We start from the raw sequence: 71,260 nt of genomic DNA, 5'->3' as shown, positions 1-71,260 counted from the left end.
ATACTCTTTCCAGGCTATTATAGATATACTACGCTGGGTGTTGAAGTGTCTAGTATCAGTTCTGAGTCCCATGACAACAGCAAACCAGACACAATCTCTGCCTGCAAGGCTGACAGGTTAGCTGAGGTGGATAATCCCATACACAACTAGCTGCAAAGTAAGTTACTTTAAAGAACAGTTTCTGACATATCAGTGCTTTGTTCAAAATTCTTCAAAGGCTCTCCGCTGCTTACAAGGAAAAATCAAAATATCCTAGCCTTGAATTCAGTGTCTTGTGTAATCTCTCTAAACTAGTCAGGCATCCTCCAGGTGGTCTGCTGTGACAACGGTCCCTGACAGTGTCGCTATGCCTGTGTCTGGATGGTATCCCTGGCTTAAGATACTCCCTCCCACCTACCTTTCATAGCGCTCACCTCTTCAGTATTCTGTCAGTGTGCTCTCAGCCTTCCTTTCCATGATTTCCCGAAGCAATTTGTCTGGGCCAGCTGGAGAGTGACCCATCAGTACAGGACTGATGATACCATTCTTTATACTTTGGCCTTGACTCTCTAACTTTACCTAACCTATGGAATCAGTAGGATCTTTGCATTGTTGGCACCCAGCACAGAACTTGTACCAAGCAAGAGGGTGATGAGTTTGGTTGTGTAGTCTGAAGATTCTTTTAAAATTTCCCAACGTGCTTGCAAATAGTTCTGTCAAATGCTTGCCCCTGAAACTGTATAGCCACCTTGGAAAGATAGACATGTACCGCGAAATGATTTATGAATGTTCTCTTACTGCCTCTGACCTACATATATTTTTTGTTTTCTTCTGTTTATATCTTTCCTGCCTCGGCATGATACATCTTAATAAAGAAAACCAGCACAGACATAAATACTTTACAGTTGTGCTAATAATATTTTCCTGCTTTCGAAAACATTTGTAAAATTGAATCTGCTTTCTAATTACGCAGAATAATATTGGCAAAACTAGAAAGCAAATATAAGGGAAGCATCAAGAAATGAGCTTTTTGTTTTATTTTAATAACAATTTGTAGCATTTACACCTTTTGCTGATTATGAATAGCATATACTCATTATAGAAAATGTATAAAAAATGCACGCAAAAAAGCCCATAATTATTCCACCATCCCAAAATAACAACCATTAACTTCCTTTTGTATTTTTCTTCCCCCTCCTCCTTCTCCCTACATACTCTTAAAAATTTCCAGCATACCTGGTTATTAAAATATATCATTCAGAAAGGTTACTGTCCAAGGCAGGAATAGGACATTTACATGTCCAGAATGACCCTCCTGATCTTTCTCTCATAATATTAGACTTAATTATTTCAATCTGACTTGCTAGCTCCCTGACATTGAAGTTTAAAACCATGACTAGCATTTTAATAATTAGCAGTATATGAGATCTAATAACGAGAGTTCAAAACAGACACTACTGGATGTCTGATCTCTGATTCCACACGTAAGGATCTTGGGAGTCGCCACTTCATCCTGACAAGTAAAACATTGAACAGACCAAAAAAAAATCAACAACTCTTCTTGGATTCATAAGAGAAAAGATGCCACAGGGCAGACCACTGCCCTCTAAATTGAAGAGACAGGTGAATACAGAGAATCCCAGCTTACCAGAGCAGAAATGTGGAGAAAGAACCCTCCCTGGGAACTAACAGCAGGGCAGGAAATCCTGAACTATGATTGACATGTTGTTGGAGGCTCAGTGCAGACAACTCTTGAGATAAAAACTCCAGGGACCCAGTCATGAGGGGCCTCCACAGTTTTGTGAGATTTACCTCTAGGTTCTCCACCAGATCCTTACAGTAATTACCAGAAAAAAATGTCCTCGTGCTTCCTGTGGGGGAGGGAGAAGGAACCATTTTTAAATACACCAGAGCAGTCTGTTCTTTTTAACAAGGCCTGCCTTTAGCAGAAACTCATTAACCAAAGCCTGACCTGCTGGGGTATTATCAAGAACTGACCCAGAGGAAGGGAAATGCCCAACTCCAGTAAGCTTTAGCCCTCATGGGAAAGAAATAAAATAGCCAACTCCTGCCCACTCTAGCCATCCTGTCCCACTTCAGGAGGGAAGAAAAAAACTGAGAAACTAATGAAGTTTACAGTCCAGAGGCACAGGCTCACTCAAAGTCTGCAACCTGGTCATAGGACTAGAGAAGGCTTCCCCTCCCCCTGGACCTCAGCACCACCTTCCTAAAGGCCTATTTACAGCTGATCCTTTGACCCAGAAGGTCCAGCTGTCAAGAAAAAACTACAAGGCATATGAAAAGATAAAAATCACAATCAGAATCGGACACTATAGGGTATTGGAAGTATCAGATAGGAAATTTAAAACAACTACGTTTAATATGCAAAGGGCTCTCATGGGTAAAGTAGACCACATACAAGAACAAATAAGCATTGTAGGCAGAAAGATGGAAATCCTAAGAAAGAACCAAAAAGAAATGCTGGAGATAAAAAACACTGAAAGAGAAATGAAGAATGCCTTTGATGTGCTCATGATAGACCAGACACACTGAGGAAAGAATCTGTAAGCTGCAGGCTATCTCAATAGAAATCTCCAAAACTGAAAAGCAAAGAGAACAAAGATCGTAAAAAATGGAACAAAATATCTAAGGACTGTGGGACAACCACAAAGGGTATAATAATCTACCTGTAATGAGAATACCAGAAGAAATAGTGAAATAAGCAGAAGAGATATTTGAAACAATAATGACTGAGAATTTCCCCCATTAAATGGCAGATACTGCACCACAGATCCAGGAAGCTCAGAGAACACCGAGTCCACTAAGTGCCAAATGCCAAGCAAAACAAAACAACAAAAACCAAAACAAAACACGAACTAAATCTAGGCATATCATATTTAAATTACAGAAAATTAAAAAAATGAAAAAATATTTGGGATTTAAAAAAAAGATTTTATTTATTTATTTGACAGAGAGAGAGAGAGAGATCACAAGTAGGCAGACAGGCAGGCAGAGGGAGAGGGAGAAGCAGGCTCCCCGCTGAGCAGGGAGCCCGATGTGGGGCTCGATCCCAGGACACTGGGATCATGACCTGAGCCGAAGGCAGTCGCCTAACTGACTGAGGCACCCAAGCGCCCCTCTTTGGGATTTTTTTTGAAAGAAGGGAAAAAACACCTATCTGTAGAGAACAAAGGGAAGAATTATCTCTTACTTCTCCGAAATGATGCAAACAAAAAAGGGTGGAATGAAATATTGAAAGTGTTGACAGAATAAAAACCACCAACATAGTATTCTGTACCCTGTGAAATTATCCTTCAAACTAAAGGAGAAAGGAAGACTTTCTCAGACCAACAAAAATTGAGAGAATATGTTGCCAAGTAGACTTGCCTGGAAAGAAACATTAAAAGAAGTTCTTTAGAGAAGAAAAATAACATAGGTCAGAAGCATGGATCTACATAAAGAAAAAGAAGAACACTGAAGACTTATTTAGCTTATCGTAATACTCTTTAGGGTACCCGGGTGGCTCAGTCAGTAAAACGCCTGCCTTCAGCTCAGGTCATGATCCCAGGGTGCTAGGTTCGAGTCCCATGTCTGGCTCCCTGCTCTGCAGGGAGTCAGCTTCTCCCTCTGCCCCTCCCCTGACTCATTCTCTCAATCTCTCTCTCAAATAAATAAATAAAACCTTTAAAAAAAAAAACAAACCATAATACTTTCTAGCTCCATCATGTTGTTGCAAATGGCAAGATTTCATTCTTTTAAATGGCTGAATAATATTCCATTGTGATATATATATATATAGATATATCACATCGTCTTTATCCATATGTCAATTGATGGATACTGGGGCTATTTCCGTTATTTAGCTATTGTAAGTAATGCTGCTATAAACATGGGGGGGTGCATATATCCCTTTGAATTAGTATTTTTGTATTCTTCAGCTAAATACCTAGTAGTGTACTTGCTGGGTTGTAGGGTACTATTTTTAACTTTTTGAGGATCCTCCATACTGTTTTTCACAGTGGCTGCACCAGTTTGCTTTCCCACGAAGTGCAAGAGGGTACCCCTTTCTCCACATCCTCGCCAATACCTGTTGTTTCTTGTGTTGTTGATTTTAGTTATTCTGACAGGTGTGACGTGGTATCTCACTGTGATGAGCATTTCCCTGTGGTAAGTGACGAACATCTTTTTTGTGAGTCTGTTGGCCATCTGTACATCTTATTGGGAGACATGTCTGTTTATGTCCTCTGCTTTTTATTTTGATGTAGTCCCAATAGTTTATTTTTGCTTTTGTTTCCCTTGCCTCAGGAGACCTATCTAGAAAAAGTTGCTGTGGCCAATGTCAGAGAAATTACTACCTGTGCTTTCTTCAAGGACTTTCATGGTTTCAGGTCTCACATTTAGGTCTTTAATCCATTTTGAGTTGTTTTTATGTATGGTGAAAGAGAATGGTCCAGTTTCATTCTTTTGCGTGTAGCTGTCCGGTTTTCCCAACACCATTTGTTGAAGAAACTTTTTCCCATTAGATGTTCTTTCCTGCTTTGTCGAAGGTTAACTGACCATATAATTGTGGATTCATTTCTGGGTTTCCTATTCTGTTCTATTGATCTATGTGTCCATTTTTGTGCCATCACCATACTGCTTTGATTGCTACAGCTTTGTAGTGTAACTTGAAGTTCGGAATTGTGATGTCTTTTGCTTTTCTTTTTAAGATTGCTTTGGTGATTCAGGGTCTTTTATGGTTCTGTACAAATTTTAAAATCGTTTGTTCTAGTTCTGTGAAAGATGCTGTTGGTATTTTGATAGGGATTGCATTAAATGTATAGATGGCTTTGGGTAGTATAGACATTTTAACAACAATTGTTAAAACTTTTATTTTTTTGTTCTTATTTGAGCTAACAGAAAATGGTTTGTTCAAAATAATAGCAACAATGTATTCAACTGGGGCACCTGGGTGGCCCAGTTGATTAAACGTCTGTCTTCAGCTCAGGTTATGATTCCAGGGTCCTGGGATCAAGCCCCATGTCGGGCTCCCTGCTTGAAGGAGAGTCTGCTTCTCTCTCACTCTCTGTCCCTCCCCTGCTCTCTCTCTCTCTCTCAAATAAATAAATAAAATCTTTAAAAAAACAAAACCAAAAAAACCCCCAAACAATTATTCAATTGTTCAAGTGTTCAATTGTTAATCGTATTCAATTATGTGTGCTTATGTATATTCTATGTATATGTACTACTTAAATCTTTTTTTTTTTTAAAGATTTTATTTATTTTGACAGAGAGAGAAAGAGACAGGGAGAGAGAGAAGGGGGAGGCGGAGAGGGAGAAGCAGGCTCCCCGCCGAGCAGGGAGCCCGATGAGGGGCCCAATCTCAGGACCCTGGGATCATGACCCGAGCTGAAGGCAGATGCCTAACGACTGAGCCGCCCAGGCGCCCCACTTCCTAAATATTCTTATACACAAGTAAAATGAATGATAGCAACGACACCAGGGATAGATGGATGGAAGGAGGGAGTTAAGCTTATTTTCGTATTATAAGGTATTCATACCACCTTTAAAACGGCATAGTGTTATTTGAAAGTAGACTTGGATTAGTTGTAAGTGTACGTTGCAAACCCTAGGTCAACAACTAAAAAATTCAAAAAGTAGCAAGTCAAATCCAACAATACTGAAGGTACAACACCAAGAGTGAAACAATATAAACTATGGACTTTGGGGGATAATGAGGTTCATCAGCTGCACAAATGTACTACTCTGGTGGCAGGTATTGGTAATGGGGGAGGCTGTGCATGTGTTGGGGAAAGGGATATATAGGAAATTTCTGTACCTTCCTCTCAGTTTTTCCGTGAACCTGAAAATGCTCTTAAAAAAGTCTTTTTAAAGAAAGGCACTATTTGGTTACCTTACACAATACTTATATTTTTTCCATAAAATAACACAGAATATATTATGAAGAATCTGGTAACTTGATTTTATTTTCATTATAATCAATAGTATTGGGTGTCTGTAATTTAAAAATTATCTATGGTAACACTTTTTTAATGAAAAGTTCTATGAATTTTGACACATATATAGATTCAAGAAAACCCTGCCAAAATTGGGATACAGAACATTTCCACCAACCCAAAAGTTCCCCCAGCTATCGGCCTGTAGTCACATCCTCACCTCACCCCAAACACCCTGGCAACCACTGATCTGTTCTCCACAATTATAGCTTGATCTTTTTTGAGAATTTTTCATAATGCCAAATAAATGGAACCATGGTATGTAACCTTTTGACCTTGGTTCTTTTGCTCAGCATGGTGTATTTAAGATTCACCCATGTTGTGTTTATCAGTAGTTTGTTGCTCTTTGTTGTTGCATAGTAGTCTGGTGTGCAAGTTTCACAGTTTATTCATCCATTCACCTGTTGAAGAGTTTTGGGGGGATGTGCAGCTTTTGCCTATCACAAATAAAGCTGCCGCAAATGTTCACGTACAGGTTTTTATATAAACCAAGTTTTCATTTCCTTAGGCTGTAAACCTCGCAGTGGGATTGTTGGGGGTCAAATTTATACTTAACTTTATGAGAAATCACCATGTCCTTTTCCAGAGTAGTTGTACCATTTCACATTCCCAGCAGAAGTGTATAGTGTTCTAGTTGCCCCGTGTACTTGTCAGCACTTGGTATTGTCCGTATTTTCGCCATTCAAATAAGTATGTAAGTAATGGCATCTTATCATGTTTTTAATTTGCATTCTTCTAATTGTTAATGATTTTGATTATCTTTCTATGTGCTTATTTGCCATTCTTATATCCTCTTTGGTGAAGTGTCAATTACAGTTCTTTTCCCATATTTTAATTGTGTTATTTGTTTCTCGCTGTTGAGTTTGAGAGTTCTTTGTATATTCTGGATACAAGTCTATTGTGGAGTACGTAGTTTTCTGATATATTCTCCTAGTCCATAGCTCGTCTCTTCATATTCACAACAGTATCTTTGGAAGAACAAAAGTTTTTAAGTTTGATGAAGTCCAGTTTATCAGTTCAGTTTATTTTTATGAATCTTCTGTTTGGTTTTATTTTTAAGACCTCTCTGCCTAACCACAGTCACAAGGATTTATCCTGTGTTTCTTCTAAAACCTTGTTTTATGTTTTTCATTTAGACCTATGATCTATTTTGAGTTAATCTTTATGTAAGGTGTGAGCTTTATATTAAGGTTTCTTTCTTTCCTTGTGGATGACTTATTGTTCCAATACCCATTCGTTGAAAAGACTATCTTTCCTCCACCAAACTGTTTATGCTTTGTCAAAGATCAAATGGCTGTATTTGTGTAAGTCTGTTTCTGGAGTTTCTATTTTGTTCCATTGATCTCTGTGTCTGTATCTTCTATCTGGCTCTCTTTTAACTAAAAAACGATAATAATAAAAAACCAGAAATATTTGTCATGTGTCATGAACAATAGAGGGTGGATGGGGGAGAAAGCAGTCCCCTGTGGGCCCAGGAACTAGCAGCGATTGATTCCCTCTGTCACCTATGTCCTGCCCCCTTCTAGCTCAGACTGATGGAAACTGAGCTGAATAGATCAATAAAGTTACCAGGTAACTTCATGGCCTAACCAGTTAATAAAACTAAATGTCTTCTTCCTTAAACACTTTCCTCACTCTCAGTGTGTTCTTCGTGGTGTCGACTGAAAAATATGCCAGGCTCACAGAACTCAGCACAGAGGGAAGAAGCTGTACCCTGACTTAAGGAAAAGTTTCAGATGAAAATACAACTAACTCTGCTTCCCAGGCAGGGAGATACAAAAATGGAAACATCACTTATGATTTAATTTAAAAATAAATTGTCATCTAATCTATAGCAGGAGTTTTATTATATCAACAACTGGTCTCTGTTAAAAAGAAGTTTCTGGGTTGCCCTTCAGCATGGGCCCTTTGAATGAGGAAAATCCAGAATGACATTTCAGTGCACAGGAATATAGATGGGTGGACACAGAGAAGATGGAAACATTTCTAGCTAGTCTCCTTTCCTTTCCCCTAGCCCAAACTGGGATCATTTGATATATACTATTTGGTAATTAAAATAGGTTGTCTTTGCTGCATAGAAAGCTGGGGTTGCTAGCACTAGTTATTTCTCATTATTTCTTTTGATCACGGGTGATACCAGTGGTATAGAGTCATTGGTGTTAAATAAACATATGTTTTCTCCCTTCAGGCTGGTGTTGGAGGACTTCTCCTCTTTCTGGGTGTATTAGGATAATAATTGCTGCTAAGAAATAATGTACTGTTTATTGACATGGCCAGATGGAGCCATTACTTTTACAAAGACACATGGGTGTTTGGATTCCAGGATCCACATGGCATCTTCTAATTATTGGGCAGTTTTTCAGCAGTCCTGACAGTTTTAGGCTATGAAGAGTGGCTTCTTTCACATGCACACATTATCTTATCCTGTTTCTCTGCTCTTTCTGAGTTGAACTCAGCTTTCAAAACGGACCTTATCTGGGCACGCCTGGGTGGCTCGGTCAGTTAAGTGTTTGCCTTTGGCTTAGGTCATGATCCCAGGGTCCTGGGATCAAGTCCTGCTCAGCAGGGAGCCTTCTTCTCCCTCAGCCTGCCGCTCTCCCTGCTTGTGCTCTGTCTCTGTCTCTCTCGGACTAATAAATAAAATCTTTTTTTTTTTTTTAAAGGGACATTATCTGATTCCCCTTCTACTATTCTTAATGGTGCTCCCAAAGTGAATGAATGAGCATTTATTCATTATTTACCTTTTACTTTTCTCACTTTATCTTATGCCTCTAGGTAGGATGGGATTAGACTGAAGAATGAGAAAAGGGGCCACCCTCATATATTCATTTGTTTATTCATTGATTCATTCTGCAGATATTTATTGAGTACCTACTCTGTGTCAAGTACTTTGCCTTCGAGGAGCACACAGTACAACAGGTGATAGATACAAGTAAACCTGCAAGTGGTCTAGGAGCACTACATAGAGTCCCCTATTCAGCCTTGAGAATTAGAGAAGGTCTGTATATGAGCTAGCCTAGTGAAGGGGGAAGGAGGTAGGGGAGAGTACCCAAGCAGAGAGCATTGCCTATGTAAATTCCAGAGAAGATGTCAATGATTTTTCAGAGGACTGCAATGATATTAGTATTACAGGAGTATAGAGTGCAGAGGTAGGTTTTTTATTGTCCAGTATTTGATTGTACAGTATTATTTACACACACACACACACACACACACACACACACACACACACACACCCTAGAATATCCTCCCTAGATAGGGAATATATTCTTGAGTCCACCATTGGCCCCACCCCGTTCCATTGTTCTACTCTATCCTGATTTATTTTATTATCTGCCCAACCCATGTAGGTGTTTGAGTTTGGGACCTTCTACCTCTGAACCTAGATAAAGATCAAGCTCCGACTATCTTGCTTGCCATTTCTGGTATGACAGGAAAGGAGACCAGCTTTCTGATGGGACTCTGAAGACCAACCCAATGAAAGATCTTACCCCTGAGATAAGACCAGGACAGTTACTCACATACATTAAAAGGAGGGTTCCCCTCCCCAGGGAGGAAAATGGAATATGAAAACAAGTATTTATTGAGATCCTATCATTATATGAGATCCTATCATGTGCCAGGTACTATGCTAAGTTCTTTTATAATAGGCCTCTCTATAAAAGATGATAGTCATTTAAAAGGTCACAGGTGCATGTATGAAATTAAACTTATAATTTATAAAGTGATCTGATGCATCTCCAAATATCCTATATATGAGAATGTCACTTTCATGTATAATGCCGTCAAATTCGTCACTACTGAGGGTCAATTATGTGTGAGGTACTGGACTACAGTGGGGATGCTGAACAGACAGGGTCACTGCCTTCACTGCTGGGGACTTCCTCACAGCATGGACAATTGTCTCTGGTCCTTGGAGCTGTCAGCTTTGAGTCACCCTAGAACTAAAGGAAATTTTTGAAAAATATGTCAGAGTTTGTGACCTTGGTGAACTTTAACATATTTGTGTATTTAAGGTTGATTTGTATCAAGCCAACCCTTCTCCTGGGAATGAAAATTGCAGCCGTTAGGTAAGTCAATAGCAAACACCTCTGTTGGTGAGTCAGGGGTGACATTATCTTCCTAGGACTTTCATATTGTTGGTTTAGGGTTTCGAATACCTTGCTAGACTAACTTTAAAAAAATAACTTCTTGGTCCTCACAATAGAAATTGAGCCAAAGCTGGTTTCCACGTTCATACTGGCGTTTGGTATGAGTCATGAGAAAGGAGGATATTTATTTCCCCAGAAAGGAGGAGAAAGGAGGAGAATCTGAGTTAACTTTGAATCCCTCTCTGTGGCCCAACATAGTGCCTTAGGCAGACTGTTGCTCAATAAATATTTGCTAATCCAAAAGCCACTTAGCCAGAGATCTGTATCTACAAAGAAAGGTCTTCTTTGCCAATCTGTCAGAGGGCCTGCACTGTGGAACCACCCTATATATTGGAACCTTTGCCCATGAAGAACTCTATCAGGGAGTCAGGAACTGGTTGGGTTTATATAACCTTCTGTTTGCCAGGTATGGCATCCAGGTAAAATTACAATGTAGTAAGCCACCCTGAGCATAGATTTCTTCCTTCTCCCAGGCTCTACAACTGGCCTGCTGGTCGTTCTCCCTGTTCACATCCGGGAAGCATCACTGAGCCCTAGTGAGAGAAGAACTGCAGTTTCAACATCCTGATCAGCAGCTGTGCTGGGGCAATGGAGGAAGGGCAGCCCCAGGCACAGAATGATGCAAGTTTGGGCATCTGATGACGGCTTCTGGGGGAAGCTGAGAACTGTAGGAAAGGCCCCACCAGAAGACCGGGAATCCCAAGTTAATGATTACAGTGCAGTAGAAGTAAGGACAAAAAAACGAGAGCTCATGTGAGAAACCAGGAGGACTTTGGTGAAGTTGAAAATGAGGCAGAGAGGGGATTCTGAATTGTAGGAAATTCCAAGAGGCGGGCTCATGTTCTGTTTGTGAAAAACCAAGTTCGGAATGACTGACCAGTGGTAAGCCAAGAGAAGATTCTGAAATATTCGGGAGCATCTGATATCAAACGAAGGAGACTTTGAATTACAAATAGAAGAAAATGGAAAATCAAGGCAGTTTTGAGGAAGGGTAGCTTTGCAATATTTACATAGAATATTTCAATTGACTACAATATTTCACAGAAGAGATCTATAGAAGCTGGCGTGAAGGCTGGATTAATGAGGTGGGTGGAGCAGGTTGCTCTGGTGTGGCTCAGCTGTGGCTTTCAGATAGGGCAGAGGGTGGAGATATGCAAATACACTGGCTACCCAAAGCGGAGTAGCCCCCGCACCCAGCATGGCTGCTGAGCTCTCAGAGGTGGGTTTGGAAAGACATTTGTTCAGAGCATTGCTCAGAAGTGAGCTGGGCTCCCAGAAGCGCTGTAATTTCTTTAGATCATCTGATAGCAGTCTCCGATGTTTACCAGCTTCGGGGAGATCAGGCCATTGTGAATTTTTTTTTTTTTTTTTTTTTTTTTTTCCTGTAATAAAACTAGCCCCAGCCAGCCAGACTGGGAACTTACTGCCTGAGCTGTTTTCCAACATGGTTTTGCTGGCAAAACCAGACAAGAGTGTTTCCTTGACTCTCAAGGGGCCTGTTTACACTGACTTTATTTTTACTGCCCGCTTTCAAGTGGGAAGAGGAAGATTATATTTAAAGGTCAGCAGGTGAGCAGAAGGGTCCCTCTCCTGCTCTTGCTGGGTGTGCCTGTCCATGTGTGCATGCCTCTCTCTGCTTGCACCTTTGTGTGTATGTGTGTATGTGTGCTTTTCCACATGCAGATTATCGTGCCCTGATCTGATTGATGAGCCCAGGTCACTTGTTTGTAGGCATAATGGCGGGTGCCTGGCTGGTTGTTTGGCAGTTCCCTATTTGTTTATTGTAAAGAAGGTAAATCAATCTGTGGGATTTTCTGGATTGGAGGGCAAGGAATATTTACTGTCAACAGGATAAGAACAAGGAGATATAAGATACTAGGCTGCAGGGTGCATCTAGTGTTGGGCCAAGAGCATAAAAAGGTGGGGAAGAAGCCAACTACAGAGCATTTCTATCTTGAGATTTAAGTATCTGAAATACAACTTGGGAAAATTGCCTTCAGTCAAAGCACCCGTCAATAGAGCTAAATCGAGTCAAATTAAGTTGGACTCAAATTCAGTTTCAATTTCATCAACTCTCCTTTTGAAATTCCTTTTTTTTTTTTAAAAAAAGAATTCCCTAAAGATGACAGACAGATGCTCCCAATTTGGAAATGAGAGCTGGAGGGAAGAACTGGGAAGGCCTGTCTCTGGTCCATGTACACATTCTCAAAGAAATTTAGCACCGAGACTAACATTCTTGGGAAACCAACCTGCAAGTGTCCTCCACTGACGGACAAACCAAGACATTGCTGCTCCATTGAGGACTGGCCAAGAAGCCATGAAATCCTTGACTGCAGGAGACTTGGAAGACTGCCTTATGACTAAGGTAAGGACAGGTACGGGTCTCTCCCATGCTCCCACCCCACCCCCCTGCCCCACCAACCTGGATTCAGAAGGGATGTCAGGCTGCTTCCAAAGATACATGAAATGCTCCTCGGGAACCCAAGACCGTCACCCATAAGAGTGTTTAGGGACTTAACCTTCTTATTTCCGTCCTCTCTCTGAGGTTCTAGTGCCAGAGGCCCGTTGGGTACAGACTGTGGAACAGAAAGTTAGAACGTGGGTTGGAGCTCCATCTCTGCCACTGATATTGGGTATAGTTATGAGTGAGGCACCGAACCTGCCTGAGCCTCAGGTTTCTTCTCTGTCAAATGGGGGTGATAATAGGGTCATTGAAAAAGAGTAAGCGAAATTAAGAATGCCCTTTAGAAACTATAAAACTGCTAGATTTAAAAATATATATCACATATTTAGTACACATCCATTAAGAGTTAATTGAATTTCTTCTGTAGAGAGTCATAGACTCTTGAGAGTGTTAGAACTGGAGGGGACCTTAAATATTATCTAGCTTAATTCAGCCTTTCCATTTACTGATGAAGCTATTAAGGCAGAGAGCCACCCGTAAAACTAAAACATTTAAAGGAAGATTAGGGACTTGTCTAAGATTAGGGACATGCCTTCACAAGTAAACAAAGCAGAGTTCATTATCACAGTGATAGGGAACGTTGATGTTTTTAGGCAAACCACTTAGATAAATAGGGGAAACTTAACGATGATAAAAATTACAGCCAACAGGGGTGCCCGGGTGGCTCAGTCATTAAGTGTCTGCCTTCGGCTCAGGTCATGATCCCGGGGTCTGGGGATCGAGCCCTGCATCAGGCTCCCTGCTCTGCCGGGAGCCTGCTTCTCCCTCTCCCACTCCCCCTGCTGTGTTCCCTTTCTCTCTGTGTCTCTCTCTGTCAAATAAATAAATAAAATCTTTAAAAAAAATTATAGCCAACAAAGTGATTTCCCATTATTTCCCCTTTTGGGGGCTATTATAAACGGAAGGGGTGCTCCTGGCATTTTCCCCATGGTCCTGTGTTTTCTGAAAGAAAAAAAAGTCCAAATTTTTTTTAGCCTGGCAAGTAAGACTTTGTCTTTCCATTCTGTTTCCCTGCGTCCCCAATAGCAGAAACTCTAAACCATGCTCTCTACATTGAATCCAGCCTGTGCACAGGTTTTCTTTGGCCTGCAGAGTATTTTTAAATTTTTTTCAAATTTGTTACAAACATTTCATAATAGTGGGATTTTGCATAGAAATCCAGATTTCCCTCCTCTCTGGAAAAAGGAAAACATCAGGATATCTGGCAACCACAGGTCCCAGTTTCTTGCCTGGCAACCGTGGGCTGGGGCTGAGTGTCTGTTCAACAGAGCATGTGCTCACGGACGGGTTCTCTGGGGGCTGTGGCACTCCTGCGCCCCCCTCAGCCCTCCCTCTCGTGTGCGTCCGCCCTCTGTCCCTGTAGGTGGTGAGTCTGCCAGGCCTGCCCCACAAGTACGATGTCCTGAGAAAGTCTAAGGCCTGAGCTGATCTTCTCTCCTCTGCCAGGGGACACATCCTCTCTCCTCTCCATTTCCATTTCTCTGGCTCATACTCATCCTTCAAATTCAGCTCAGAGCCTACCTTATCACGAAAGATTTCCTTGACACCCTAGCCCAGAATGTTTTGGCTTCCCTTTGAACTCCTGTCATAATTACTACTGACAATATTTGTTTGACAATCAATTGTATATTGACTCTTGGCACCTTTCCTATTATTATCTTGGGTGGCAACTTAAATATTATCTCGTTTTATTCTTTACAAGTTTCTGTAGGGGATGATCGTGTCTCGGATATCTTCATTCCCCTTGACGTTCACAGATGTGGTCAGAATACCTTTAGGAGTTATTGAAGATAATGCAAGAATAGTGTAAAAGGTGCTGGCAGGTTGAGGCCCAGGCAGGATCTCATGGAATCTATCAGCGACCATGTGGCACATGCACAGTACCTCCAGTAACTTGACCAAAGTCACACAGCTAGATAGTGAAAGTGCGAGGTGTCGGTAAGAAAATTCTGTTTTACTCCAAAGCCGTATTTGCTCTGCTAAACCCCTCTATATCTCCACAAACACACACTGAGCACCTGTTATGTGCAAAACACTGTGCCCAAAACCCAGGTCCAGGGTGTGGCTTATGAACTGAGAGGGAAAATGTGTTTGGGGTATCTTTAAGGACGGCCCCCTCCCTCCTGCAGATTTTGCCCATAACTCCAAGGGTGAAAGGAGAATGTTCCTTGTGCAGACAGGGAAATGCTTAATAGAACACATGGCAGACCACAGGGCTACACCGGAGATTTCCACAGGGTGCTGGAGGAGAACTGAGGAGCGTTGGCTCTCATGGGGGAGGTGTGGCGCAGCAAGAGAAGTGGAGACTCAGCCCGAGAGCACGCATGGGGTTTTACCAAGTGGAGGAGTCCTGGAGAGGCCTTCCCGGCTGAGGGAACCCCATTCAAGCCGTCAGTGCGGGTTTTGTGCCTGGCAGCCTTGTCCCTGGGGAGGCCGAGCAGTACAATGGTTACGAACGTGGGCTGCCAGGTGTGACAGTGCCCAGCATGGATCCCCGTTCTGGGACTCACTGACTCAGGCGGACCCAGGGCAAATTTCTACACACTCTGAACTTGCGTTTCCTCCTCTGTAAAATGGTGGTAATCATAGCATCCACCTTCCAGGATTGTTGGGCAGCTCAAGGGGGCCAGCTCTCAGAGAGGGTCCTGCACACAGGAGGGCCTCCCGTCCCAGCTCCGTGGTGCCACTGTTGCTGTGGTTTCTGCACAGCTGTACAGAATCTGTGGGGCCCCAGCATCTGGCTCAGGAAAGAATGGGTCTGAGAAGATGGGGATATGATGGTGGAAGGCCTCCTATCTCATCTGTAGGTAGCACCTTACGTCTCCATCCTTTTTGATCATTAATCCTGGAAGACAGAGATGGTGCTCATCCTGTGTTTTTTTTTTTTTAAAGATCCGATTATTGGATTTAATGCAATACCAGAATTAAAATGTCTGGCAGGAAGTTCTCAGCCTTTTATCCCCAGGGGCACTCACCATGGGTGACAGCCACACGGGCCACATGCTCTTGGGGGCCAGGCCTGTGTGACATTCCTGGCATGCTCCTTAGCGCCGCCCCTCCACCTGTCTCAAGAAAGCATGTCGGAATGCAAGTGAGTCAGAATGGTGTTATGATAGGCAATAACCTTGAATTCTCACTGATCTATATTTGAAACAGTAAATTGTTCCGAACTCGAGCTATTAATAGTAGCAGATGATGTGTGGGGCAACAGTGGGCCAGATGCTGTGGCCGGGGAGGAGGAAGGTGGCCTGGGATGGGGAAGTGTACGTGTGTGGGGACAGGTACACGTGCCCTGGAGAGAGGGAGGCCCACAGAAACCGCACGGCACCCTTCAAGGGGGCCTCTGATGACTGTTTTTGCAAAAACTCTGCTTCATTAGAGTTCCTGAATTTGCTCGCTGACAAGCGGGGTGTAACTTTCCGGGGTCAGTGGGACGGAGGGGAGGATGAGAAGGTGTAACCCCGGTCTAGCGTTGTGGGTCTGGCTAATTTCACCCAGTTCCTTTCTGCTCGTGCTTTGTCCCATCCACAAAGGTAGCCTTTTAAAAAGAAAAGCACACCTGTGTTCATGACCTAATCCTCAGAGGAGGTGAGTGAAACTCACACGCGCACTGAGGTCACGTTTGGACTGAATGTGCCTTGATTCCTTCTTCGGAAGTGACCCTCTTTTCCCCTTACGTGTGTTCCCAAGCTGCGCCATGGAATGGGTCTGGTGACAGGGCCGCCTCAAGGCTGCACCTGGTATCTTCCTGAAGTTGGACCCACATGAAAGGGCTTCTGGGCTCGGGCCGGTGACAGGTCTCTGCTTGTGGTGGCACCTCCTTCCCCCAAGATCACTCCCTACAGAGCTGCCTCGGGCCCCATTCCCTGCTTTCCCACACCCTGAAATGGAATCTTCCTGCACCACCCTACTAGGCTGTAGTCTCCACCTGGGGTTTCTGGGTGCTGATGGACACCAAGGGAGTGACGAGTGGTCTGTGGGACGGAGCCTGGGAAACCTTCCCAATGAGTCCCTTCTGGAGTTGCTGAAGAGCACGTGGTCCATAGAGATGTAGAGGGAAGAACTGACCACAGGAAGCGTGGCCAGCGACGCGGCCCAGCATCACCTGCGGGGAAGAGGCTCCCACCTAACTCTCACTGTTGTGTTGCCCTGGGGTGCCTGTGGGTGCCAGAACAGTCAGTGCTGCCCAGATTAATGGAGACTTTGGATCTGACTTTGGATCTGTTATTTCATGCACCTTGACTTCAGTTCCAGTGGAGGGCATGGTTAGGTTCAGGAAGAGGATCAAGGTAGGTATTACTTCTGGAGCGTCTACTCGAGGGTATGGCACAGAGGGACAGAAAGCAGTGAGGGACCCCGGACATAGGGCCAGCCCTACTGCCAGCTGCCAGTGTGACATTAGGAGAACTACCCACCACTCTGTCCTCCTGTAGGGTGACACCAGACAAGATGATTTCTGAGGTCTCTTCCAATTCTAAGATCCCGAGTCAAAATAGCAACGGCAGTAATGGATGAAGGAAATCAAAACCAGAATTTATGGCTCTAGGCCCAGAAAAGTATTCCCTTATTCTGATTTCTACTTCCAGAAATCAAAGCAAGTCATAAAGATGTATAATGAGTGAGAGATTACAGGTGTCTCCCAGGGAGTATATGACCTGGGAGCTCTGCCCAGGAAGGAAATGCCACCATCCAGTGAGGGCAGAATTTGTAGAAGAGATTCACGGTGGAGAACTTTTATCCAATAGACTACTCATTGTACACACACACATACTTTTTCTCTCAAGCTTTTATCAGTTAAAATTTATTTGACAGTGTCGGGGCACCTGGGTGGCTCAGATGGGTAAGCATCCAACTCTTGATTTTGGCTCAGGTCATGATCTCAGGGTCCTGAGATTGAGCCCCCTGTCCAGCTCTGCTCTGAGTGTGAGGCCTGCTTCAGATTCTCTCTCTCTCCCTCTGCCCCTCCTGCTTGCTCTCTCTCTCTCAAAAGAAAAAAAAAACTGACAGTGTCAGTATGGTGATGAATCTTTCCTTAGTTTACCAACTCAGGAAACAAAATGTACATGCATGTAAATTACCACTATGTTACTGACATCTGAGTTCTATGAACTCACATCAGTGGACTTGGAGGACTTGTGGCTGAGCCTTAGTCCTCAACACAGTCTAAGAAATTAGCGATTTGAGAAGACTATTTCCCAACCACTCTGACTGCGGTGTTCTGTCTAGTTAGCCTTGTATGACTTTCTCCCGCTCTTCCTTTTTTTTTTTTTTATGATTTTATTTATTTATTTATTTGACAGAGAGAGAGAGAGAGAGAGAGAGAGAGAGAGATAATGAGAAAGAGAGTACAAGCAGGGGGAGCGGCAGGCAGAGGGCAGAGGGAGAAGCAGACTCCCCACTGAGCAGGGAGCCCGATGTGGGGCTCGATCCCAGGACCCCGGGATCACGAGCTGAGCCGAAGGCAGACGCCTAACCGACCGAGCCACCCAGGTGCCCCTCTGCTGCTCTTCCTGATTAGACTTCTGGTCCCTGACCTTGTCCAGTGTTCCCTAATCTACTAAATGGCTTTGTCCATTTTCTTCCCCCAGCTGGAAAACATGGCCCACCATAGAAACCTTTCCTTGTTGCCTTAGCCTTCTCCGCCCAGCAAGCCCTTGCCTTAGCATCTCCATTGTTACCTTTGGAGGGACGAGGTGTGGAGACCATCTTACAACTGAGCCCGCCGATAGGCCATAGCTCCGTGGACCCCCCACAACTGAGTCTTGGGACTGCCTGGCAGTCCGCACGTGGTGCCTGAACAGCCCCCATTCCTCAGAGATGTGATTTCCAAAGTCTGTCACCCCGAAGTCCCCCACGGTCTCCTCCCCACCTCACCCAAAGCACATTGCCTTGTCTCCCGCTCTGTAAAGAAAACAGCCCTCAGACAGGAAATCTCTCCGATTCCTGCGCTCCTACCCTTTTATCTGCTTGCACCTGTCTTTCTTTCCTTCTGATGCGCCAACGTGAATTGCTCACCAGGTTTCTGGATTTGCACGACGCTCTGGCTGGGAAACCCTGACTCAGTGGTTTAGCTCCCTGCTGCCTCTTCCTTCCCCACTGGCTCCTTTCTCTCAGCATTTAAATGTGTTCAAACCTGTGTGTCATTTTGAAAAAACCCCGTTGGTGTCCCTGTTTTGTTTTTTCCCCTTCCCTGGCCAGAGTTCTGGAGGAGTTGCTTACCTCTGTGTTCGCTTGCTCGCCTCCCACTCACTTACTCTTTACCCACTGCAGTCTGGCTTAAATGCCCACCCCTTCCCTGAACACATCGATCCTGTTCTAGTTGCCAAACGCTGTAGACATTTTTGGGGCCCTATCTCATTTCAGCCACTTAATGTTGACTTTGTTCTTGAAATTCTTCTTCCTTGATTTTCAAGCCCTCTTGCTGCTTATTCTCCCATTTCACCATCCTTCTCTAAGGCAGTCTCTTCTCCAGCAATATAGGGGAGCCATTGCAACCCCCTGTGCTCCTCATACTAGATATCTGCCATTTGCTCTGTCTTGAACAACCCTCACACCCTTCTCTTTCTAGCTAACTCCTACTAATCTTTCAAGATACAACTCCCCTACACTCTGCCTCCAGGAAGAGACCCCAGCCTCCAGACTAGATGATATTCCCCTTTTCTAAGTACCCATAGCATCCCGTACCCATACTTTTCTATGTACCCATAGCATCTATGTACCCATAGCATCCTGTACAGACCTCTACACAGCACTAGATTGCTGTGACTTTAATTTCTGGTTTTTTTGTCTTGCTCTGTTGTGTCATCTGTAAACCTCTTGACAACAAACATGTACACATAGCACCTGGCATAAAATGTTCAACAAAATTGATCTAATGGAGTTGAATCACAACACATAGAGGTCTTACCCTGCAGGGGACCCTTCATCATGGGCTACTAAATGCATTCTCCTTTATTTTTGGCATGGCAAATTATCTGCCCCCTCCGTGACCACCTTTTCTCTTCCCCTCGGACACTCTGGAAGATGCAGAATCTCAATAGCTTACAAATGCTCAAGAAAGGTGCCCTCGCGTGATGAATGTAGTGGGTGGACGTATGAAAGCAGTAGGTGGGTGCTGATGGCAAGAAGGTGGCATTAAAAGCCTATGTAGACATGATCATCGTATCTGAGGTCAGACAAGACACATGGATTTTGAAAAGACTATTTCGTGTGTATCATGTATTTCCTTCCTTAAGATCAGGAGCCTCGTCTTATGTTTCTTGTTACTCGTAGGCATCTGGAGGGTATTAGTTTTTCAAAGACATTCCCCTGTGTGGGGATCGGGACGATTAAAACAGGTCTCAGGCTTCAGACTAGGTCACCTGCTCTGCTGAACCCAGGGGCACCCTCCACTTCCCGTCATGGCCCCCATGCTTATGTTCAGTACTCACGCCTGTCTTCCCACCTACTGTAAACCATGGTGATGTCTGTGTTACTCACTGCTGGGTCCCAGCATGTCACAGAGGACCTGGCACACAGAGGTGTTTATTAATGAGCTAACTTTACATATGACACATTTTATACATGTGATATACAGCATGTGTGCCTATGCACATTTGTGTCCTCTGTTCATATATGGTTGTCGGGTTTGTTGGTGGGAGGTGTGAAGTCCCAGGTGACTGGACTAGCTGATGAGTTAGTCAGGAAAACAGCTAGAAATCTCTTTGACTTGGACATTTTTCTTGATTAACTTATGGGTGTCTTAAATGACTAGAGAATACATAGAAACAGCCATTATACAGAACTCAGACAGACTATAAAGATTCACGGTGGACATTGCATCTAGATATATCAGATTTTTGCTTCCAGTCAGTTCCCTGCCAGGTTCAGCAGCCTCCCCAAGGGGGACCCTTGTCGTGGCACCAGCCTGAGCAACAGAACAGGGCCCCTCCATTTCAGAAAACACAGACTCTTCCCATTTCTTCTTCATTTGGATCTTCCGAACTCTCCCGGAGTTTACTAAAAGTTCCTGTGGGTTCCCCACAAACACCTATTTCCCTAAACCTTGAGTATCTGTGAAAGTATATAACGTTGGTGTTCAACTTTCTCACAGTAATTCCGGTTCTTGGGAACTTGCAGTGCGGATTCTGAGGGAACATAAAACACGTGCCTTTTCTTATGGGTCTAGTAGCAAAAGGAGGATGAGTACCGGGGCCCAGAGAGCCATCATTATGGACGACAGAAGACAGGAAACTGCGACGTGATTACATGCGTTGAACTGCTTCGTCTTCACCAACCTGGACGGCAACCGTTCTCACCCCATTTTAGAGTCTCACCACAGCACGCAAAGCCCTGTGGGATGGGCCGGCCAGACCAGCCTTTCCAAATTCATCTCCCGTCCCCCTCCTTTCCCTTTTCCAGGGTCCAACCACAGGGGCCCCCTTGCCTTGCCAGGCGTGCTCCTGCTTTAGGGGCCCTCAGAATTTGCTCTCCCCTGCTGTTGTCAGGGCTCACTCAGATGTTGCCTCCTTAGAGAAGCCTTCCCTGGTCACCCGATCTAAAATAGCAGCGCCTTTACTGTCTAGTCCCTTATCCTATTTTATTTGTCTTCACGGGATTTATCATACCCGATGTTAGATTATACACACACGTCCGTGTGTGTGTATACACGTATGTACGCATATCCTGTATATATGAGGACACGTCTATCTTGTTTGCTCTTCTCTAGTTCACTGTTGTGCCCAGCGCCCGCTGCACACAGGTACTGGATTAATGCTGAGTGAATGCTTGTATTTCAAAGAACACTGAATCACCAGCGAGTGCCGTCACACCTAGGTGCATGTCCCCTGGGGTTCTTGGGAGGGCCAGCTTGTCTGACGGTGCCCCTGTGGTCGCCTACCACCGGGCCTGTCTCATCACGTCCCTGTGCCGATGCCTGGGCCCCGCCCTGGGAATGACTGCCTGTGCTGATCCCTTCCCACCCAGGTGGGCGTGAGGCGCCAGCAGCTCTCCCAGATTGTGGAGGAAGTGCAGAGGGTTGTCCACCAGCTGACCACAGAAATCAGCCACCAAGACATTCGATTCCAGGCCGTCCCTTACTCTGACACGTACAATGGGAACATTAAGGTAAGTAGGTCTCACCTGTTCTGTAAGTTGTGTGGGTGGGTGGGTCTCAGTGTGCCCCAGGCATCACCTGACTGAGGGTACCAATAATCCCTCATGTTCCACAGGTCCTCTTAGTGTTTACCGCTTACACACTCGCTCCAGGGGTGCTGTGTCACGTGAGCCCCCACGGTCCTACTTTACGGATGATAGAATGGCTTCGAGAAGTCGAATGTCCTGATCACGTCCTGTTAGGCACAACAGCCAGAACTCAGCCCAGGGCTTCGGACTCCAAGCACGCTGTGCTGTAACAACTGAAGTTTAGTTAAGCACACATTCATGTATGCAGCACCTGCTTAATAGCCTGGGGACTGGGGACAGGAACCCAGGGAGGGCATTGGTGAGAAATGGGTTGAAAGCGAGAGTCCATGGGTTGCAGGTGGGGGAAGGAAGATGTGGAAGAGGTGGCCCTTAGAAAGTGTAGAGGCAGCCTGGCCACCCCTGTCCCCGCTGAAGACAGGACTCTAAGCCACCAGGGCCCATGCATGACAGCCAGCCTTCCTGCAACAGTGCTGTGTGAGCCGAGCCATTCTCACAGAAATGGCCTCCCTCACACCTGCAAACAACCTTGAAGAACAGACGTGGCTCGTTGCCTTTCAGAGATGAGGGAAGTGGGGCTCTGAGCCCTTCTGAGACCCCATGCTCCTTTATCTTGATTTTTCTTATGGCACCTAAGAACCCCTTTCACTTGTATTAGATAATATGTATTCGTGCCGTATCTCTCACACAAGACTACAAGCTCCTGGATTGTAAAGATCATGTTTATTGATCGCTTCATTGCTAGCACCCAGCATGGTGTGGGGCCCATGCAGACACTCAGCTTCAGTGAATGAATGAATAAGTAAAAGAAATAAGTGCCTGGACTGAAGACCCTTGCTGGTCCAGAACATACCAAGGTTCTTGGGCACAAGGACCACCCACAAGAATCTGGGACATGTACATCTGGCGACAGAGTACAGATTTTGAGAAATTCGCCCCAGGATGAAAATTCTAAAAGTGGATTTGACCCCCACATATCACAACATCGTTTGCCCACTTCTATCGCCCTTCTAACCTGCATTAGACCAATAGAGACCAGTGACTAGGAGTAGAAACACAATACCACTTTTTTAAAAAAAGATTTTTATTTATTTATTTATTTGAGAGAGAGAGCATGAACAGGGGGATTTGCAGAGACAGAGGGAGAAGCAAACTCCCCACTAAGCAGGGAAACTGATCCCAGGACCCTGGGATCATGACCTGAGCTGAAGACAGACGCTTAACCGACTGAGCCACCCATAACACCCTTTTCCTAGAATTATATCCGAAGAAATTTCCTTCTGTGGTCTCACTTAGAATTCATAGGCTAAAATATATCTTGCATTTATACACATCCTGTCCTGCATATTAAGTTTTGAAAATAGTTGAAGTGGGGTGTATAAAAATCGCTTTTATTTTATCTTGGACCAAATCCAGCAAGTATTAACTAAGCACCATTTATGTGACTATTAACATAATAGTTGTGCTCTCGAATTCACATGCGAGTGGGTTCAAAGAAGGTATTGATTTTGAGTGCCAGAGTTTAAATTTGTTCCCTTTTTTAATCCCACCACCTTTCTGTGGGCACCGAAGTCATGTGGATCCATTTTCTAAAGCATCACACCGTTGTTCTCTGAGAATGAGGCAGAGTTTGGTGTTCACCCCTGAACTGGCCAGTGACAGAGCCCTGAGCAAAGGTTAACCAGATGCCATGGTCAGAACTTTCCATGAAAAGGAGGTGGATCTTCCAGTGCACAACTGATGACTGATGGGAAAAGGTGTGGTGTGGAGTCGGCTGCCACGCGATGTGGCCAGAGGTCAAGCTCCTTCTGGGGATACTGTAGTGCTGGCCAATCTGTTCTATCCTTTGGACCATTGACCTGACCACTTTCATCCTGACCCCTGCCTAACTGGTACTTGTAGAAACAGAGTAGGTAGATTCTGATCATTTGCTTTATTCTAAGTTTTATTAAACATAGAATCATCTCAACAGCTCATGTGGTCTCAGCAACTGCCTTTCATTTGACCTGTGATTTTGTAAGGACCAATCAATAATACTGGCCGTGGGCCATCGGTACTGGCAAAAAGAAAGGGAGACATTTTGCAGAATCCTTTCTCCCCCTCCTGTCTCTTCCCATACCAGAACTTTCACCTGATCCAGGTCATTCCTCCCCGAATGAGAGCCAGCCCAGCATAGAAAGCAACCCCTGAACAAGCCATCAGATGGCTTAAGCTCACATTCTGGCTCTCCCACTTCCTGGCTGTGTGTCCCCCGGGAGATCTCAGAGCCCCTCTGAGCTTTAGGTTCCTCATCTGGGAAATGTTAATGAAGCCCGCCTCTTCGTGTCACTGGGAACATCACCTAGTCTAATGCCTGAGACTTGCAGTGCTTAGTATGTGCAGAACTCACTGTATACTATTTCCTTCCCCTGCCTTCTCTTCTCCCCACTTCGGTGCCCCCTTGAGTTCCATGTCAGGTTCAGTCTTTTCCTTGCAGGTTCCTTACACCCAGGGCTCAGTGAATGAACTCATCTGCCCGACCACTACAGTGGTTAGTGTGGCAGAACAAAGATGGAACCCTCCTGCAGAGGGCAGGTGCAGCCCTCTGTCCATCTTGGCGCATTGCTAAGGGTTGAGTAGTTCACTGAGCAACCCGGTTCGACAGGTTGGCGCCCCGGGGATTGTGGTTACCTCTCAAGTCCGTGAACTCACACTCCCGTCTCCCTTCTTGACCGCAGGTTTTGTCCCCCAGCCGGTTCCTGGTCACCGTCCCGGTGAAGGGCCTGGCCGGGTACAGGGAGGCGAGGGAGCAACGTTGGCGCTACTACACCCTACAGGGTACCAGGCTGTCCTGCCCCTTGCAGGATCCGGAGGGCCTGCAGCAGTGGCTGGAGGTGGAGCAGTTTATGAAGAGCCTGTGGCAGTGGCATGAGGCAGACGTGAACATTGAGGGAGATATTGTACCCGCCAAGGTCCTCCAGGTGTTCCGGAAGCTGGTAGAAAATGCAATCGGAACCTGTCATCTCTCAGGTGAGCTGATCAAGAAAAGGACAAAGGGCAATTTCTGGCATTTCCCTTTTGCTTTATAAAACCTCTGCTCAGGGGCGCCTGGGTGGCGCAGTCCGTTGAGCGTCTGACTCTTGGTTTCAGCTCGGGTCGTGGTCCTGGGGTCCTGGGATCGAGCCCCGCATCGGGCTCCCTGCTCAGCATGGAGTCTGCTTGGGGTTCTGTCTCTCTCCATCTTCCTCTGCCCCGCACACTCATACTGTCTTTCTCTCTCTCTCAAATAAATAAATAAAGTCGTGAACAAACAAACAAAAAACCTCTACGTAGGTGTTACCTGAAGCTCGTGCCCCTAAATTGAGACATTAACCATGTGCTCCTTACATCTGTTCACTCCTCACAGTATGAATTAGCTCTTTTTTCTGCTTTGACACTGAAGAGTGGAATCCATACAGCACCCGCTTGGATTTCCGTGGGTTACTGCTCTGGCAGAGACATCATGGGCTTTGGGTTGTGTGCCCTTTCCTGGACGTTAATTTAAAAACTTAGGTACACTTTTTAAAAAGCAAAATACTTGCAAACCACAGATCTTTGTTACTAGCACATTTCTGTAACACCCTCCAACTGACTGCCGTCCCCCAGTGTATTGAGATGCCGCATTTGGAAACCACTGACTTGTGCCAAAACACAAAAATGAGGAGCCATAAAGAACTGATTAAGTTTGACAATCCCCAAATCTTAAATTGTATGCTACCATGTGGCATGTATGTACATTCGCTCACACATTCATTTTGTTCCCACAGAATAAAAAAGTGTATTTCACGCTGGGAAAAAGTGACGGATTTCCTTAATTATGAAAGAGTATTTGTAAACCAGTAAGAAAACATACAAGTAGACCAGTAGAAATAATGACCAAAAAAAAAAAAAAAAAAAAGACTCACAGAAAAAGAAAATAAACAAGTAATAGTAAAAAAGTAGGGAAAAAGGGATGCCTGGGTGACTCAGTTGGTTAAGCATCTGCCTTTGGCTCAGGTCATGATCTCAGGGTCCTGGGATCAAGCCCCGCATCGGGCTCCCTGCTCGGCGGGGAGTCTGCTGCTCCCTCTCCCTCTGCCTCTATCCCTGACTCATGCGCTCTCTCTCTCTCTCTCTCTCTCTCAAATAAATAAATAAAATCTTAAAAAAAAAGTCAGAAAAAATGTTCCATCTAACATATATTTCAAGCAGTGTGCATTAAAATACCTAATAGATTGACGGAGATGAAAAAGTATGATCATGCTCAGGGTAAGGGTGAGTGTGGTACAAAAGGCCTTTTCATACATTGTTCTTGGAAATGTAAATTGGTGCCTACTTCTTAAAGGGCGATTAGTCTGTTTTTATTTTTATAATGTGCTTAACTTGACAATTCAACAATTCCAGTTCTAGAACTATATTCCTACAGATAAAAAAAAATATGCACAAGGGCGTCCATGGCCTTAGGCTCGAATAGTAAGTAACTAGAAATAATGTCAGTAACAAAGGGAAATTGTGAAATAAATTGTACTACCTTTGCCTTTAAGAATGGGGTACATGTGTGTACACACGGAGTTGTGAAAAATCCTTGTGCTGGAAAATGAAGGGAAAAACCAAAGTGCTGGACAGGACTCAATCCCACACGTGTGTAGAAAGGAAAAGATTTGAATGATCTTTTACCTGTCTGGACGGAACTGTTCTGAAAGTTTCCGTAATGGAATTAGCCCACGTTTAATGGATTCTTACCACGTATAGGATGCTTTTGTGGAAAATGTCCTGCGCATAGCAACCCTGGAGAGTCGGAGTTATTTTTCTGCCTGTTTTATGGAGGAGAACACTGAGGTTTAGCGAGGGATGAGCTAACATGCGGGAGGTCACACACCAAGTGAGCAGAGCCAGAGCAGAAGCAGGGTGTGGACGGGGCAGGCTGGTTCCAGCATGTGCTGACTCCCTCACTTTGAAACGCTGGTAATAGTGAAAGTGCAAATGAGAGCTTGCAAACGGGCCACGTTGGTGAGATGCTTTCAGTAAATAATGCCAGGGTGCCAGACGTCGTCATGTTCCTGTCTGGGCAGCTCCGATGAGGTGCAGACTATAAGCTCTTTATCACACCCCAGCCAAGGAGAGGAATGTTTTCCTTTTGAACAGCTTAACACGATTAATGAGTGAGTTTCCATTTTCTTTTCTGAACAAACAAGAGAAAAATAATCGATCCCGATTCAAGACAGCTCATCCTTATCCGTAATGAAGGCAAACAAACAAAAAATGACTGTGTATCTTTTGAAAGAAGGGGGAACAGATTAGCAAGGAATTCTAGTACAGGAGCTGAAAGATGCTCCCAGATGCATTTATTTTCTCTCTCTCTCTCATGGCCTGGTTGGAAGAGGCAGTGGGGGCTTTTTCCCACTCATTCGACCCTTTCAGCCAGTGGTTATGACACACTTTGAAGTATTTTATAATTACAAGGGCTTGGGGTGACAAATACATCTGAGGCTAGACTAGCTTAATGGATGGTGGGAACAATGCCATCCGAGAGACTGGGAGTCAGGTAAGGGACGGGTTAAGCTGAACTCCACCAGAGGCAGGTGAATGAGTCAGGGGAGAACGCCATTCTCAACAAGGTCAGGACATCTGGGCAGAATGGAGGGGGCGTAGAAGAATGGTTGGATTTCATTTTTATTAGCAAATACTCCATCTTTTCTTTGTCTTGTGTCTCTTTTCTTCAGTTGAGCCTTCTGAAAAGAATGTATTACTTTCAAAGAAAAGGTGCCATAAAAGCCTAGGGGCGGGGGGCGGAGAAAGGAAAAAGCAACACTCACCCACCGTGAGATTTTCTAGCAATGTTTCTATCAATAGTTACTCAGCTAATTGTCTAGTTTTGCCATGAACACCCCACCCTTGGGGTGCTACCGACCTGTGGCAGTTGCCCCACCAGGCGCAAGGAGCTGCTCACCGCCACGGTTCCCCAATTCCTCCTTTGAATGTTTTTGCCTGAGCCAGGCTTTCTCTTCTCATTGCTTCTTTGTCATTTCCCACCAGGTAAGGTCAGCATGCTAACACACCACTCTGCAGTTTGGGTTGCCGTGGAAACAGCCACATGGCAGGTGGAGCTAGAGCTGGTCCCCACAGTGGAGATCCCTACTGCCTGGTCTGAGAAAGCTCGGTGGCCTCCCTGTCTGAGGCGCTGGCCTTCCCGACAGAGAGTGGAGTGCATCAAGGTATCGGGGAGCCAGGGGCCCAGCTCGCCAGAGCAGAGGCGCTCACAGCTTACCCACTGTCAGCCAGCTTTGGAAGGGAAAAATGAGGTTTCACTCGATCAGCGGTGCTCCAGGTGGGGGCCCCACAGTCTGCCACGGCCCCTGAGAGCCTGTTAGCAATGCGGATTCCCAGGCCCTGCTCGGGACCATGAGAGCCGATGGGCCGGGCGCAACAGTCTGTGCGTGAAGCTCTCCAGGTGCAGGCTCGGCTTGGAGAACCAGTGCCTGCGAGAAAGTGGACACCGTCTCTCCCGTTCCCTGTGCACAAGGAAGGGGGTTTGCCCTGAGCCCTCCTCCGTGTCCCCACGTGGGAGGTTCTGCCTGCCTGGTGGCAGGTTCCCCCACCCCCCGTAGCGTAGCGGATGGCTTCAGTGATGGCTTTCTACTCTGGCCAGCATCCTCCTCATTCTCCTGGTGTCTTTCTCTTTTCCCAGTCATTCGGGTTTGCCTTGCTGGCCCGTTCGCAGTATCACTGGCAGCTGAGCTTCCTGCAGGCCGAGCAGGTGCTGTTGGCACAGCTGGATGAGGACGGGGGCTGCCGCAGCAGGTGTCTCCAGGCCCTGAGGCAGATGAAGGAGGACGTCTGGTGTCCGGGAAAGAGGCCGGTCATCACGTCCCACCATCTGCAGGTGAGCGGGCGCGCCCCGCCTTGGCGGGGGTCCTCTCTGCGTGCCCCCGGGGCCCGGCCAGAGCCCCTCACACCGGGTGTGTGTGTATGCGACTGATTCGAGAGGGGGCCCTCGTGCCCCTGTGGGCCATCCCATGTGTTATGCTTGCTCACCAGTGAGGTCCCGACAGCCGGGCTGTATGTGTGCCCAGGACAGCCCTGCCCAGGCTGAACGGCCTCTGCCTCCTCCCACCCCGGCCCCGCTTGCCCTCTTGCTGCTCCTTTCCTTTGGTTGTTTCCTCCTCTTCTCTCTCCGTCTCTCCCCTCCACTTATTTCACTCACCAAACCGACACGAGTGTCCACTATGTGCCGGAAACTGCGCTGAGGTTCAGCACTGATTACACCGTGTGGCCTGCGCCCCTGAGAAACCTACAGTCTGGGGAAAGCTTGTGGATGGCTCGAACCTCAGGGGAATTCACGTTTCCCCTGGTGTTAGGACTCCCTGGGTCCCCACTCTAGCCAGGTGCGGCCACTGCCACACGGGGGTGGGGGCCGGGGCCGGGGGGTGGGGCCACCAGGAAAAGGGGCTTGCCACGTGAGCATGGCTGCGGACCTGAACTCCTGGGTTCCAAATCCTCAGGCAGGGATTTCCCCTCCCTCTGCAGCACCTGCCTCCCCTTGTCCCAAACCCAACAACACACATTCATGACTGCCTTTACTCACTTGCTCAGCAAATGTTTATTGAGGTTACCGTGGGCCAGACACCTGCCCCAGCACCTGCTGTGTGCGGCGCTACCCCTGGAGGTCCAAGGTGAGCAAACACAGAAGTGGTTCCTGCTCCCCTGGAGCTGATGGTTCAGCGGGGGAGATGGGCAGTCAGGTGGTCCCCCAGGTGCACGTGGAGTCACACAGCATGGGGAGCACCAGGGAGGACGGGCCCAGAGCAGCAGACCCTGGCCTGGGACATCAGGGGGTCTCCCTGGGGAGAGGGCCTTCCATCACATCCTCAACTCCTCTTTTGCAAATTCCCAACTGCACATGGTGAATGGGACGTTCACGGAACACAGCTGTGTGGTGCTCTGAGGTCAGGAGGTGGCCGACTTAGAGACAGCACAGCCCAAGCCTAGCTGGGGTCTATCCAGGAGCTTCGTCCCCTCTCCCTGACCTTCTTGCACAGGTGAGCACAGGCCGCCTGTCTGTGCGGTGACTTCCTGCTTGTGCCCCCTCTCATTCAGGGGACCCGCCATCTTCTGGCCCTGGATAACTCTTCCAGCTCCAATGTAAGCTATTTAAGGGCACCTACTCCTGAACCCTTAGTATCTCTCCCAGTGCTGCGTACATAGTAGTTGCTCGATATATAATTATTGAGCAAATGAATGCATGCCTTCACATCATATTCCACTTTTTTCCCCATGAAGGCAGTAGTCTTTGCTTGGCTTTCTTCTCTTTCCTAATAACCTGTCCTCCTTGACCCGCCCGAGAACCTGTTACTATCTCATTTGCACACACGGGGGCCTTTCTCTGGACTTTCAACATTCTCAACATGTGCCCACGCACATTCCCCTAAAAACACCCACCTGTTCTTGAGGGCATGTGCTTCCTGAGGACAGGCTAGTTCATTCTGCGGGTTTGGCTTCTTTCTTGCTTGCCTTTCTATAAGCCACACTAGGAAGAGTCAGAGCTGAGAAGCAAGCTCCATTCTCTCTCATATCGGACCTCATGATCTTAACCATTGACTTCACTGCTTCACAATTAAGACAGATGGAAACATATTAAGTGACACGAATATTTTAGACAAGATTGAATAGGGCCACCCTGGGCCTCCCAACCCTTGACTGCTGTCAAAACTGCATTACACCCAAGGATTTACTTTTATTCCAGTGGCTTCTCAATCACTAGAGGATTTTAGGGCAACTCCTTAAATGTGCTTTGTTTTGGTTCTCCCTAACTCCCCAACAGGGCACAGAATTATGCATTCTCAAGAATGGGCATTTGAAAAGGGGGGTTATTTGTTGAGGACAGGACCGACAGAAGCACTACCAGCTGCCTGTTCTAGGGTTCCATCCTTGGTCCAAGATGCTCTCACATTTAGACACAGTGATGGACGTGGCTGGTAACAATGTGACACCAGCCCGGACGTCGGCTTGAGTGGGCGGGGTCCTTGCCAAGCCTTCAGTCTGGGGAAAGTAGAAGAGCTGGGTTGCAAAACAGCCTCAGGAAGGATGTGCCAGTCATCATCACCCCACCTTCAGTCTGACACGGTCTGAGGAGGTTCTCACCTTGTCCCCAAAGCAGCCCCCCCCCCCCCCCCGCCAAAGCAACTCCCTGTGAACAAGAGCTCATCCTTCATTGTCTTATTTATTCCTAAAACCCACTCAAAGGCACAGGGGCTTGATTATAAGAGGCTTAACCGCTTCGGGTTTGCTTAGGGAGATAAAAGCTTAACTACAAGAGGAATTAAAACACTTTTTTGTGTCTAGGCTATCTTGATAGTATGACATTACTTCCAACTCATTTACTTCACACAATGTGATCTAAATCAAAACATACACACTATCTTGCCATGAAGCTAAAACTGCTCTTTTCGTTTTTAGTAAAGACTGTATTTTAAAAATGCTCAACATCCAAATCATAACATTAGTGAATTATTTCCCTTAGTCAATAAACATTTTTGACTGTCTCCCATGGGCCAGCTCCTCTGCTGGGTGCTAGTGGCATAATAGCCATTAAAATAGGTATCGGCCTCTTTCATAGAGTTTACAACCTCGTAGGGGATCGCATACATAAATACAGAGATGACAACTCCTGTGATCATGGGCATTCGGAGGAGTATGTGGTGAAGAGAGTGTCTAATGGTCTCACAGGAGAATTTGATCTGATGGACGAGTGTCCTGGACAAATTGGGGGAAGGAAGCATGTTCCATACAGCAGAGGTCGGATGTGAGAGAAGTCCCTGTGGTAGCAGAGAGCATGATACGAGGCCGGTGGGGCTGGAAGGAGAAAGCAAGGGAGGGTGAGGGCAAGCCAAGTCTGGAAAGGACGGTAGGGACCAAACCTGTAACACCAAACCCTGTGAAGGACTGTGGTCTTTCATTAACCAACCAGGAGAAGGCTTGAAAGTCTCTCAGACGAGAAGAACCATGGGTTTATGTTTCAAAAAGATCACGTTGGCTGCAGCGTGGGTGGTGACAGGATGGGGACAACAATGGGACAGAGGTCCGGGTGAGGTGGAAGAGGAGGCGATGGTGGAGATGAACGTACATGGGTAGATTGGAGAACCACTTCCGAGGACTGGCGGGGTTGATGCAGCTGGTGAGGGACGGGTGACTCCTGGCTCGTGTGTTGCGTGACTGGTTGGACAAGCAGCTCTGGAGCCGCGCCCGGTCTGTGGGGGGGAGGCCATGTTGATGGAGATAACGTTCAGATTCCCAAGAGAGAGCAGGTGAGGAGCAGGTCAGAGGCGAAGTCTGGCTCGGAGAAAGGAAATTGTGAGTGACTTCTCTGTGTTTGGTGGGGATTCAAGCCGCCAAGGAAGGAAGCAAGAGAGAAGGAGAAAAAGAGGGTGTGGAACCGAGCCTCCAAAACTCCAGCACCGAGGCAGGTCAAAGGGGATAATATGCCAAGGAGTAGCTGTAGCGCCTGGAGAAATGCAGGGAGCACAGTGGCTTGGAAGCCGGCGAAGAATGAATGACTCAAGAGAGGCTGTGAGTGGGAGAGTTCGATTCTGCTGGAGGGCCAGGTAAGGCCAGGGCTGGGCAAGTCCTGTTGGACTTAGCAACATGGAGCTCACTGGACCTTACAGACAGCAGCTTCTGAGGCCTGAGGGCAGAAGAATCCATATTGCAGTGGGTTAGGATGGGAACCAGAGGAGAGGAAATGACGACAGATGGTGGAGCTGATTGCGCTTGCAGAGAGGTGTGAGGTCAGGAGGGGTGGGGCAGGAGAGCTTAGAACAGTTTCAGGAGGGAAGTCAGTCCCACACAGCTCCTGCAAGGAGGGATCCCAAGCCCTGCATGGGGTTCACCCGGCTAGGTGGGGTGGTCAAGCAGAGAAGAGAGGAAGAAGCCTGTGTAGGCAGAACTCTCTAGAACTGTCCTGTTTGCTGCCATGAGGGTTTCCATTTTCTCTGTAAAGTAGGAGGCAAAGGCATCTGCCCAGGGTGGGGGATCACAGGTTTCAGGAGAGTGCCGGTCACTGGGAATGTCAGTGGCGAGAGAAACAATGACAAAGGCTCCGGAGACCAGCAGGCTGAGGCCGAGAGCCCACCTGAGGGTGGGGATCATGAAATCATGGCGGAGCCTCCTAGCCCTGGGTGACTCCCTTCTCCCTCCTTCCAAGGCCACGTGAGCTCAGTAACATTTCCGAAGATACTCTCCCCCGTGGCCCGGAACGATGTCTGACACCACCTCTTCCTTCCACAGACCGTGCTTTTTTGGACTTGTGAGAAATACCCACACTTGAAGGACTGGCGGGTCTTCAGCAAAGCCTTCCTGCGCCTGGTGAGGGAACTGCACAAGTGCGTGAGCCAGCACTTTCTGAAGCACTATTTCGTGCGAAAGAGCAACCTCCTCCGGTCTGCCAACTCGGGCGACCTGGACGCCGTGGCCCAGAGACTGGCCCTCTTCCTGAAGAACCCCCAGATCAGCCTGCCCTGAAGCTGCCCCTGCCTGGGAGGCTCTCAGACGTTTTATCCTGGCTTGACCTCGTTCTTTGTAGGATCCTGCCCAGGAGAGAAGCAACCTAGGGCACAGGAAATTACATGGACCCAGGAGCGCTTAAGAGGGGAAAGCTGTACCCCAAGATGTGTGACCCAGGCCTCCCTGGAGCCAAGCAAGTGTTCCAGCCCTCACTAGCTACCTCCCTTGGGGACAGCTGTCCTCAGGCTTCCCCAAGCCACTGATTCTGAGCTGACGACAGGCAGCACTGAATGTATTCTGCCTTGCTCGGGCTCCGACTGTCTGCCCGAGAGGACAGAGACGAGAGCCACTGGAAGGCCAGGCACCAGCCTGCGGCCCAGGAGTGGGTCTCCAGCCCACTGGCCTCGGTTCTTCTTCTTCTTGTTCCATTTGTCAAATGCAGCTGTGAATATACCTTTCTCAGAGCCGGGCTGTCAGCGGGGGGCGCGGGGGGGTGGGTACTGCGCTGGGGCCCTCATCAGGGAAAAGCACTGGATCAACACCAAGTGTTACTCATTGGTTGGTAGCTGGCATTTGCCTCCTGGATGGGCCCCAACACCGCTAATTAAATGATTGCCTCTGATGGCTTGGCACGCCTGTGTGGACCCTGCTGCCCTCCAGTTCTCCCGAACTGTGGTTCCGGGCTTGTGGTTGCGTCTGCTTCCTCGCTGTCCTCCAAGTAGGAAGAAGGTGGTTTTGCTGACTAGTCTGGGTCAAAGATGAAAGTGCAGTTCTGTTTGCCAGGGACTCCCCTTGCCTTGAGCCCCGGGGCAGGGTATTCTTGGAACGACTTGGTGTCACTCACCTCTCACTACCTGCCTTTGCTCACTTCACTCTGTGATAACTATATGCTCATGAGGCACCGGGAATACCGCCAAGAGCGAAACTGACAAAGGACGTGCCTGGTCGGGGGGCGGCGCCTAATGGAGACAGGAGGTGAATGACAGATACACAGACACGGTTATTACAAATTGTAGCAAATTGCCCTGAAGGAAATAAACAGACTATTGAAAACAGAGCCACAGAGAGCTCCTGGAAGGATGAAAATGCAAACAGCCGAATGGGAAGGGAAGCAGGGAAGCGGAGCGAGGGCAGGCCGGGAGGGGCTGGAAAAAGTCCGATCACGTGGCCTGGTAAAGCTGGTAAGGAGTTTGTTTTTTTGTTTTTTTTTTAGATTTTTTATTTATTTGACAGAGAGATAGCACAAGTAGGCAGAGCAGCAGGCAGAGGGAGAGGGAGAAGCAGACTCCCGCCGAGCAGGGAGCCCGATGTGGGGCTTGATCCCAGGACCCTGGGATCATGACCTGAGCCGAAGGCAGACGCCCAACGACTGAGCCACCCAGGCGCCCCTGTTATTTTATTCTAAAGTCAAAGCCTCGTGACATTTGGCCTCTCCCAGAGCAGTAGGGGATCCTAATCTGATTTGCATTTTGTTTCTTTGTTCATGACTTGCGTTTGAAATGCCCATTTCAGGGGCTGCATAAAGGAGGCCTAGGGACCCACACAAGAGTCGAGGCACCGAAGGACAGTAAGCCCCCCATTTTGAATTTCACTGACGTCCACAGGGCCACACATCCCGTGCAGCATACGGACCGGGATCGCTGAGAGTTTGGGCAGGTCAGCGGTTTCTCCTGGCACTTATATATGCTTCTCAATTCAAGGGAACCCTTTATTCCTTAGAACATTTTCCCCAAGTATGTAACACTGAAATTTCTTTTTTTTTAAATTTTATTTTACTGTTATGTTAATTGTAACACTGAAATTTCTAAAAGCATGAACTACTTACTGACTTTTTTAAAAGAAAAGGCACATTTGAAATTGAAATATTTTTACAAAAATACTGTAACCATATGTTGGGGGCTCTGGGCTATCACAAAGGAAATCATGGTTTGAAAATGTTGAAAAAAATCCTTTCAAACATACAATAAGTTTATAATTTTTGAAAACATGAAACAATGAGCAAACCCATGTTTTCTTAAGTCATCAAGACATGCATTCAAATTCTCACATTCTGGGGCCTTGGGAAACATCATTTTTGAGAAGGAAGCGGATAATTTTTTTAAATGATGATTACAACTGAAGCAAGGTTATTTATTTATTTTTTTTTTTGCGGTTGTTGGGGGAGGAGGGGCAGAGGGAGAGGAAGAGAGACTTAAGCAGGCTCCATGCCCAGCCCAGAGCCCAACATGGGGCTTGATCTCATCATCCTGAGATCATGACCTGAACGGAAATGAAGGGTAGGATTCTTAATGGACTGAGCCCCCCAGGCGCCCTGATGCAAGTTTATCAATACGGTCACAAATGCCAAGAAGTGAAAGTTGGCTGGACCATTGATTGGAAATGTGTGTATGTGTGTGGGGAGGAGTGGGAGTGACATCCTCCACAGACCAGATTCCAGCCTTTCCCTATCCGCCCGGGGTCTCTGAAGGAAGCAGGGTTGTCTGTCGATTCCTGGGTGTTCCTCTGCTGGGCAGCAGAGGGCAGTAGAGGACTGCCTATGGAAAGAGCCTCTTTCCCACCCATACCCCTCAGAGCCCAGTAGGTGGCAACCTCCTCAGCCCATAACTTAAACCTGGCTTCTGGCCGAAGGGTTTCAGCTGATGCTCAATGACTGACCTTTCCTGCCAGGTTAGCCAGCAATTACAGTCTCCGTGCTTAAAGCTCAGACTTTCAAAGGGAGCCCATGAGAGAGGAGTCCATCCGCTCTGTTTACAGGAACAGAGTGCCTGGCTCTGAAAAGTCTGATATTATTCCTTTATTCTGGTCAGTATTTTTTTTTTTTTTAATTCTCCAAAAGACCTTTTGTTTTAGAGTGCAATGGTTGGTAGTCAGCCCCTGTTGTTGACCTGCTTGCCTTTGCATCTCAGCTCTGACACAACTGTATGCCCTTGGCAAGTTGTTCACCCCTCTCTACGACGTCTCCATTTCTTCATGGGTATGGTTAGGGGCTGGACTGTGTCCCCCGTGCCCCGGCCAAAATTCGTAGGTGGAAGCCCTTACTGCCAGCACCTCCGAATCTGAGTGTGTTTGGAGATGGGGCCTTTAAAGACATCTCTTTAGGTTTTAACACCAGGTTAAAATGAGGCCGTTAGGGTGGGCCCCGATCCACCAGGGCTGACGTTCCTGTGGAGAAGGGGTGGGCGCACTTGCGGCAGGGGTGCAGGGAGGGAAGGCCCTCCGCAGGCCAAGGAGTGAGGCCTCAGGAGAAGCCAGGACTGCCAGCATCTTGATCTCGAGTTTCCATTCTCCAGAACCGTGAGGAAATAACGTTCTGTCGTGTAAGCCATGTGGTCTGTGGTATTTTGTGATGGCAACGCTGGGCCACGAATCCAGGCCTGAGGAGAGAGGAGCTACCTCGCCGCTCTGAGGAGGGGGGTAAGCAGAATAATGGATGTCAGAAGCTCCTCATTTCGGAATCTGGCACGTAGTAACCATGGAATACGTGCTTAGCATTTTAGACACCAACTCGCCATGGCCATTGCCCCATCCCTGCCAGGCCTGGTAAGGACCCCCACCCCATGTATAAATCCTTCACGGATAGTCTAGAAGCCATCAAAAGAAAAGATGCGCAGGATTCCACCCCGAAATCCACAAACCCATCTTGTCCTTTGTCCCTCTTGCTCACCAGAGGAAGTAGCTCCGGACTTCTCCTCGTTCGTTGGAACTGTGCCGCCCAACATCTCAGGGATGGCTTTCCATTTAGCGCCCGTCCTCCCCTCCATTTCCTTTTGCAAGTGTCGCCCCCTCTTCCCCCCTTTCACCATCCAGCTTCCTGAGCTATTGCACACGTGGCCCCGCTTCCTTGCCTCCACATACCGCTTCTGCATGAAAGCTGTCATACATGGTGGAGTTGAGAGTGTTTCAAGAACAGTAAAACAGACACCAATATAGTCACCATCTAGGTGAAAAATAGCATTTGGCCAGTACTATAGAATTCTAGGTGCCGGTCCGCCCCCTGGCCCCCTCCCTCCCCAATTTTATGTTAGTCATTCTGCCGCTTTTCTTTATAGTTCGACTACCTATCATATTTCATTGAACCTAAGCCCCCCACAATTGTGAGGCAAGTCTTTATTTCATGTCTAAGAAGGAAAAAGTGCTGCTAAATGTCGTTGCAAGATGCAGCTGCTTATAAGAGGCATCCCCCCCGCCCCCCCGTTTAGGGAGATTAGAATGTGAAAAGTGTATTTTAGAATCAACAAAATATGACCTGCATGCATCTGGATGTCTTTTTAGTTGTGCCCATTTTTTTGAGCTTCATATAAATGGAATCCTACTATACACAGTCTTTGTGACTGGCTTTTGTCCACGGCGTGCTTCTGAGAGTCTCCCGTGTGCACGGAGGCGGCAGTGGTGTGTTCCTTTTCACCGCTGTGGAATATTCCACAGCGAGCTTATGCCACTGTACATATTTACATTACTGTAACTGGGCATCTGGGTTGTTTCTAGTTTTAGTGATTTGAACCGTTTTTACATACATTCTTATATGTATCTTCCGATGCACTCAGGTCTTTTAAGGGTAGATATGTAAGAGTGAAATCTCAAGTTCAAAGTGTATATATATATGTGTATATATATATATATATATGTTTAAATTAGTGAGGTAATGTCAACATATTTTCTGAAGTGGTAACACCAATTAAAAGGGTAGCTCCCTTTTAATGAAGGTGAATTTTCAGTGACTTTCTCCGTGGAGTGGAGCGCATTTTGTATCTTGTGTAAGAAATCCCGTTTTTTAAGGTCATGGAGGTGTGCTTGCTCCTGTGTTGTTCTCTAAAATTTTACTGCTCTGCAATGTCCACAATAGCCAAACTATGGGAAGAGCCTAGATGTCCATCAACAGATGAATGGATAAAGAAGATGCAGTATATATATATATATATATATATATATATATATATATATACACAATGGAATATTATGCAGCCATCAAAAGGAATGAAATCTTGCCATTTGCAACAACATGGATGGATTTAGAGGGTATAATGCTAAGTGAAATAAGTCAGAGAAAGACAAATACCATATGATTTCACTTATATGTGGAATTTGAGAAACAAGACAGAGGATCATAGGGAAAGGGAGGGAAAAATAAAACAAGACGAAACCAGAGAGGGAGACAAACCAGAAGAGACTCTTAATCTCAGGAAACAAACTGAGGGTTGCTGGAGTGGAGGGGGGTGGGGGGGTGGCTGGGTGATAGACATTGGGGAGCATATGTGCTATGGTGAGCGCTGTGTATTATATAAGACTGATCAATCACAGACCTGTACCCCTGAAACAAATAATACATTATACGTCAAATGAAAAAAAAAAAAGAAAATTATAAGAAAAAAGCTGTCCTGAAGTAAGTTGGAGAACATATATTGTTGTGGCAAAAAAAAAAAAAAAATTTTTTTTACTGCTCTGCCTTTCACCAGAGTTAGGAAACACTCTCTCTCTTTTTTTCTATTCAATTCTGATAAAATTAGAATAATCTCTTTGCCTGGAAGTTTGGTAAGACTCACCTAAAAAGCTGACTGGGAACCTTGTGTTTTCTTTGTCGGAAGATTTTAAGCTATTTATTTCCTCTTAGAGATAAACAACATTCAGATTTTCTACTTCTTCTTGAGCTTCCTGTTAATTTGTATTTTACCAAGAATTCATCTGTTTCATTAAAGTGTTCAAATTTACTGGCAAAAAAGTTGCTCATAACACTTTATTTAAATTCTGATGTGTTTGTACTCCTCTTTCTTGATGAGACTTATCAAGTAATCGTTGTTTGCTTTGTTCATCTTCATATGTTTTTCATTAATTTCTGCTTATATCTTTCCCTCTATTTCAGGTTTATTCTAATGTTCTTTTTTTTTTTATAACTTCTTAAATACTTAGCTCAGAACTACTCAGCGTTTCTTCTTTTCTAAGTATATGACTTCCCTTTTAATACCATTTTAGTGGCATTCCACAGGTTTTGGTAAACTGCATTTTCATCTCATTTAGTTCTATTTATTTTCTGATTTCTACCATGATTTCCTTGTTGACCCATGGGGTACTTAGAAGTCTTTAAAAAGTATTGTTTTCAAACATATTGGGTTTCCTCGTTTTTGTTACTGCTGTCTAAATAGATTGCATTATGGTCAAAGACAGTGGTCTTGGGGCTCCTGGGCGTCTCATTCAATTAGGACTCTTGATTTTGGCCATGATCTTAGGGTTGTGAGAAAGAGACCAGGGGAGTCAGGCTATGTGCTCAGTGGGGAGTCTGCTTTTCCCTCTCCCTCTGCCCCCCACAACTCTTACATGTGCTCGAGCTTGCTTGCTTGCTCTCTGTCTCTCAAATAAATAAATAAACAAACAAATAAATAAAATCTTAAAAAAAGTCTTTTAAAAAAAGACAGTGGTCTGAAGGCTCCGATCCTTGGATGTCTGTGGAGGCCGGCTTTTTAACCCTGTGCTTCTGTATTGGTCCGTGCATATAAGGGGGTACATACGTAAGTTTAGATGCAAGGTGCAAGGAATGTCAGTTAGATCATGCATTGCTCAAAGTTTGTGTATATTTCAGATTTCTTTTTGGCTGCATTTTCCAACATTTACTGAGAGAGTTTTGAAATTTCCCATTAGGAGTGTGGATTTTTTAATTTCTCCTTACAGTGCTGACAACTTGTGCTTAATATACTTTCAGGCTGTATTATTAGGGACACACAGGGTTATGTATCTTCCCAGTAAACTGCCTTTTTCTTAACTATTGTAAATATTTTGCGTAAACATTGATTTTGTCTGATACTAATTATCAGGACACCACCACTTTATTTGCCCTAGTGTATCATTTTCCATCAGTTAGCTTTCAACCTCTTTGTATCTTTACATTGTTGATAATTCTGTCTCTTATAAATGGCTGATTTTCTAAAAACAATAACAACAACAAAAACCATCTGACAATTGAGGTCTTTTGACTCTAATGTTTAATCCATTTACATCTATTCTGATGACTAACACATTTGGATTTATTGCTACTCTTGTACTTTCTATGTGACCCATTTTCTAAACCTTCTTCTGTCTTTTGCCCCACTGTCTTGCCTTTTTATTTGTTTATTTATTTTAAAGATTTTATTTATTTATTTGACAGAGAGAGAGAGACGGCGAGAGCAGGAACACAAGCAGGGGGAGAGGGAGAGGGAGAAGCAGGCTTCCCGCTGAGCAGGGAGCCCGACGTGGGGCTCGATCCCAGGACCCTGGGATCATGACCTGAGCCAAAGGCAGACGCTTAACGACTGAGCCACCCAGGCGCCCCTGTCTTGCTGTTTTAAATACAAAATTAAGGGGTTTTTTCCCCCTTTTCTACTTCTTTTTCCCTCTTACTAGTTTGTAAGGTCCACATGCTATCTCTCTGTCCCTTTAATGGTTACCAAGGCTATTTGTACATATAGACTAATTCTATAGGCTGAAGTCAAAAGTTAACCAATATCTTTTTTCTCCCAACAAGGACTGCAGGGGTTTGGCTCTTATCACTCCCCTTCCCATGTTATCTGCTCTTATGACCCTGGATTTGGAGTCCAGCTTGCTTGCCACTACCTGTCTCACACACACACACACACACACACACACACACACACACACACACACAGAATGTCTTACATCCCATGCAATCCCCAGTGTGTAGCACACAGCAGACAACCAATAACCCTGCAGGGCACAAGTGAATGGAGCTTCCAGCAACAATGGTGCAGGCTTCTCATGATGACTTTGGTTTGAACGTTTGGTGGAACAAATATGCCTGATTGCTTTAGAGCTTCAAGTATCCTGATGTGGAGTCTGATGCCCCAGGGATTCCCTGGTCTCTGCCCACTGCTCACAATCTGGGTCCTCTTCAGTTTTCAGATCACGTTACTCCTCTGCTCCCAGTCCTCCAATCACTTCCCAGCTCACTCATCCTAAAATCCAAAGGCCCAGATGATCTGCAACCCCCGAGCTTCCTGAACCTATCTCCTCTTTTCCTTTCTCACACCCACCTCCAGTCACACCTTGCTCTTAATAGAACACTCCAAGCATGACTCCACTGCAGGGCTCTTTACTTGTTTCCTCTGAAGACCTTCCCTAACCTGCTTATACGAACTAGTATCACTGGTCCCTACTCCCTTCTTACCCCAGTCTTGATATGTTCAGCCTCCTGCTTGGCTTTATTTCTCTCCATTGCACCCAGCACCACCTGGACATTCTTTCCTTTCTTCCTTTCTTTTTTTCTGTCTACGTCTGTCTATCTATCTGTCTGTCTATCTATCATCTCCCACTAGAGCAAAATCTCTGTGAGAAAGAGACTTCATCTGTATTTTCAGGGTTATGTCTTTACAAGCCTGGGCACATACTAAATGCCCAATAAATAATATGTTGAATGAAAATGTTTGCAGAACTCCTTCAGAAACTATCCATTCAGGTCTCAAGCTTCTTGGACTTTTACATGCATTTGGTTTTTTTCTCTCCTTCAAAATGGTGGAATCATAGAATTTTCTCACTTGAGGAGATGGTAGAGGTCTTTACATTTAGAGTGCAGGTACCTGGGGGTTCAGACAGGTTGAACTGTGGGGCTCAGATCATAAACTTTGAGCTGGTTTGTAATTAGAAGTCTAAAATGCTTTTTTTTTTTTTAAGATTTTATTTATTTGACAGAGAGGGACACAGCGAGAGAGGGACACAAGCATGGGGAGTGGGAGAGGGAGAAGCAGGCTTCCTGCTGAGCAGGGAGCCCGATGCGGGGCTCGATCCCAGGACCCTGGGATCACGACCTGAGCCGAAGGCAGACGCTTAACGACTGAGCCACCCAGGCGCCCCTAAAATGCTTTTTTTCACTCAGAAGCCCCTGAAACTTCTCAAGTGCAAACCTAAGCAGTGTAGGAATTGAAATCCAAATCAGACTCTGGCTGGTCAGACATTTTTGGTGGTTCTTCCTCATCTGGGGCCTGTGTGCTGACTCGCTCCCCTCGCCCTCCACCCTGATTCTACTGCCATGGTTATCAGGACATCAGCATGGGAAGAACTCTTGTGGGACACAGGGACCTGCTTTTGTGGGGTCTTTCTCTCTCCCTCTCTCCCAAAGAGAATTAAAAGGGTACTGTTGCTTCTTTTCTCTGAATTCAGAATCTATTAGTGGGTTTAAAAGGCATGGGGATGTGTGAGGATTAGGGAAGGTAGCCCTAATCACAATGGAGGAGACCCTGGTGACCCACTGGCGACCTATACAATCCATTGCTGTAGAGATGAGAAGGGAGAGGCCAGAAGAGAGGCGAGAAAATGATTTGCTCAAATTTGCGATGTCCGCAACTGAACTCTTGATTTCCCTTCCAGGCCTTCATACCTGTTTGCCCGTGTTCAGAAATCCCTTGACTCGCAAGCCAACATAGCCCCCTCCTCCCTGAGCAGCAACCCTCTCTGCGCCCTCACCCTGCTTTACTCTCCCCATAGAGGGTTGCCTGTTCCTTACCAGAATGTAAGCTTCTCGTGGGCAGAGTCATCTTGATCACTGCTGCATCTCTTGCACCGAGAACAGTGCCTGGTGCCTAGCATGTGCTCAGTGAATATTTGTTAAATGGATAGTTAGATGAAGGGATGAATGAATGATTTTGCCCCACAATAGGCTTCACTTCCTGGCAGGGTCTGGACTCAAACCCAGGTCTTCAGATGCTCAGGCCAGGCTCTTCTCCCCCATGAAGTAATATTCCAAAGGGTGGAGGAATCACATCCTTGGCTTTAGAGGAAGAAAAGCTGCTTCCGGGCTCTGGATGCCTTTCTTTCAGCCTCCCTGGCGCTACCTAGGGGAACACTGAAGCATCCTTGTTGTAGTCAGCTCAGCCAGGATCCAACACCGGCGTTTTGTGGACTGTGTGAGCAACAACCCCCCCCCCCCACAGGCATATACACACACACTTTGCTTTTATTTATTTATTTATTTTTTATTATTATGTTATGTTACTCACCATACATTACATCATTAGTTTTTGATGTAGTGTTCCATGATTCATTGTTTGCGTATAACGCCCAGTGCTCCATGCAGAACGTGCCCTCTTTAATACCCATCACCAGGCTAACCCATCCCCCACCCCCTCCCCTCTAGAACCCTCAGTTTGTTTCTCAGAGTCCATAGTCTCTCATGGTTCATCTCCCCTTCCGATTTCCGCCCCTCACACTTTGCATTTAAACCAAACACATCAGAAAGGGGTTCAAGCCTTCACCCTCCCTTCCTGCCAAGCATAGGGACAAACAGAAGGGCTCTTGGCAGAAGGTCTCTGTCCCATTCTCTTTGTCTCTGGGTCTAGACCATTCATTTCCTCTCATTCAACCAGCATCATTTTTTGGCTGCATGACTTTCTTTTGTGAGCTTATATCTTCTGTTCTCAGGCTTTGTAACCTGTGAATCTTCTATCAGGACCTAACCTTTGAAGGCCAAATACAAAAGAGCGGTGCTCCTGTGTGAATGGTGTTGTAAAGGAACAAAACACTTTCACGGCATAATGCAGAACTCTCGAATATCATGCAAAATGTCACCTCCCTCTTGGGGGCATAGAGGGATATTAGGGTATTAGGCGGAGCACCCGACCCAAACGGCAGTGTAGTTTCACACCTGAGAGATCGGGTGAGCAAGCCACCTGCCCTTCTCTAAGGAAATCCACAGTTTGGGTCATTTGGTGGCCAGGGGTCAAAGAGAGCTGGGTTCTGGGCTCCTGCGCCGCTGGGATCATGACACCTTCTCAGCTTGCCTTTCCCTCCCCTCTCCTGCCTCCCTCCCAGAGGTTCTTCCTTGCCCACACGGTGGATCAAGAGACATCAGGAAAGCTCTCTGCCCTTGACTCTCTCTGTCCAGGGGCTACCATTAGTGACTTGTGGCCTTGGTGACCAGGACATGGTTTCTTGACGGAGTGAGGAGGAGCAGTGGGGGCGGGGCACGGGTGCACCCCTCACCCTGCGTTGGGGGTGCGGAGAGTCCTGGGGCTGCGTTGGGGAGAGAGGTCCGCAGCCGCGCTCAGCGCTGTATGACTGCGGAGCGGCAGGGGGCGCCCGCGGCTCCTCTCCTGCGGACCCTGCGCACAGGCAATGCCACCTGCCCTGAGCGGTCCAGCCAGCAACGCCCACCCCCCGCAGAGCCCTGCGCCCTTGGGGTCCTCCGTCGCTTCACCTGGTGCCTGGAAAGGCCCTTCTGACCCACCGGGCTGACCGCGTGCTCCCGGGGGCCCCCTCTTTTCTGACTGCACCGTGGGAGTCCAGGCCCCCCAGCCGACCGTGGCACATCCGTGCGTTGCTGGGCGCCCAGCGCCTACCCGGCAAGAGTGGACCGGCTGAGGAAGAGAAAGGGCAGACCGCGCTCCTATAATCCCTTGTCCTCACAGACCCCTAAGGAGAAGCCCCGAGGCGTCTGGGAAGGAGGGTTAGGAGGGAAGGGGACGCTCCGGGAAAGGAAGGGACTCGAAGGTGTGCTGATACTTCCTATGCACCAAGCACATTTTTGTGTGCTTTCTGCTCTATCTTATGTCGTTGGTAGGTAAGCATCGTAAACCCATTTTGTTGACGAGCATTTGGAGCCTCAGAGAGAAAAAGGAGTTTCCTCAAGTTCACCCTGCTGGATGCAGGGGAAGCCATGTTTTGTGCCTTTGTCTCAGTGGATCTCTCACAGTACAGGGGCCGGGAGAGATGCATGGAGACAAAGCAGACCAGGCCTTCCAGGTAGAAGCTTCAGCCTTCCTGCGCCCTCTGCAGTCAGATGAGCCCTCAGGGACCAAGGGAGAGGGAATGACCCACACCTTCTGCCCTTGGCAGGGTTCACTCCTCCTCACATGGACACGGATCATGGTCCTTGAGGGAGAGGGATTGGGTGGAGCACATGGGAAGGGGGAAGGAGCTGTCTTAGAATTTGCCCTGGGCTAACATTTTCAAGTTGTACCTTTGAACGCTGTAAAAAAAAAAAAAAAAAATCCTCAAAACTCACTCTTTCATAGGAGTTAATCATTCATTCTCACCGCAGGCCAGATGACCTTTGGCATGTGGTTGGGGTTTTGTTTGCTTTTCTTAAAAGTCCTAGAGTTTGTAGGGGGACCAATGTCATTTAGGTGAGGAAGAAAGGAATTTGGCATACAGTACAGGTCTTGGTTTTCTTTCCTCCATCTCCTGGGAGTTTGGAAGTTTGAGAGGGTATGGATTCAGAGCTCAAGCAAGTTGATCATCTGTGGCTGTGGCCCTCATGGGGTGCTGAATGCAGGAGACCCAAGGGGACAAAAGCATACTAAAAAAACAAAACAAAACAAAATCCAAGCCACCGCCCATCCTGCACCTGATTCCTTTAGGACCTTGCTCTCACGTGGGTGGCAGCTAAGTTCACCAACAGAGATCAATTGCTTTATTTCATTACTGTAGTTCCCTAATCAGCTTTGCACAGAGAGAGATGCAAGTTAGCAACTTTTCAATTTTAATATTCGAATCACCTACAAGATAATTGACTTCCTGTAAGAATTAGGGAGGGCCAATTCGCTGTGTGACCTTGGGCAAGTCACCCAACCTCTCTGGGCCTCAGAAGAGGAGTGAGTTCCAAGGCCCCTTCCAAGGCCAATGCTCTACAGCCTGTAATCCTGCAACCCAGCTCCACTGGCTGTTTTTGACCCGCAGATGAGAAGGGCTGACATTGTCGGGCCACACTCATCTCTCCGACGTTCTGGTAGGTGGCTGGACATTCTTACCAGACATCCCATGGGCACTCAAGCATGAGATGCCCCAAGCAAACGGTTGTCCCCTCCGCTCATCTGGCTCCTCTTCCTAGTACCCAGGTGCCCCCCTCAGTATCCTCTTCGATTCCCTCTGTCCTTCAACCTCCACATTCATCTGCTCCCTGAGATTGGAACATTCTGGTTGTGAAGTGCCCTCTGTCCCTAGTCCCCCCAACTTCTGCTGAGTTCAGTCACCTCTCACCTGGACTCTTGCTGCCACCTCAAATACCCCCAACAGCCTCCCTCCTGTCACTCCCGCTCTGATCCATGCCAGGTCTGTCACACTAACCCATGGGTCTGGCCAGCCTCTCCCCACTACGGACACTTGGATGGTCTCCCGCGGCCAACCCAACAAACAGCTGCCATCCGGGTCCTGATGATACAGGCCCAACCTCACTTCCCTCCCACATGTACCATACGTTTCAGCCCAGCTCAGTGCCACGCTCTTCACGTTCTGTCTGGAATACAAGTAGCTACTTTACTGGCTAAAACACCTCCCTCTTCATCGAGGCCTGGTACAAATGCTCGTTTCTCCTTGCAACTTTCTAGGAGACCCCCATTAAGGATCAATTTCTCACTGATTCATTCATTTAACAGATACTGAGCACCACCTGTGTCCTAGGTGCTGCTCCAGGTACTGAGAATTCAGTGGTGAGTAGAGATGTGTTCCTACTCACAGGGAGCTTGCCGTTGATGGCCGCAGAATATATGCAAACAAACAAGGATATTCTAGATTCCCATAAGTACAACAGAGGAGCCCTTGGATCTATTGACTTCGATACGCTCTACTGTAACATGCCTATTTGTGATTAAATACAACCTTGTAAGGCACCTGGAGGAAGAATCTGACTCTCATTTATCTTTGTAACTTCCATGATGCCTAACACCATGACTTGTGGGTGGCAGTGCCTCAGTATGCGTTTGTGAGAAGGGGGGAAGGAAGGGAGGGAGGGAGGCAGAGCTGGATTTGGGAAACATTCAACAAATACTCCTGGCCAGCAGTGGAGCAACAACTAAGGTCTTCACTTGTTAAATTCAGAATTGAAGTACAAGGAAATTCTCATCTTGCGGGTGTCATTTTCGCAATCCCTAGAGATGGCGTTCAGTTTGAGAACCTTGCTCCATATAGGAGAGGCGACAGAGGACATGGGAGGGCGCTGCGCAGACAGACCTGGGAGTTAGTCCCTGCTCTACCATAGAATTACTGAGAGAAGTTGAGCATGTTCCAAATCTCTCGGAGCCTTGATTTCCTCATCGGTAGAATGGGGATCATAAAACCTGCCTCATGGAATTGGAAAACCAGATGAGACAGCGTGTGAGAAATTGCTTCTCAGACTGAAATAAAACAGCCCGTAACCATAAAATGGATTCCGGATTACCCCAGGTCCTTTGCCTGACTTTGTTTGGGGAACACTAAGACAGGCTATCTGCTCCCTAAAGAGGAAAGCTGCTGGAGATAGGAATATTTTAATACTATTTCAAAATCTACCATTCTGGGTCCTTAAGGAAGAAAGAATCCTAGGCTCCCAGGGTAACCTTAGGCTGCCTGAAAAGCAACTGGGTCTTTCTTACTCTTCCCTAAAATATGTCCTCCTAGGATTGCCCCTCTTCCAACCATTAGGGTTTGTCGATGCAAGCACCAGAGACACACAGTTGCCTTCCCTAAAAAGCATGCCCTGGTGCCTCATGCTCCCAGACAAAATAAAATGAAAGTCATTCCGTGCCCCTTGCCATGATTTGCTCATGCCAGCACATGAAATGTGCCTTGCCTACAGTCTCTACTCACCAAACATAGATTGCAAAGGCGCTGCAAACTTCCCCCTTAGCCCACTGCTCCCTTGCACAGCGTCTCAGACTCCGTTCTACATCTTCAGTGCCTCCCGAAATTCATTTATCCCTGCAGCCCCCATGCCAGACTGACTCCAGTAGGGTTGGAATGGGAGGGAATGACTCAGTCTCAGGATGCTGCAGCCAGAATCAAGCTTCTGAAGCAGGATATCACTCCAAAAAGATGTAATCGCAGTAGGGTAAGGTCTGCACCGGTGGCCACTGGGAGATACACTTGCCCCTTGCTTGTCCAAACTTTCCTGATGGGTTCCAGACTTTTGGCAAAAGTTCCTGAGGCATCTTGAACTGTTATCCCATTTAAAAAGTAAGTCCCCTCAAAATGGCTCTTGACCATCAAGATCTACTCTGATGGAGAGGGGATATAAGCCATTACGTGGACACATACACCCCTTCAGATATTTGATAAATATTAACTGAATTGAAAGAAGGGGAGAGATATACAAGTGTATAACAATCTGTCGTTAGTGCATTTCTCATTAGTGTATTCTTGGCAGCTCACTCACTCCTCCTGACCACCTCAATGAATTAGGGCCCCAGAGGGCATCTCCCCCAGTTTCTGCTCTCTCCTTCTCTCTTAACACACATGTGCTTTTTGGGGTAGAGCAGGGATGGGGAGTAGAGGGTATTGCAGATAACTGTCTTAAAGTTGCTGGGAACTAAAGAAAATTGAATCTTCTAGCAGTCTTCATTCTTGCTCTTCCATTCCACTTCTGCATTTACGTGGAGCCTGGTAGAATACCTTACCCTTAGGGGATTACAGAAGAAAGATCATCACAGAAGGAAAAGAAACGCTCTGGAAAGCAGGCACCTAGAGAGTGGGGGAAGTCTCTGCTGTGGTGGACCGAACACCGTGCTTTCCGGAGATCAGCTGCTGTAGACAGGAGCTTGCCTTAGCTTCCACGTGCTGCAAGTTCTCACTCATGAAAACCTTCTGCAGTGAGGTCTTGGCAGCCACTGGCCTTGGGCACAATTGCTTCTGTATTCACTTTCCATTGAGGGGGGTGGCGTGGGGGTAGGGGGCACACAGAATTTCACTGCCACCACCGTCTGGAGTCCAAGCAGAGAGCCAGAGGAGAGCTCACAGGAACTCTGCTGAGAGGGACTTTGCACTGAGGACCTCGACCTGTGGCATAGCTTGCTCCTTAGTACATGTGAAGACGTTCCCCCCTCTAAGACTCAGTTTCCCCATCTGTAAAATGAGACCAATAACATACATCTCATGTGACTGTTGGTGAGAAAATTATGTGAAACGTATCTGAAAGCACTTTGGCGAAGGTATTGTACAAAAGCTAGTGACTATCACCAGAGAGCTAACACACACACAAAACACACCCATTTTTAAACTTTATTTTAGAAATTGACATACAGTAAAATTGCCTGGTGTGTGTGTGTACAGTTCTGTGCATTGTAACACATGTATAGATTTGTGTAACCATCACCACAGTGAGAATATGGAGGAATATCATTGCCCCATTCACTCATTGAAGGACATTTAGTCACGATGCATTACTATTTTCATATATTGCTGGATTCAATTTGCTAATATTTTGTTGAGGATTTTTGCATCTATGTTCATGAGGGATATGGATCTAAAGTTTTCTGTTGTCGCTGTGTGGCTTTGATCTTAGGATAATGCTGGCTGCTAAAACAAGCTGGGGAGTGCTCCTCCTTATTTGCCCTTACTTCTTTTTTTTTTAGTTTTATTTATTTATTTGACAGAGAGAGAGAGAGAGATCACAAGCAGGGGGAGCAGCAGGCAGAGGGAGAGGGAGAAGCAGACTCCCCACCGAGCAGAGAGCCCAACGCAGGGCTTGATCCTAGGACTCGATGCCAGGACCCTGGGATCATGACCTGAGCCAAAGGCAGATGCTTAACTGACTGAGCCACCCAGGCGCCCCTTGCTCTTACTTCTTGAAATGTTTGTGAGCATTCACTAGTGAGACCACGCAGGCCTGGAGATTTCTCTTTTAAAAGGTTTTTTGACTATGAATTCAATGTCTTTAATCATGATAAGACTATTCAGATAACCCTTGTCATCATGACTGAATTGGTAATTTGTAGTTTTCGAGAAATTAGTCCATTAGTCCATTTCATCTAAATTGTCAGATTCGTGTGTAGAGTTGTTTGCAATAATTCTCTTATTACCTCATTAATGTCTACAGCACCTGTAGGCTCTCATTCCTAATGTCAGTGATTTGTGTTTTTTCTCTTTTTATTAGATGCTTGTCGATTTTGTTGATCTTTTCAAAGAACCACCTTTTGGATTCATTGATTTTCTCTATTGTTCTGTTTATCATTTCATTGATATCTGCCCTTCTTTTGTACTCCCCCCCTTTTTTTTTTCTTGTTTTGTCCTGATTTTGCTCTTCCTATTCTAATTTCTTAAGGTATAAGCTTAGATGATCAATCTGATACCTTTCTTTTCTAATATAAGCATTGATGTTTTCTTCTAACTGCTTTAGGTACATCCCATAAATTTTGATATTTTATGTTTTTATTTTCATTGCATTGAAAATATTTTCTAATTTTCCTCGAGGATTTCTAACTAATGGATTGTTTGTAAATGTTTTGTTTAATTTTCAAGTGTTTAGAGATTTCCCCACATATGTTTTTATAACCATTAAACTTAGGAAAGTTGTAAAAATCTAAAGAAGCCATTATTTTAGAAATGAAATAATTTATTGAGCACCTCATGTGTGCAAAGTACCAGGCTAGGTGTTGTTTGGAGTGTAAGGCTGCATGAGACATAGATCCAGCCTCCTTCAAGGAGCTGATTGTTCAGAAGGAAAACTAAGACCCTCATGCAAACAAATGGGATGCATGGTGGTCAGTGATAAGAAGCTTCTACGTGGTGCAGAGAAGGGCTGCCACGGGGGGGTCAGTCTCTTCCAGGCCAGGTGATCAAGGTCAAAGGTGTGAACTGGGCTTTGAGAATAGGTAGGATTTCCATAGTGAAGATCTTAGGGTAGCCCCATGTTGGTTAGAGGGAACTTTGCCTGGCAGGGGCAGTACACCCTGCCCTTGGGCACTCTTCCATGATGCCCCACTGAGCCTGCTACCACTTGGTGCACTTGGCCTGCTTAATTCACAGGTGTCTGGGGAGTGAACTAATCAGATGGACAGGACTGAACTGTTCCAGAAATTGAAGGCAGCTCCCAAAGCCTGTAGAGAAACAAGTAGTGTTTTCTGGGCCAGCAGAAGGGAAGGTGGGTGACAAAAATAAAGCTAACAGTGAAAGAGTATTCTACTTCCCTCGTATCCTGCCATCTCACAGATATGGTCTGTGCTTCTGCCTCGTCAGAAATTGAGCTGAACTTGGAAGTTAAGGACTCAAAACCCTAGAGCAACTCATTGGCCAACCGTGGAGCATGCAGCCAGGTTGTGGACATGAGCTGAATCAGCTCTGAGATTTGGGCCTCTCAGGCCTATAGAAGTCAGGGGAATGTTAGAGTCACTGAAGCCAAAGATGGAATGGCAAGTGGTAGGAGAGAAATATTTGCTCCTGTCCGGAGGGCTTGGGCTCACTACATCAAGGAACAGAGGGGTTCATATAAGATAAAAATAGCTCCCATCCTCTTGAGACACAGGACTGCTCAACCACAGAGAACGAATTCCAGGGGATCCATAACCACGTCTTCTTCATTCTTTCTGGGGTTGTCAGTCATATTTCACCTTCTTTCCTATTTTTCTGCACAACCTGTTTTGCAGGGTCTGCTTTCAGCACATAAGAAAACAGACTAAAAGCAATGCTTCTGAGATTTTTGAATTTGCATTTCTCCCATCAATTTACTTTGCACTTGCATATTTTGTTTTTTACTGAAGACTGATTGTGCATATGTTGGTGATTTAACAAGAAGGAAATATGTTTTAAGTCTCCTAGCAAAGATTAAAATAACTAGATTTAATTTTATAGAAAAAAATTTTAAGAAAATGGTTGACTTCTTATTGAATTTTGGGGGGCAAGTTACATAAACTCTCTAGGGGTGGCCACAACATGGGGAAGATAAGGCAGCAATCTTAGCACCTAGTACAGCTGGGCAGTTGTAGAACCCTCGATATGGAGATGTACTGCATGAAGAAATAAAAGACACTGCAAAATCCCACCATGGAATTTCCAAATGATGCTATGAAAATGGAGCTAATCTTGGTACCTACCATCTGGCCCCAAAATGAAAGGTCTATATGACCTGTTTTCTCATGCAAATAACTAGTTTGTTCTAAAGAGGAATAATTTTAAGGCACAAGAAATTTTTAGGAAGGACCAGATTCTGATTTATGCAAAAACAAGACATCCTAAGGGATTTTATGTTTTTCATGGTGCTTTATAGTTCATAAAAGGCTTTAACGGGCCACATCTCTTTCAGATTACCAGAATCACCCCCTGAAAAAAGGCTGGGCAGTGATCAGTCACTCTGGCCTTACAAATGGGGAAATGACGACTCCAAGAGAGTGAAGAAATCCATGGCTTATAGGGACTAGAAGCAGTTTCAGCCTTTTGTGTCCAGTTCTAACTAAGGTCTGTATGGCCTAGGAGACTATGGTCAAAGCTATTCGAAAGGAAGAATGAACCTTTTCGTACTAACTGGTACATTTTTCTAAAGTGCCTACAAGCATTTGAGTAATGGTTTCAGACTGATATTGGATTCATTTTCATGGGGAGAGAATGTGAGGTTTTACCTAAGTTATTTAAATAACAGTGTATGCATAAACTCCAGATGTATAATGGGGATGAAGTGAGGGAGAAAGGGGGAGTCCAGCAGGCAGTTCTGTAGGCTGCTCTCAGCTTACTGGCTTGACTGCTAACTAAACCTCCCCACTGCATGTTGCCTGTGGCTCGGTGATGCCTTTTCGATGAAGGCTGCCAGGACACAGCTTCGTGCCCCTGCAAACTCAGCCGGGGACAGGCTTACAGATGGATCTGGCCCGCTCAGGACAGATTATGATCCATTTTAAGGGATCCCTGCTTCCATTCAGGCTCCTCAGGTGAGCTTCCAGCTCTTCAGGGCCCACCCTACTCTGGGACAGACTGCGGAAGACCCAGTCAGCCACAGCAGGTCTTGAGGTGCTGCAGCCCTCTGCCAAGCCTCAGCAGCACTGATGGGCGAGATGAACAGACACGGAGGCCTGTGTGTGTTGCGCACTGTGCCAGGAATCCCATGAAGAACTGAAGAGGGTCCTTGCCTCAAGGCTTATATTCTCATTTCTCCTGTCTTTACTGCCTAAATAATTGGCTCTGAGAAGGATTTGGTTCTCTACTGTCTTTTCTTTCAGTGAATTGCCAAGGCAATCTCATTGCTACCAGAAAGCAGTGAGAGAGAAGCATCAAATGGTCAGGCTGTGCTCCTCAAGGAGTCGCTCTGGGGGCCTGCCTTGAGCATTGCCAGATGCTTAGCATCCCCAGCTTCTGGGCACCGAGTGTTGCTCCCCCGCTCCCCCAGTCACTGTGACAACCATTAAAACATCCACCGCCCCCCCCCATTTTGAAATGACAGTACGGCTCTCACATGAAAATCACCAAATTCCTTTGACTAATGATATTTTTGTTTCGAAATCTCTTACCCAGTGACCGTGGAGCCAGCAAACTGTGAACGGCAGGTACAATTTAGCACACGACCTTTTTTCGTGTGATCCTTGGGCTAAGGATGGTTTTCGTATTTTTAAAGGGTTGGGAGGAAGAGGAGGCGAGGAAGTGAAGGAGTCCGCATTTCTTCTCTGGCCCTGTACAGGTGAAGGTTACAATTCATCAAGCAACGATCAAGTACTACCGGGTGCTGGTGACACCATGCTGGAGAAGAGCTCACTGTTGCCTCGAGGGGACAACAGTCACATGTGAGAGAAAACGAATGCACCCCACGGCAAGTGCAGTGTGTATGGTGATTGGGGGCTTAAGAGGAGGACCTGTCTCAGAAGGTGGCCAGGAACACTGAATGACACAGTCCGTACAAAGCGGGCAGAGCCATGCCGGCTCAGGATTCACACTCAGCAGATGTGGGTAACTGGAGCTGTGGGGGCTATTGCTTGTTTGCTATCAGCCATAGGAAGGCAGTGAGAAGCTATGAGCATCTGCTGTGTGCCCATCGCTACCTTAAGCTCTAGGAGTACAAGTGGTCTTACTTGTCTCGTGACATCCGTCTGAGACCTGGACCTTGCAGAAATCCAGGCAAAAAGTGCTGGGCCGCTGGGGTTCCCTGGTGCCATTTGCTGGCGCTCAGGAAGTGGTCATGGTCCATCCTCTCTGCACTGAAGGCACCTAGAGGTCTGCTCTGAGCACAAGTGTTTGCATCTGAGAGCGCAGGAAGGCAGGAGGTCTGGAACAGGGGCATGAAGAACTCCTCAGTTCAAGGAGCCGCATGCTTCCCTCTTTCTCCTCAAAGGAAAATATCAAATCTGGCTTAAGAGCAGAGGAAAGTAGTGAGCCTTCACCGGACCCAACTCGCACTTGACCTTGGACAGCTTCTCTTTGCTTCAGTGACCCTCTCAAATCATCTGGTCTCCGAAATGTCTTTGGGCTCATTGCAATCCTTCAGGGGGTGTCCGTCTCCTCTCCCTGCAGGTGTGGTCCAATCTGGAGCAGAACCCCTAGAGGTGGGAAGGCCATCTCCCATGAGCTGTGCCCACCTGGGTTGCTTTGCTCCGAAGAGAGTCCACACCATGGGGAGGGCTTGCCCTGGACAGAAGAGCAGTCCTTTCCTGCCCTTCCCTGTGGGAGATGGTCTCCTTCTGGCTGCTGTGCCCCAGCTCATCCATACCCTTCTTAGACACAGACATAGCCCGCAAAGGACGCCGGGGAGTAAGTGCCAATTTGGAGCAGGCAGCCCCACCCCCAATTCCCCTATTGGCAGTGCAGTGAGCAGAGAGAGATCCCTTGCTTCTGGAAAGCCCCTCCGAGGCTTCTGTGCTTCTAAGCTGGTGGTGACCTCCAAGGTCAGCACCTCTCTGTACAGGTTGGCCACGTGGCATTGGGCCTGCTGCAGGAGCACTGAGGATACAGTCCTCCTGCTGAGTGTGGCGGGGGCTGCCTGGGATACCTGTGGCCCAGGTTCTGTCATATCCCCACTGCAGGTGCAGGCCGGCGCCAGCAGCTGGCCGCCTCAGCCACCCAGCCCAGGGCCCACGCAAGTTGGACGCTGACTATGCAATCTCTAAGTGCTCTGGGCTCCTTTGAAAAGGAGAACATTATCTTCGATATTGTTATATAGTAATGAGAAAATGTTCCTGTGTTCTGCGGCTTTCTGGCTGAGAACTCTGTGCTCCGTGAGGAAATATGCTCTTATTTATTTTCCCTCCAGAATATTAAAGTTGATGGCACAGAGACTCAGACCTCTGGTCATTTCCAGACCATTCGCCTCTCCCCGCCCCACCCTCTGCTCCTCAGCCACCCTGTTACCTGCCCCGGGCCTCAGGCCCCCCCACCTGACTACCCAGGTTCTTAGCTGGCCATGTACTGTCTAAGCACTTTGCTCCGTTGTGTCCATGTAATTCTTACAATAGCCCTAGAGGGTAGGGATTACTATTGTCGTCATTTCTCAATTGAGGAAACAGCCTAGAGAGGTTCAGTAACTTGCCCAGGGTCACACAGTAAGTGGTAGAACACAGATTCAAACCCAGCCATCTGGTGCCATAATTTGGGCTATTAACCTGCACTCCTCAGCCTCCAGCTCTGGTGCTATTTGTGTGTGAGTCTCCGTACAGGACAAACTGGGGGCACCATCATACTTGGCATCTGAGCCAATGGAGACCGTGGAGCCCAGGAGCACTGTCGATCAGCACTGACTTTGTGGAAGCTTTAGGCCAAAGGAGACAAAACTCTCCTTTCTCTCTAGGATGTTCCCAGAGCTTCTCAGGTAACCCTGCAGTCTGAGCGTCTGAAATCCCTCCAGGAAGCCCAGCGCCTCCGGAGCAATTCCTGGGATTCTCAGAGCTTCCCAGAGCCGCCTTGGGTCGAGCAGCTGAGCTGTGGGCATCCAGGTGCCTGGCCCCGAGCAGTGTGGCCACGGCGACCCTCCCCAGGAAGGCCCCATTGACAGGTCTTGGAGTCTGTCAGGTTGTATCTCTGGGTCTGGGCTGGTCTCGGGGTCAGCGGACAAATGTATGTCTCATCTCACAGGGGGGTGTCTCACCGGTTGCTACGTTTGTGTCTTTATTTTGCCGGGTAGTATGTGTGTGGGTTAGGGCTGATGCCCAAAAATGGGTAGGTACCAATATGAGCATAAAGTGTGTTAAAGCATGTATGTGTGAAAGAGAGGCTGGAGGTGTATAGCTGTGTATCCACGTGTGCGTGTGTGTGTATGTGTGTGCGGGCACACTCTTCTGGTGGCTCTCAGCACAGCTGTGACTCCTGGCCACCTTGGCACTCCTCCTTTGCGGCTCTAAGGCAATGTTCCAAGGTGATCTAGGCCCTCCCCTTGCATGGGGAGGCAGCTTAGTTCTTTGTGGGCTCGATTTGGTTCCTGCAGGAAACAGCCCCTCCCGCTTTCCTGGTACTCCCATTGATCTCTGCTCCTCTCTCTGGCTCTGCTCCAGCCATGCGGACTGTCCCCCTACCTCCCGCCCTCACACACATCGGAGGGAGCTGGCAGACATGTAGTTTCGGGGCAGTTTTTGAGGGTGCCCAAAGGGTCCTCCGAGCACGAATTTCGGCATCTCATCCCCCTATCTCCTGTGGACCCAAGCCTCTCCTCCCACTGCGGGTGGGCACAACTCCTGGGTGAGAGCCCTCCGCTCCCCAGTCACTGTGATTGGTTAACAGTGGGGACTGGCATCACTCTCTGAGCCGCCTCCAACCCACCCCCCCCGGTCTGGGTCTCTGGAGATTTCACTCAGAGCCTCCACATCACCCTGCAAAGCTGGGGGAACTGGGAACCAGGGCCCACTAAAACCTGGGACTACTTCGGAGTCTGATGACTACTCGGACGCTGGTGGGCTCCTGGGAGAAAGGTAGCTGTTCAGGAGGCAGACTTGGGAGATGGGGTCTGCAGCCTGGCAGGGAGAGCAGCTCTTGGCTCGGCTCCAAGGGTGTGACTTTGTTTTTTAATCTGTAAAATGGGGATAATGATAGGCTTATGGTAAGAATGAAATAAGTTACTGTATGTGAAGCATATGGAAGAGTATGGGCAAGTCGGAAGCACTTAGTAATTGTTATTATGAGACTATCCCAAAGGTCAATCTGGCCTTCTCCCAAGGTCTGCCGGGGGTGGGGTGGTGCTGGGGTGGGATGGAAGTTGTCTTTTGTGGTGTCTAGGCTTGGAAGAAGGGAGGGGCCATGCCTTTCACACCTGGAAAGGATTCACAGGGTCCTGGCATTATTAAGTGCAACGAGGACGCCTGGGGGACCCAGCCCAGGGCCTCATGCCTCCCTGTCAAGGCGGGTGAGGGCTGTCAGCATAGCAAGAACCTGCTCTCCAAGGACAGAACCTGCCTCTCCCTGCTTGCCTTTCATCTTTGAAGTCTTTTCTTAAAGGTCAATAGAACAGAGACCCCTCTAGAATTTATCTCTGGTGATAAGGCCAGCCGACATAGGCTCTAAAAATAAACCTTAATAAGATTTTAGGTAAACACTTTCCACAATAATTCAGATCACGGTTCTTTTTTCATTCCTAGAGCAGTGTGACCTATAGTGGAGCCTATTCCCGCAGAGGAAATGTCAAAGGCTTCCAGAGTGCCAGGTTGAATTTGGATAAGGCTCCACTCTGCCCTGGGGCCCAGCCTTGCCCGTAGAACCTGCAGTCTTAGTGTGAGAGGCCCCCGCTCCAGTCCCATCCATCACAGTATCCCACATTCCCGCCCCCTTCCCCGCCGCCCCTACTGGGCCCAGTGTACAACCTGAGCTCTTTGGGGTGTGTCTATACCCAGAGGCAGGTGGGGACGGTGTGTTTGCTTTGTTACAGTTCTCTTTTTCCCCCAACATGTGGCTCTCAGAGGTGGTGTCTGGGGACTGCGAGTCTGTCCAGTTTACCGGGACTGGGGGCCAGCCCAGACTGGGCCCACAGGGCAGTGCTGGAGGCGTGGAATGCCCAGGAGCCAGGCTCAGGCTGCGGGTCTCAGCAGCATAGCAGCCTGACAGGGACCTGCCAGCCCGGGCATGCTGCTGAGTTGTCTTTCGAGCTCCTTCTCACTGCAAGGCAAGAATAGGTCAGCGGGGTGCTGGGATCGCTGTCAGTGGCACCGGCCTTCCCCTGGGGTGGTCCCGACCGGGTGGCTATGGGAGGTGGGGAAAGGAGAAGATAGCGGGCGGGTAGAGGGAGTAGAGAAATAAAGAGGAGGAGGAGCCAGGGGTGGAGCGAGGAGACGGACTACAAAGGCCGCTCCCGCACTGGCGCCCCCCGCGCTCCCTATCCCCTAGCACGCGGTGGCCGGTGGGACACGCTGTCCCCGGCTCGGGCACCCGGAGAAGAAGTACAAGGGCGGCGGGAGGGGCTGGGGCAGAAGAAAGCGGGTGTGGCCGGAGCACAGCGCCCGGGGGACCCAGCGAGAGGCAGCGGGGGCGGGGCTTGGTTTGAGCGACGCCCTGGGGGCGGAGGGGGCGGGGCGGGGCGGGGCGGAGGACGCGCACCGCTCCCCGCTGGTCCGCAGCCTCCAGCCGCCGGCGGCCCCCACCCACAACGCCGCGGAGTTGCCTCCCAGCACTACTGGTATTTTCTCCCTGCGTGCAGTGGGATGGTGGAATGTTTTCACCCTTTCCTTCCTGGAGATGGGCTTGCGGCCGACTGTCTCCGCTAGAATGAAATACTGTTGTTCTCTCGCTTCTGCCTTAGGTTTGGGATTTGAGGGTGGAGAAGATGCATTCTCTCATAATTAATTAATGTAGGTGGCTGTCACTGTGTGGTCCCAGCTGGCCCCAAGCAGAACAGAGCCCAGGAAATCTGGCCCGAGGGAAGGGAAATAATAACCACAACCTAGATGGGCCGCGTCCTTGGCCCACGGCTAAGTGGTGGATGCAGCCCTCACTGGCCAGTCCTCTCTTAGGCCCCCAGCGAGCCACCAGCCACCTACTAAGCACTTGTGACGTCGCCCCGCTTCACCCCCAGAGGCACCCCCAAATTAGCTGGTATTAGCCCCATTTTACAATTCAAAGAGGTTAAGTAACTTGCCTCCTGTCACAGCCCCCAGCAGGAAAAGCTCACATAGGAACCCTGATCTCTCTCTGACTTTGCAATGTTTTCCTGTGCACCAGGCAGCCCCTCCTGATTCTTTTGCGTCCCAACATTCCCAGTTTCCTCCTCCTCCTCCCTCCCTCTCTCTCTCTCTCTCTCTCTCTCTCTCTCTCTCTCTCTCGTTCTATCCCATCTCCAACCCTGCCTCATGCCTTCCCTACCTCACTTCTCCATTATAATGTGTTCTATGAGAAGGATCTGAGACTCCCTCATGCAGAGGTTTCAGTGCCTGATAATAGCCTGAAGTGTTTTCCTTCTCCCTCCCCAAGATTTGCCTTTTAAGTAGAATCCAAGCCTCAAGTTCGAGGACAGGTTCTTAAGGGAACTGATCTAAGTGACAGCCAGAAATGTGGGGCAGTACTGTGGGGGCAGCTAGCTCTGCAGGTTCCCGTGCAGAACGTAGGCAAGCCTCATTCCATCTGCGGGCATGGCTTTAGGAGGTGGGCCTGGGAAAGATGAGTGACCGAACCTTAGTTGAGAACCTAGTGCCTGCCTAGCATGTTCTGCCACGCACTTCAAAATGTTACCCCGTGATTCCTCACAGCTACCCAAAAGGTGGTTGCTACTCTCCCCATCTCATAAACAAGGAAACCCGGGTCTCCAAGAGGAAATAACTTGCCCAAGAAAGTAAGGGGCAAGTAAACTTAGTTGGATTTCAAACCCATTCATTCATTAAGTGTATTTCTGTTATTTTGCTGTGTGCAGGGATATGGAGAAGAGATATAATCCTTCTTCTCTCACTGCTCCTGTTCCGAAGCAGACGAATAGATATGAAGGAATCAGTACAATAAGGTGGTGTATGATAGTCTGATAGTCACCCTATGGGGCGCTGTGGGTGGGTCATAAACACTAAATAGGAGGTCAGTCCTACCTAGGGGCACGTGGTAGGGAAGTGGAAGGGAGTCAGGGAAAAAAAAATCTTGAAAGAGACCTACAGAGCCAGGCTTTTTTCTTCCCTCTCCGTGGTGCTGCCTCCAGAAGCTCTGTGGCATGGGGGAGGGGCGCACTGAGGCCTCAAAGGGCTCCTCTTTAAATGTCTCTTGACTCCCCTGCTCTGGGCCACCTGACTTCACCGCGGCAATCTGAGGATTATCAGATCACTATGAAGTGCCTTGTATTTCTGGTGGATTTGGGCAGCCTAAATGTACAGGAATCATCTTTTTTTTTTTTTTTTGCTTTCCCAGTTCATCAGAGGATGATTTTAAAATATGCTTGACTTGAAGAACAAGGATTTTGAAAAAAAATGTGGGAGCTGGAGGTAAAAATGGAAAATAGATGAAACCCAAAGTATTTCCAAGGTGTCTTGCTCTGTGTTTCTGTTTTGCAGGTTTTTAAAAGCAGAATTAAAGTGTCAAGCAGAGGGAAATTTCTCTGATGCAGCATTTACATAAGAAACACGTTCAGAAAAAGAGGCTGTGATTCTGAAGGTGTCCTTATTATACTGCACTAAAAATCTCCCTTGGGATCGGAGGAGGTTTAAATTAGTCCGGGAGAGGAGAAAATCATTTCCCCTTTTCAAATGGCAGATCTCTCCTCAAACTGAAAATTTTCCTGGAGGAAATGGCCATACTGTGTTCAGGAGCAGACAAAGCCCTCTTTGTGTAAGGGCTCCACCTTCTCGAGCCCTCAGTGCAATTCCCTGGCTCCTCCTAGGTCTGTTTAACAAGTCCCGACATTGCACTTGGTGCTACATCATGGGCCTCGAGCACAGCTCTCAAGGAGGCCCTTGTTAGCAGTTGTGCATTTTGCTCTAGAAATGCATCCACAGGCCATTTAGTTGACTCGGGAAATCAAAGTCAGTGGGAATAGCACAAAATGTCATGCACTTTTACAAGCCCACCTTATGTACGTATGTATGTATGTGTATGTATTTTCTCCAACATCTATCAAATATTTGCTTGCTAAACTGCATAGAATTTCACATACAAGAGTAATGCTATGTACTCAATGTTCTGGTTACCCACTGCTGAATAACAAACTCCCCTAAACTTGGTGACCTAAACAGCAACCATTTTATTATGTATTGTGATTTTGTAGATCAGGAATGAGGCGGGGCTCAGCTGGGTGATTCTCCTGCTCCACGTGGCATCAACTGGGATCACTTGGTGGCAATCAGCTAGTGGTGAGGCTGATCTAGAGGGTCCAAAACAGTTTCACTCACATACCTGGCACCTTGGCAGGGATAGCTGTAGGGCTGGACTTGAGGGGCACGTAGACAGATGGCCCCTCCACATAGTCTCTCCAGCAGGATGGCCGGACTTCCTACATAACGGTTCAGGTGTCCGACCCCAAGTGTGCATAAAGCCAAGATGGACAGGACCTAGTGAAGGCCTTCCTTTGGAGCCCCGATGTTCTAAATTTCTTCCTCACCCTCTTTCCCCTTACTTCACCCCCACCCCGCCTCAGACACCCATTTACTCTGCCCAGAACTGCCACAGTGTCATTGCCGCTGCAGTGAAGTCACGGTGTGGCCCAGAAACACAGGGAGAGGAAATAGACCCCACCTGTCCATGGGAAGAGGCTCAAAGAACTTGTGTGCATCTCTGGTCCAATGGCCAATGACAGCTAGTACCACCAGACTTAGTTTTCTAGGAATAAGAGTAGACTACATGGAACCATCAAATCCGAGATTTGGAAGGTACCTTAAAGATCATCTAGTTCAGCCTCCTAATTTTACAGATAAGTGAGGCTAGGAGATATTTAACAACCTGGGTCACAAGCCCTGATTGCAAAGGCAAGCCTCAGCTGCAGACGTTCTGATCCCAGATTCAAGAAGAGATTTGCTGCGTGCCTACTAGGTTCAAGTGCAGCACTTCTACTGGCAGAAGAGGGGCAAAGTTCAGGGTTATGCAGTTCTGGGTGTCCGAGAGTTCATAACTCAGCAGAGGGGAGGAGTCAAGAAAGGTAGGTAGCACAAGAAAATAAGATTTGCAAATAATGTGCCATGAACATCTACAGAAGGATAAATCTCATCTGGCAAGGGGGTTTAGGAAGGGATTTCTGAAGCCCTGGATCGATATGGGCCTTTAAGGATGGGTGAAACTTTTGACTGATGATAGGATAGCCCCGGGGTGTTCCAGCCAGAGCACATCATGAGCAAAAGGAGCCAGAATAGCCAGGGATGAGGGTGAGTGTTGCATCATCCCCCACGCTGACTCAGTCACCCTGGAGAACCGGATGCACACTGTTCACAGAGACATCCAGCCCTGCAACCAGCCTGTGGTGGTTTGCTCAGATGCTTGACAGCTAACTCTCCTACTTAAGCAGGATTCGCTTTCTGCTCTAGGCCAGCTGTTCTCAACGCTGACTGCACACAAGCATCCCTGCAGATGCCTTTAGAATATCCCGATGCCTGGGTCCTACCCCAGAATGGAAAAGTCAGATTCTCTGAGAGGGGACCCAGGTCTTGATGATTTTTTTTTATCTCCCCAGGTGATTTTATTTTATTTTTAAGATTTTATTTATTTGTCGGGGCGCCTGGGTGGCTCAGTCGTTAAGCCTCTGCCTTTGGCTCAGGGCATGATCTCGGGGTCCTGGGATCGAGCCCCGCATTGGGCTCCCTACTCCACGGGAAGCCTGCTTCTCCCTCTCCTCCTGCTTGTGTTCCGTCTCTCGCTGTCTCTCTCTCTCTTTTGAAAAATAAATAAAATCTTTAAAAAGAAAGATTTTATTTGTTTGTCAGAGAGAGAAAGAGCACAAGCAGGGGGAGTGGCAGGCAGAGGGAGAAGCAGACTCCTCACTGAGCAAGGAGCCTGATGTGGGACTTGATCCCAGGACCCTGGGATCATGACCTGAGCCAAAGGCAGATGCTTAATTGAATGAATCACCCAGGTGTCCCACCCCAGGTGATTTTAATGGGCTGGAGCCGTGTTCCCCAAATGCTAGTGAGCATCAGAATCACAAGGAGGGCTTATCAAAACACAGACTACGGGGTTCTGCCCCCAGAGTTTCTGGTTTAGAAACCTGAAAACCAGAAACTCTGGGAAGGGGGCCCAAGAATTAGCATCTCTAACATGTTCCCATGTGATGCTCATGTCGCTAGTCCCTGGATCACACTCTGAGAACCACTGCTCCAGACAACTGATCTACCCAGTTACACATCGAATCCACCCCTTCAGAAATGCTATCACTGAAGAGAGAACTCAGGGGGCACCTGGGTGGCTCAATCGGTTGAGAGTCTGCCTTCAGCTCAGGTCATGATCCCAGAGTCCTGGGATCGAGCCCTGCATCAGGCTCCCTGCTCAGCAGGGAGTCTGCTTCTCCCTCTCCCTCTGCTCCTCCCCAATGCTCGTGTGCTCTCTTTCTGTCTCTCTCTCCTTCCCCCTCTCTCTCAAATAAATAAATAAATAAATCTTGAAAAGAAAAGAAAAGAGAACTCAGGTTGCAGACTGTGTAGCCTAAAGCCCTGTGGTGCCAAGTGTGGTCGGTCCCTGGGCCAGGACTGGCAGCACCTGGGAGCTTGTTAGAAACGGAGACTCTCAAGCCACAGCCCAGACTCTGGCAATCAGAATCTTTTAACAAGATTGCCCAGCTGATTTGAAGGCACTGTAGTTTGACAAGCTCTGCTCTTGAGCTAAGTTCCGAGCATAATTCCTCATGGACACCTGAATCTTGAGCCTCATCTCATCTTGTGAGATGAGCAGAGATCTTCAGGCACAGCTGCCATAATGACTTACCTGAGGTGGGGCAGGGGCACGTGGGTAGCACAGGAATCACCGAGCTTTTTAACACAGAAATGATGAATTAGAAAATAGCAGCCAGATAACAAAATTCAACAGGTCTTGGGTAGATGTTTTGCTTTGTTCTGTAGACTTTTGCAGATTACTAAGCATTTTTACCATTGGGTGGTTCTACATCTATTAAAACAATGTTGAAATAGCCAACTGAAGCACAAGGGTAACTCTAATCACTTAACTATCACGAGTGCTGATTACTTAAAATTTCGTTCCTTCACGCCTACCAGTGGGTGGCCCCAGGCCATTTGCACGGCATTCGCCTGTTCCAGACAGGATGAAGCTGCTGCTTTGAATTCAGGTATTGCTTACCTCTTCCACACTGCTCTGATACCCAACTGCCTCTCAGTTTCTTGCTTCGGGGTTTTTTCTTCCTCTTCACCACGTAGAGAGTAAGGATCCATTCAGTAAAATCCATTTCTCCCAGTGGGTTTGGAATTCACCTTACTATCAGGTGACTTGCTCTACACCAGCTACACCTATGCATTGCCATTGGCGAGATAATGAAAGTCTTCTTAACCAATTCTAGTGTTCCAGACCTCTTGCCTTTTCTTTTTATTCGATTAGTTCAATTTAATCCTACTCAATGGAGGGGTGAAGCGGGGTTCAGGCTGCCACCCTGCCTCATTTCCAGGTGGGTCTCTCCGTCTCCTTTTGCCAATCTCATGATCTGTTGGATTGTTCCAAAACCTGAAATGTGGTCTTTCGTAGAAGAGAAAATCACCTGGGAAGGTCACTTCAGGTCTACTTAGTAGGGTAGGCATGTATTAAATGCCACACTGGCAAGGCTCCAAGCAAGACAGCTCCTCGTGGAAATGCTTGCTGTTTGCACAGGATGCTGTATTTTTCTATTTTCTATTTTATTTTTTCATTTTTATTTATTTATTTTTTATTTATTTAAATTTATTTATTTGACAGAGAGCGACACAGCAAAAGAGGGAACAGAAGCAGGGGGAGTGGGAGAGGGAGAAGCAGGCTTCCCGCGGAGCAGAGCCTGATGCAGGGCTCGATCCCAGGACCCTGGGATCATGACCGGAGCTGAAGGCAGACACCTAACGACTGAGCCACCCAGGCGGCCCTATTTATTCATTTTTAAATGTATTTATTTTTTTGTATTTGTCTATTTTTAACAAAAAACCCCACCATTGTCTGGGGATGAGAGTAAAGTTTGGGGTCATTCATATGAAAGAAAAAAGTTACATTAATGCCAATAAAAGAATGAGGTCTCCTGATAGAATAATCAATTTTCTTGTCAAGGTATAGGAGGTTATACTACGACTAGACGCAGTTACCAAGATGATTCTAGTCTGGCTGATCAAGTTCTTTTAACTGAGTATATTATCTTGCGGCAGGAAAGGAGAGGGTGAACTATGCTGGGTAGGTTTCTTTGTGGTGCCTACAGGTGTGACCAGCTTGGAAAAGAACAATGTATAAAATGAGTGGCTGTGAATTTGATCCATCAGGGAAGAATTATCTGCACTGCAAAAAGAATTTGCCACAAGGAATATGAAGGGCTCAGGACTTGGGGGATCTGAGAGATGGAGCTCCTTTGAAGGAAGCTGGCTGGCTGGCTCTCTCAGGATGACAGCGCCCACAGGGTATACTGTACAGAGTCTGTTTCTTCGCCTTGCAGATCCAGAATGTCAGTCTGGAAATAGAGTTGACAGGACTTTGTGGGACTGACTACCGCTAAACTAACTCATAAGAGCCCAAAGTATAACTTAGTTGCCAATTTGTCGGCTTACTGTGGGATCTCCCCTTTCCATTAATTAATTCATCAAATTTTATTGAGTGCTTGTTATAGGTTCAAATTCCCTGTCCTCATGCTGCATACATTCTAGGGCTAGAGGTATATGATAAACACATATATAGTATGTCAGGTGGTAATATGTGCTACAAGAACATTAAAGTAGTTTAAGTGGAAGAGAAAGTGTTGGGGTAGAAGTGAGTTGTAGGGGTTTGTTTCTATTTCATTTAGGGATGTCAGGGAAAGCCTTTTCTGAGCAGGAGACATTTGAGCAGAAAGCTGAAGCAACTAGACCCGGAGATTTCTGCAGGAGGGGTACCCCTGGCAGAGTCACAGCAAGTGTAAAGGTGAGCATGTACTTGATGTGTTCAGGGAACTGCCAGGAGGCCGGAGGACCTGCTGAGAAGCGGGGGGCGTGGGGGGGGGGCGATGGTGACATCAGAGAAGTATCCAGGCCCAGATCCCTTGCAGGCCTTTGTAGGATTTTGCTTTGCTCTAAGTGAGATTTTGAGCTGAAGGGTGACATAATCTGATTTACATTTTAATGGCATCACTCTGGCTGGCTATGTTGAAAATAGATGGGGGGCGGGGTGGGGAGGAGGCAAGGGAGGAAGTGAGGAGACTAGTTAAGATGCTTTTGTAACAGTGGAGGCAGGAAATGAGAATGGCTTGGACCAGAGTCCATGGCAGTAGAGGCTGTGCTCAGGGCTCAGATCCTGGATACATTTTGAAGTAAACCTGCTGGTATTTGCTGATGGTTTGCTTGCAGCATGTGAGCGCAAAGAGCAGAAGCAAGGATGACTCCAAGCTTTTGGCGTGAGGAACTGGGGAGCAAAATCTCCATTTGCTGTGCGCAGGAAGAAAAGCCTAGTGCATGTGCGTGCTGTGTTGCTGGGGAAGAAGCAGCAGCCCAGTTTGGGAGATGTTAATTTTGACGTACCCGTTATATATCTGGAGCTGCATGCCATGGGATGCATGTGTCTGGAATTCAGTGGAGAGATCCAGGCTGGAGATAGAAATCTGGGAGTCACAGCATGTAGGTGGCATTTCAAATCCTGACACTAGCTGAAGCTCCGCAAGTGAGAGTGTGCATGGAGGCCTGAGCTCTAGGACTCCCCAACCGATAGAGGTCAGCGGAATGAAGAGCACTCTGCCAAAGAGACTGATAAGGGACAGCCAGAGAGGAGGGAGGGGATCCAAGAGAGATCGGTGGCCAGAAGCCAAGGGAGGGTGTTCCGAGGGTGGAGTGACAAGCTGTGTCAGATGCTGCTAACGAGCTGAGTAACATGGAAACAGACATCACTCCCGGAATCAGGAACCAGGAAGTCATGGCTACCCTTGACAGGAGCAGTTTCAGTGGAGAGGTGGCAACCAACATTGGGTTGGACGGGGTTCGAGAGAGAAGGAAAGACAGGAAGTAAGGAGGGGGGAGATAGAGAGATATGTCGAGTTCTGCCGTAAAGGGAAATAGAACAGAGTTCATGGCTGAGGAGGGATTGGGGTCAAGGGAGATTTTATGGTTTTTTTGTTTTGTTTTGTTTTGCTTTAGGATGGAAAATATCAGGGGCGCCTGGGCGGCTGAGTTGGTTAAGCGTCTGCCTTCAGCTCAGGTCACGATCCCAGGATCCTGGGATTGAGTCTTGCATCGGGCTCCCTGCTCAGGGGGGAGCCTGCTTCTCCCTCTCCCTCTGCCTGCCGCTCCCCCTGCTTGTGCTCTCTCTCTCCATCTGACAAATAAATAAATAAAATCTTGAAAAAAAGAAAGGAAAGAAAATATCAGAGGAAGTTAGCTGATGAGGGGCACGTGTTTTGGAATGTCCCTGGGTGGGTGAGAGAAGATAAGCCCCAGTGCACAGATAGAGGATCGGCCTTAAATTGGAGTAGGGCAGTTCATCCGTAGCAGCAGAAGGGAAACCAAAGGGTATGATGTGAGCTGTGATGGTGGGAGCGGATTGTCTTCTGTTCTCCCTGAAGTAGGTGACAGGGTGTCAGTTGAGATCGAGGAGCAGGTGGGGCAAGGCGTGCCACGTCTGAGAAGAAAGAAGAGGCCGAGGGTGCTGTCTAGAACAATAAGATAGTCCATGATCTGGAGCAGGGGGGCCCAGAGTGTGATCCCCGGCAGGACGCACAGCATTAGGGTCATCCTAGAACTCGCCAGAGATGCACGTTCTCAGGCCCTCCTGGGTCAGGAACTCTGGCGCCACATCAGGCAGGCTGTGCTCTGACAAGCCTCCGGGGGACTCGGATGCACGCTTGCGTCCGAGAAGCACTGGTGTAGAAATAAATAATATCGCGTATTGCCAGGCAGAGGTGAAAGCCTTCTTGAGGTTAGAGTGAAGCCCAGTCAGTGAGACTCATCGGAGCCCAGGCCGATAATGCATTCCCCCTCCCAGCGACTCCACTAGGAATGGACATAGCGCCGGTTCTCGCTAATGCAGCAGGCGGAAAAGTCTGTGGGGGAAGGGCTTCTAGCAAAGACTCCCTCAGTCTTAAAAATGAACTCAAGGAAGACACAATCTCTTTTTGCTTCAGGGTTTCGTGGTGCGAGGATGTGGCCGCTGTCTTCTGACCCAGGAAAAGAGCCCGAGGACAAGGCCAAGAGGTGAGGAGGGCAGAGTGGAAGGAAAGGAACCAGATTACTGAGCATGCTGTTCCGCTGCAGGCTGAACCCAGAGCTCCCCCTCCTCCGGCCTGACTTACTGATATGGAGGGTACCAGCCTCATGTTCCATCTCCCCATCCTGATCTGTAAGAATAAGAAAACTGGCCGTAATAGCCACCTCCTGTGACGGTTCTAGAGAGTAAGGGAAGATCACGCTTTTGAAAGTAGCTTCTACCGTTAGAAGACACTACACAAATGTCAAGGACAAATGCACTTTCCATTAGTGCACTTGTATTTTGGTTGGAATTAGACGCATTTGGATCGTATACACTTTTCTACAAAGTGAGCGACAGTGACCGTGAAGCTTTTGGGGCTTTGTCAGAGCACTCCCACCTCAAGCAGTCTGTCCTAGTGGGGATGTTTTGTCTCAGGATACCAGCCAGTCTCGGACCTCACAGACGGAGGTTCCTTCACTGTGCCGCCACGCACCAGGGACCTCTGCAGCTTAGCCGGACAGAACAGGCCCGGAAAGCAGGTGCAGAAGAGCGAATTCCACAGCCCAGAGCACTGCAGCTCTGCACCCCCTGGCCATCCCTCACCTCACCTGTTTTGAAATCCTATAGCCCATTTCAAGCCTCGTGCTAAGATTACAAATTTCATTCCGAGTGCCCCCCTCCTAAACAAGCAAAAGCACCCCTTTGCCATGGCAAATCTTCCTTCCTGGATGAAGCCTGCACCCCCTCTTCACCCTCCATATTGCTCCCGATTCGGAGCTCATTTCCCCAGTGGGGTCCCTTCACGTGACCTACCCTTCTTCTTCCTTCTCCTTGCCAGTCTGTGCCTGTGGGGACTTTCCCTTGACCATCACATGTCCCTGCGGGTCCACAGGAAGAGGAGTCTCTTTTACTTCCTTAGTTACCCTTAAGGCTCACTTTCAAAGCTCAAGTTAGCCCTACGCGTTACCTTTGGGCGCAGCTCACAGATCCTACTGGATAAGCGCCATGTGTGCGCTGAGCACTGAAAGGAGCAGAACCCCTTGGCCCGTATAACTTTTAAGGGTAGACTTTCTCACACTTGGCTGAGGGCGCCACTAGTTCTGCAGCGAACCGGTCGACACCGAGACTGCTGGCGTCTTGAACAGTACTTTATTATTCACTACTTTGTTACTGCTCCATGCTTGGTGCTGACTGTTGCTGGCTCCGGCTCTGCCCGCTGTGTGAGGAGCCTCTGACCAAAGGTGGCATCAGGAGAGACTTGGCGAGTTTACCTGGGGAAAGAGCCATTTTACATCTGTGTGAGGCAGGGAGAGCAGTAAGAGGGAGAGACCCGACTGCATGCAGGACCCACAATAAAATCGTAATAGTGAAACAATAAAACAGTCCACTAAAGGAACAGGGGACACAGCCATACACAGAGGGTGGGTGACCCATGGACTGTTGGAGAGCTGGCACAAGGGACTTCGGACTATCATGACTAGATCTCCCCACACCTGTTTGCAGAGAGCCAGTCAGAATAGGCTGAGGCAGGGCAGCACCTGGGTGTGAGAGCCAGCGCATACCCCAGAGCACTCACAGGGACCACTGGATATGCCTCGAGGGACCAGCTCCCTCTCCTGCAAAAATGTGCCCTCACTGAAATCCTGAATGGCTAGGACCCATTATTGGGGCTACATGACCTCATACTGGAATCTCTTTGCAAACCCGAGGTCCCAGAATGGATCTGGCATCTCTAGGAACACAGAGGACTAGCTGCTTAACCTGTGTGCCCTTCTACTAGACCCTAGACTTTAACGAGAACAGAGCTGTACTTGATTCATCAGTGTACCCTCAGAGATGAGCCCCGAGCTTGGCAAGAGTCCGTTTACCTGGAAAGTTTGTTGAACTAAAGGCCTAGACCAGGGATGGGCAAATGGTCTCCATCGAAGATCTATTTCAACCGTGAGAGCAGCCACAGATAATTATGTACACAAAGGAGTGAGGTGATGTTCTGATAAAACTTTATTGTATGGATGTTGACACTTGAGTTTCACGTAAATATCTCGTGTGAATCTTTTGATTTTTTTCCCCACCATTTAAAAATGTAAAAGCCATTCTTAGCTTGACAGCTGCACAAAAAGAGGTAGTGGGCTAGATGTGGCCCACGGGTTGTCCTTTAGAGACCCCTGGTCTAACATAGCAAAAAGGGCCCACTTCCTGTTTCCAGTGGGAGTCTCTTAATAGCTGTTGGGATGCGCTTGGCTCAACAGCTGGATCACCCACTCCATTTGCCCACACACTCCACCCACACCTCCCCCGCCGCCGGCCCCTGGATCTATCTAACTTGGTCACTGTTCTGGATACGAGTGTGAGAGGTGGGCGGTCTCCAGGCTGCCATGTTAATTGCAGATACACTCTCAGGACTGCTGCTTCTCAGTAAGAGAAGTAAGATGATGAGTAAGATGAGAGTAAGATGGTAGCCTCTCTGCGACTTGAGCCTGATTTATCTTTCTGCCCTACCACCACCTCCCGGAGCATAGAGGTCGGGGTGGGGGACCATAATTAGGGGGACGCTGAGAGAGAGACTGGGTAGCAAGGAGAGATAACAGTGGGTCAAGAAAGCAATTTCTGGGACATCTGGGTGGCTCAGTCGGTTAAGCGTCTGCTTTGGCTCAGGTCATGAGCCCAGGGTCCTGGGATCGAGCCCTGCGTCGGGCTTCCTGCTCAGCGGGGAGTCTGCTTCTCCCTTTCCCTCTGCCTCTTCCCCCTGCTTGTCCTCTCTCTGTCTCTCTCTCTCAAATGAATAAATAAAATCTTTTAAAAAATAAAATTAAAAATTAAAAAAGAAAGCAATTTCTAATGTTAGCAATGCTTCCTCTCGAAGCTTTACGTTTTGGGGTGCATTTTAATTGCACACGCTTTTGTTCATTTACTCCTTATGAACTCATAAAGTGTAATTCACCTCCCTGAGGAAGCTAGAGTCCAGAGGGCTTTGGGGATTTGCTCACTATCACATGCCGCCTGTGCAGCAGAGCCAAGACTCAGTTTATTTGTCCATTTATTCCATAAACCAGTTTTGAGGGTAGTAAATGTCACACAACGTGCTGGGCAGGAGGAATATAAAGATGAATAAGACGGTATGTCCATCCAGGTTCTCAAGCCTGCCTGATCACCGACTGCCCTGG

At 47.4% G+C, this 71,260-nt stretch overlaps 1 protein-coding gene across 5 annotated transcripts; it reads left to right on the top strand.

Annotated features, from left to right (window-relative positions):
• Positions 1-10,599: 10,599 nt before the first annotated feature.
• Positions 10,600-53,692, top strand: MAB21L3 (mab-21 like 3). 5 transcript variants are annotated; one of them, XR_012379304.1, is made up of 9 exons: positions 10,600-11,211; positions 12,237-12,491; positions 21,555-21,695; positions 24,488-24,779; positions 27,804-27,982; positions 28,456-28,650; positions 33,051-34,447; positions 36,557-36,680; positions 53,593-53,692. XR_012379304.1 is itself a non-coding variant. In XM_025872609.2 (7 exons), exons 2-7 carry the CDS (start codon positions 12,444-12,446, stop codon positions 33,282-33,284), a joined length of 1,089 nt encoding a protein of 362 aa, XP_025728394.1. In that variant the 5' UTR covers positions 10,600-11,211; positions 12,237-12,443; the 3' UTR covers positions 33,285-35,713. The 5 variants fall into 5 exon arrangements, 1 of the variants encoding a protein (XP_025728394.1); XR_012379306.1 differs by lacking the exon at positions 53,593-53,692 and having other exon boundaries at positions 10,600-11,008; positions 36,557-37,223; XR_012379303.1 differs by lacking the exon at positions 53,593-53,692 and having other exon boundaries at positions 36,557-37,223.
• Positions 53,693-71,260: the final 17,568 nt, after the last annotated feature.

The sequence above is a fragment of the Callorhinus ursinus genome, unplaced genomic scaffold (genome assembly GCF_003265705.2).
Source record: "Callorhinus ursinus isolate GAN/ISIS: 27379988/994484 unplaced genomic scaffold, GSC_fseal_2.0 scaffold9, whole genome shotgun sequence".
NCBI lineage: Eukaryota > Metazoa > Chordata > Mammalia > Carnivora > Otariidae > Callorhinus > Callorhinus ursinus.
The sequence above is the reverse complement of the archived record's forward strand: the minus strand, read 5'-3'. Positions and strand labels throughout refer to the sequence as shown.

Excerpts from the sequence above, each read along its gene's own strand:
- MAB21L3 (XM_025872609.2), top strand. The coding sequence starts at position 12,444 with ATGAAATCCTTGACTGCAGGAGACTTGGAAGACTGCCTTATGACTAAG. Across the intron at positions 12,492-21,554 it reads AAGACTGCCTTATGACTAAG|GTGGGCGTGAGGCGCCAGCA; the intron begins GTAAGGACAGGT and ends CTTCCCACCCAG. Across the intron at positions 24,780-27,803 it reads CGGAACCTGTCATCTCTCAG|GTAAGGTCAGCATGCTAACA; the intron begins GTGAGCTGATCA and ends ATTTCCCACCAG.